This window comes from Micropterus salmoides, unplaced genomic scaffold (genome assembly GCF_014851395.1).
Source record: "Micropterus salmoides isolate LMB-PRFRI ecotype aquatic unplaced genomic scaffold, ASM1485139v1 Ms_hic_scaffold_8, whole genome shotgun sequence".
Classification (NCBI taxonomy): domain Eukaryota; kingdom Metazoa; phylum Chordata; class Actinopteri; order Centrarchiformes; family Centrarchidae; genus Micropterus; species Micropterus salmoides.
This window is the reverse complement of record NW_024044570.1, coordinates 31,704,738-31,765,777: the sequence shown is the minus strand read 5'-3', so window position 1 is coordinate 31,765,777 and position 61,040 is coordinate 31,704,738. Positions and strand designations below refer to the sequence as shown.

Genomic DNA, 61,040 nt, shown 5'->3' with positions numbered 1-61,040 from the left:
GTGTGAAAGGGTTGTAATGTCACATAAACAATCAACTTGCCAGGGTTTTTCTGTTGCGTCTGATGGCCAGTATGCCTAGTCCTTTGTGAAGACTCCCGGGAAATCCATTGGCTGTGACTGCATGTGGCGCTCTGCTAGTGGCTGCTGAAAACTACATATAGACCCTTTCATTGAATTACTGCATGTTGTTTTTGTTTTATAATGTCAAACCTGTACTGTGTAGGTTATGATTAATTACAATGTCTAACATTCAAGTTTATAGGTCACCAAACATCAGTTGGTGTTCCTGTTGTGTGTGAGGGTCTGAAGTATCAGCTTCCTGCAGCGCTTTGGCTTCCTGTTCTATAACCTGACTCCTCGCTCACGTTCAGGTACACTCTCACACTCTCACAAAACACACACACACACACACACACACACACACACACATATATAGCGAGAAACACATATACCTGGATGCACAGGAACACCTGTGCGTTACCTTTTTAGCATATTGGCCATGAAACATTCAGCAACAGACTTGTCTGATCAGCAGTGGTCAGGTCAGGGCCCTCAGACTGTCTAACTGCTAACATCTGGAGCTTGTGGTCCTCTTTCAGTGTGTACTTTTCCACTGACTCTGATTATCTTGCCTTTGGTTCACATGATACTCACTCATCCAAATGTTACAAACACTGTTTACTAAAATTGTGTTTCATTTGCTTTTTAATGACAGGAAGTTTGTGAAAGTCACCGTACTATCTCTTTGGTTGTAATTAGAGGGCAACAGATGTTGCACACAAATTTCGTATAACATTGTGTTATAAATTCGTGACTAATGACTAATGATATGTTGTAATGTTACACTTAAGATCTGAAGCCAAGTTTTCATGGGCTTTAATTTCCTTTCAAACACACAAAGACTGTATCTGCGTTTACAATTTGTTATGAATAAGATTTTATTGCACATTTAAGAGACAAATTAACAAAAACACTTCACACAAGGAACAAGGGGAACAGCTTCCATTTCATCAATTTAGACAGTTGTTTTAGTTAAACTGTTAATTGCGACCACATCTGCCAGATATGATCATAGCTTTTTCAGTATGTTACTTTTATATGCGATGTTTAAAGTGGTCTTCTTAGTTTATATGCGGCCACAGCAATGGTTTGCATAAAAATACAGTCTTAAAAGTTGGCTTGGTTTTATAGAAAAACGACATTAAAAGACAGCAAACAAGCTGCATTAAAAAAAAAGTCTTGTGTCCATTCCTCAAAAGGATCAGAGGACAAACATTGTAGCTTTAGCTATTTTTGTCTTTAAAAATTCTTGAAAGAGAAAAAGAGATACAGAATCCACTTTCTAAAGCAGTGTGTGTTTGGGAATAACATCGTGCCATCTTCTCCTGACAGACCGTAAGCTAAACGACCATAATCCTCCAACATCTTCAGTCAAGCTGCTGGCTGTTCAAATTTAAGTCATCTGAATGAACTTTTCCATTGGAGGGTTGATGATCTCCCAAGTCACAATGAGAGTAACTTTGTGGGTTGTTTTTCGGTCGGCCAGGGTCCCTGGGTCAGCCAACACGTTTAATACTGCGTTTGTGTCTGAGACAACTCAGGATGCATTTCTTTTCCGCCTTGGTGGCGGGCGATGCCGGGGCGGGTGATGCAGACCCCTGCTTCCTGTGCAGAGAGAGAAACCAGACACAGAGGCAGAGAAATGAGAGGAGGAAGTGTGATTGAGTGTCTGTTCTGGAAATGACACAAGAGGATTTAATTATTCACCGCAGACAAATGAACTGTCCAGTTGGGGCCAGCAGAAACACGCTGGTTATCATCCTCCCCAGTTGTGTCAATAATGTATTAATAGCAATCAACTTGATAGATGGACTTGTCAACTCTGTCATTATCCCTGAAAAATCAATGCTTGTGCAACATTTATTGTTCCGTAATCTGGCATAATCATTCTTCTACACTTCAATGCAACATCTAAATAAGCTCAACCACCAACTAAAACATTAGTATTGTGAAATAAACACCTTTACAAGTATAGGTTACACAATTGACTAACTTCTTAAGACATCATTTGTAAAGAGTTTATAAGCTGTAACTAGAGGCTTTATTAATGCTTAATAAATAGTTTACTAATAAGAACAACTTTAGGGTTGCCAGGTGGTGAAAAATCCCTTTGACTAATGGGACTTTCCTTTCGCAAAATGGCTGAATATGGTCATAAATCTATTCATTAATTAATTATTAAGCCTTTATTAATGGTTATTAACATATATTAGTATATGTTAATAACCATTAATAATATATGTATTATTGCCTATGGTGCCACTAGCGGGCCAATATGTTCACTTGGCAAGTAAAATATCTCAACGTCTAAATGATGGAAATGAGTTTTCCCTCCTGTCCCTCCAGCAGTCTGGCATTTGAATTTGTCCAATACTTTTGTACATGTCCAAACACCTGTAAAACTACTGACATCCCCACCAGCTTCAGCTACATTTGTGATTAACCAATAAGCAAATGTTAGCATGCTAACATGCAAAGCTAAAATGGAAATTGTACCAGTTCAACATCAGCATTGTCATTATGAGCATGTTGGCATGCGGATGTTAGCATTTCCCTCAAAGCAGTCTCACAGTACTAGACTATAGACTAATGACAGTAAAGTGCCAGTACAAATTACTGTATCAGTTAATGGCTGCAAGTTACTGCAGTTGTTCCTCACCTGGCAGCAGCTGCAGCAGCAGCAGCAGCTTCTCTGTTCCTGACCTGCTTCATCAGCTTCAGCATGCGACAGATCTGTCTTAGGGTCATCTTCGGAGCGTGGCATGCCAGGTGGGGTCGTGGGGTGCAGCGAGGGCCCCGGTATGTGAGGAGTGACAGATAGTTACCTCTGGGTCCTTTCCCAAACAGCTGTACGCCAGCATAGCAGGATGCAAACTGGGATTCATAGAGGGAGGAGAGAGAGAGACAGAGACGTTTGTCACCTGTTGTGATCTGCTGCATGTATAGATTAGATACACATGTCCATGCATACACACATACATGCATAAAGCACATGCATAATGTAAATAGCCAAGTATAAATTAGGGATTGGTTTCCATGAGCGTTTGCAATTTTGTCTTATGGATGAATTCCCACCCTGTGCAAAATAACATCATTTCAATTTTGAGTAAAAAGTCTGAATATCCAGATTTTAAAATTATGATGTTATAATTATTTTTCCCATGTGGTCATAATGCTATTCTGTACTAATACTGCAAATACACCTGCTTGGTTGTCTTTATGATATTTCAGTTATAGAGAACTGCCCTTGATTAGTATTTGTAGGTTAATGTAAATTTCATGGTATTTGTGATATTGACCTCATGTCATCTAAAAACAAACCCTAAAGTTATACAGTGATCAGCAGTCTGCTGTGTGATTGTCTGTCTCTGTCTCATTACACTAAATTGAAGGCTCTGTTTTTACACTACAAACTTTAATTTATAATACTTGGACTACTGATGCATCATGGGAAATGATGATACTTGATATTTAATTGCTATTATTGGCCTCCCAACATTTGAATGTACTGGAGCATAATAGAAACGGTAGTTCAGGCAGCAGAATGCAATGAGGCCATCTGAGCAGCTCCAGGCTCAGCTGTGTGCCTCTGTCATTCACACTTCATATGTTACACTCTGACACACATATGCGCTCACACACAACACACCGTTTTAATTAGCATATGAGCCACTGTTTTCCTCTTCCAGACTTAATCACCCTCTCCATCAGAAACCCAAGACACACGCACACAAAGGATTGATCACACAAAGAGGATTCAGCTGTGCAGATTAATTTACAGGACCGACACTTGATCATGTAGATTTGCCTCCCAACAGTTGTTTTCTCATTCACACACACACGTGCACGCACGCACGCACACACAAACACACACACACACACACACACACACACACAATAGCTGACCTGCTAAAGTGTCTTAAAATTGTTGTACAGAGAAAAGAAGAGCTTAGATAATGAACACACATTCTCAGTATCTCTCCTACAATATTTTCCATTACATTTGGCAGATTACTTTTTTAAACATATTACAAATACATGAACAAATAAATTCAGATTTGAGTGTCTGCATTTGAGTAGATCTTAAAAAACTTTTCACTTTCAGCACAGTAGGTCACTTCCCCTGAGTTTGTATTTACCAGCCACTTCAAGTCACAGTTAAAATTTAAATTCTACTTCTACTCAGTGCAATTGTAATTGTAAACACACACGCCACACAGATACTTACAGGAACGACAGTAGCCATGGAGGAGTGTTGATGCTCTGTGGTAAAGAAATAATAATCAGAATGGAAATTGTTGCCTTCTTATACACGCCAACATGACCAAGCCAGATCTTTGGCCAATCATTCTTCAGAAGAGACTGAATAACCCGCCTATTTCTGACATCACCACAGTGAAGTAACTCTCTACATCACACACACACACACACACACACACACACACACACACACACACACACACTTGTTGCTTCAGGTTACATATACACTGGCCCGCGGTCTATTATTGAGGACTCTTTGGTTATGCAGGGTATTTTTAGAAGAAGCTGTTATTCCGGGGATGAGGTAAAAAACAGGGGAGCATGATAAATGAGAGAGAAAGATAGGCTGGAGGAATGAAAGCATGTCAAGAAATGAGAGATGACAAAAAGGGCACAGAAAGGAGAAAAAGACCACGATGGAGAGAGGAAACAGCGGGACAATAAAAGAGCATGTCAGGGAGAGGAGGGGTCAGACAGTGTTAGGTGACATGCCTGAACTATGTGATGCACTGGTGCGTTACATATCGTCACTCAGTACAATATTACACATCACTGATGGGAAGAGACAATAGATGTAAGACACACACTCAGGTGTCTGAAACAGACAGGAGTGCTGGACATATCAAACTGCCCAAACCATCGTTCAAGCTCATTGTCTCACTTTTTCAAATGCACAGAACATATTTTAAATGATACACAAGTTGTTTTCATATTTGGATTTTTGATTTTTAAATTGTAAGTTTCCTGGAAATAACTATGTAATGTGGTACTAAGTATAGGGAAAATACACAATATCACTAAATAAATAAAATCTCAAGACTGGTGGTTCTCAAACTTGTTATCTTGTTAGCCTTAAAAGAAAGCTGGGTGGGATGTTGTTCTTTATCTGCTGAAGAACCAATTTCTCAAAGCATTTAATCAAAATGGCTAAACTAGACACCCTCCCCTGAGACAGTGAAATGTTGTAAATGTCAGTAATAACATCAACTAGCTGATTGGGACAGGTTTTTAGTACACGGCCAGGAATATTATCAGGCCCAGCAGCTTTTCTCTGCCTAAAGAGTCAAGCGATAAATCTGACAGGCAACCAGTTAACAGATCAAATGTTCACATATCCCTGTGATCACCAAGCTAAAGGTTAGTTTTACATTAACCAACAGCTTAATGTTTAACTAACAGTCTACTATTGACTCACGATTGTTTACGATTTTCTGTTCTGATCTCAAAAAGTCTGGGTAAATTACTGAGTAGGTACCAATCAGAGACAGCATTTTTATGATGTCATCAAGTAGACTTCTCACAAAGTATTTTACAGTATTTTTAAACTGCAAAATACAAAACTTTTTTGAAGCAACTTTCGTCAAACATATCAAATACAAATGACAAAATCCTGTTTTGTATTTGAAATATGTATTTTAAAGACATGCATGATAAATACTGCCTATTGCTAATGGTGAGCCATCATTGAACCAAAGGAAAGATAGTCAGAGTCAGTGGAAAAGTACACACTGAAAGAGGACCACAAGCTCCAGATGTTAGCAGTTCAATGCCCAGAATTATATCTGCTGACTAAATACTGTGGAAACTACAGCTCACCTGTACCTTTGCACACCTTTGAGGTGACCACGTGTCTGTGTATGTGTGTGTGTTGCGTACAGGCCCTGACCTGACAGAAGCCACTGCTGATCAAACAAGTCTGTTGCTGAATGTTTCATGGCCAATATGCTAAAAAGGTAACGCACAGGTGTTCCTGTGCATCCAGGTATATGTGTTTCTCGCTATATGTGTGTGTGTGTGTGTGTGTGTGTGTGTGTGTGTGTGTGTGTGTGTGTGTGTGTGTGTGTGTGCTTTGTGAGAGTGTGAGAGTGTGAGAGTGTGAGAGTGTACCTGAACGTGAGCGAGGAGTCAGGTTATAGAACAGGAAGCCAAAGCGCTGCAGGAAGCTGATACTTCAGACCCTCACACACAACAGGAACACCAACTGATGTTTGGTGACCTATAAACTTGAATGTTAGACATTGTAATTAATCATAACCTACACAGTACAGGTTTGACATTATAAAACAAAAACAACATGCAGTAATTCAATGAAAGGGTCTATATGTAGTTTTCAGCAGCCACTAGCGGAGCAGTTTTTAAATTGCACCAGAGTTTGGAAACTCATGTAAACTCCCACTCCAACATTACAGTAATATTTTTATAAGCTTGAGGTTGAAGTAATCCATGCTCCCTGCATGATAACGGTGCACTGACTGCATTTAGCCTACATGATACATCGATATTAGCTTGCCTGCTGGCTTTTCAACATGTGTGTGGAGGCTCAGCAATGTCAGCATCTGTAAATGTAATGGATGATAACGCTGTTAGTGAACTAGACTGAATATTATAAATGAGATTGTTGCCACACTTTATAAGAGTTAGCCTGCAGTAAGCAACGTTACTGTAGTGAATGGGTCTTCCATCTGTGGTGCTGCCCTTATGTTGCATTATTTTATATAATGTGGGTCATTGTTTCTAAAGTCCTCCGTTTTGGCCCATCTTCACTAAAACACCCCTCCGGACTTTTGAAATGCAAAACGGGGTCGGCAGCGTTTCCAAACTTCTCCGTTTTAGGTCTTCGTTTTCATCGTTGTAGTCTGGACGGGAGGTGCAAACATAGCAAAAGGTCTCCGTTTTAATTTGAAAATGCAGTAGTGTGGATGGGGCCTAAGGAGGTCAAAGCAGCAAAGAGATGCTACGCTGAAAAGCTAAATAACAGCTTTTCTTGCGTCAGTGTGGAGAGGCCTGCGGACACTCACCAACTACAGGAGACCATCCCCCAACACTGCTGGTACTCAACAACTGGCAGATGAGCTGGTTTTTATTGTAGGTTTGAAAAGCCCACAGTCACACCTCTCCCACGCTCCAACACCATCTTCTAACAGTCACCCTCCCTCTCTGAACCCTCATCTGCACTCAAGATCTGTGAAGAGGACGTGAGCCACCTCTTCCAAAGGCAGAAGATCAGGAAGGCTCCTGGCCCCGACGGTGTGTCACCATCTTGCCTGAAAATCTGTGCAGACCAGCTGGCCCCAATCTTCACACAGATCTTCAAAAGATCACTGGAGCTGTGTGAAGATCCCTCCTGCCTGGCCCACCTGAGGGACATTACAGGCCCCCTGCTGGACCCCCTGCAGTTTGCGTACAGGGCTAACAGGTCAGTGGATGAGGCAGTCAATTTGTGACTGTATTACATCCTGCAACACCTCGACTCTCCAGGGACATATGCAAGGATCGTGTTCGTGGACTTCAACTCGGCGTTCAACACCATCATCCCGGACATTCTCAACACCAAACTCACCCACCTCACTGTGCCAGTGGATCACAAACGTCTTGACTGACAGGAGTCAGCAGGTGAGACTGGGGAACATTGTGTGTGTGTGTGTGTGTGTGTGTGTGTGTGTGTGTGTGTGTGTGTGTAAGCAGGCACATGTGCTCTGGGTGCAGAATGAGCACAGCAAGGCATCATTAAAAACACCAGCAAAGGACAATGTAGAAGCAGAATTTGTGAAAATTGTGTTACAAAACATACATAAATACAGTAGGATTGTCCTGTCTTTAGCACACAGCACAAAAGACACCAGCTTGGTTTGGTCATTAATCATCATTAATCATTCTCAATTAATCATTCTTAATCATTTTATTATCTTTACTCAGAACTAATAAGTAATCATTCTTAAGTCATCCTTTTAATCATTTTATTATCCTTAATTAGTATTAATCATTAATCATTTTTTGTCAGTTTATTACTAATCCTTACTTACTTCTTAATCTTTGTACATTACTTAGATGTGCCTTATTTTCTACTTAGAAGTGCTGTACTGAAATCATGAATGCAGTAACAAGCTCACTGTGGTTAAGATCCTTGAGTGGGAACATCTACTGTAGATTTATGACTGCAAGAGAGGCTGCAGGTGTTCAAAATCTGCTGTGACAAGTGCGTCCTTACTGTTATCTACTGCTGTTATGACTACATGATGAACTGCTGATGTGTTATTCTGCTGATATTAAGACTACATGTTTAATTACCAACTAAGACTACATGCTTAATTACTGATTAAGGGGTTGTTTGTCAACTTCCAACCTCTGATGCTTATAGCCTGTGTGAGTTTTGAGTGAACTTGCTTATAGCACCATGTGAACTTTGAGTGAACTAGCTGAAGGAATTTTTGCTTAGCAGAAAGCAGAAAACAGCCAGCATAACATCAAGATTGCTGTAAGGAACCAAGCATTAATGAAAAATGCATCTTTACTTATGTTATTCTTATATTAATTGTTTAAAAAATAGAATTAATCGTAAAAATACGGTGAGACTAAAGTTGAAATGTAAATGGTGAACTTCTTATCCAGTAGTAAGTAAACAATACAGTAAAGAATGACAGCTGGAGAACATTGTTAATGCTCAGGAAGCTCAACCAGCCAGGACAGGAGCAGACTACAACGGACAGGCAGGACTGCAGAAAAGATCATCGGTGCCAACCTGGCCTCCATTCAGGACTTACATTACATACAGAGTCAGGAAACAGGCAGGAAACATCACTGCAGATCCATCTCACCCCGGACACAACCTGTTCCAGCTTCTCCCCTCTGGTAGGCACTACAGAGCACTGTACGCCAAAACCAACAGACTTAGGAACAGTTTCTTCCCACAAGCCATCACTCTGATGAACCGCTGATTTCTGACTCACGGTGTCAGGAACAATTCTTGTGCAATAACCCAGTAACTCTGCCTCTAATCAGCCACCTGTTTACTGGTTACCACTTATTATTTATTTATTCACCATTCTCTATTTCAGTGCTGTTCATACTGTTATATTGTCATATTGTAGAGACTGTATACCAAATCCACCTACCTCAAGTCATTACTCCTGCACAAAATACTTATACTTATTTATTCCAGCATCCTTTGCACTATGCTTCATTGCACTGTGTACATGTGTACATGTATACATGTACAGTATATGTACCTGTATATCACATCCACCTCCGACATGTACACACTCCTGCATCCTTTGCACTCTGCTCACTGCACTATTTGTCAATATGTCTATATTGTTTTTGTTCATAGTGTGTGTATATTTTTGTTGTCTACACTGAAGTCTGTTTCTGATTTTATTTTAGTTTTATTATTGTGATTTTGTATTTTTGGATGAGTAAGCACATCGTGAGAAATGCACAATCCAGAATCAAATTCCTCGTATGTGTACACATACCTGGAAATAAAGCTGATTCTGATTCAATAGGATGAAAGCCAATCCTGTGTTGGTTTTGTCTGTTTCAAAACAAAGTCTTTCCGATGTTGACAGTGTTTTCACCCGACATCGACCTGATTCTTGTTTGGCCTGAGGGGCTTCAGCACATAAAACCTTGTTGTTTTTTATACTTCCGTGGAGTTGGAGTTGGAGTCTGTGTGGTGGTGGGAGCTGGTCTTTATGGTGTTACTGGACTCCATCTTGTTAGCTGTGGTGTTGATGCTGTGTGTATGGTACAAATTCAGAAGGCCAGAGGCTCTGGAGCGCCACATGCAGTCACAGCCAAAATATCCAGAGTTTTCACATAGGATTAGGGATACTGGCCGTCCGTCGGAACAGAAAAACCCGGCAAGTGCTTTATATTGACCAGTCAGACAGGGTGGTATCAATCTTCTCATCCAACTCTCAGAAAGAAAGCCAATATTCCTTTAACCTTTTATCTCTTTTATCTATCAGATTAGTAGTTTGTGTGTGCGTGAAATCTCACAAAATGTTTGACAAAAATTTATGTTGCTGATGTTAATGCATGAATTAAAGTTCTGCTATGGGTTCATGTGAGGTGGCCATCAAGTTGAAATGAGATGTAGAACATTCAGTCTCAGTCTTAATCCCGATTAAATGCCTACAATGTCACTCACAGATTACAAACTGGGTTCCTACTTTCTTTTTTTCAATTTGTACTGTTTTAGGAGTGAGCCATAGTTTTTCATTGTAACCAGTAGATGGTGTAGGGCTGCCTCCATATATTATCAGTGACTTATTTTACTTCCTGTTTTCACTGGGCTGTGGCAACAATCCAAATTGAATAAAGGTTTCACAAATCTGAAACTATGTTTGATTGAAACTTTAGGCTCTCTGGAACAATCTAGTCCAGATTTGAGAGCTCTAGGTATATTGGTTTTGGATCTGGCCCTGGTCTTATGTCGTCTACATGCGAAAAAGGCAGTGAAATCGCCCTTTAAAGCATTTTCACAAAGTTTTTTCAGTGTTTCAGACAGCGTTAAGGCTTTGCCTAAAATGCATAACAGCTTTCATAGCAGTAAGAGGTGCAAAAAACGGAGAATAATTTTCACTGTCTCGCGAGACAGCTTTATACCTGACGAGATAATTGATCTTGCAAGATCTCCTGGTATGAGATCTCGTCACACCCCTAATTAATACTAATGCAACAGTGCTCTACCTGGATGTGCTTTAACCATGACAATGAAGTTTTGAGACATTTTCATTTTAATCCTTTTGGCTCATGAGAAACAATAAAGTAACACAGTGAATGCATTTGTCAAAAATCTAAAATTAAAGCTGTTCTAATCCTTAATTTGCATATTAACAATGAATCAAATGTGTGTTATGTGAAAGTTGTTGCTCAAATTGAAAAACCCATGGATAATTATCACTTAACTGCTGTTCTCCTCAGCTCTGCGGAGTTTTTAGCATTTTTCAGCTCATTTTTTGGTTTTATGGTCCACAACTTTAATGTTTTAATAAATAAAGTTAGCGTTGGGGGTGCTGTGGGGTTGGTGACGGCCTTGCCTGATCTAGGGTGGGCTGGGGGGGGTCAGGGCTCCCCTGGCGTGGGGGCCTGCCCTTGGCCTAGGGTTCTGCGGACTCGGGCTTGTGGCCTTTGCTCATTTCTGGGCGGGTGGTGTGTCCCTGGGCCTGGGGGCCCGTTGTCTCCTCTCCTCGCCTGGGCCCTCTTCGGCAGAGGTGAGGCTCCTGCTGCTTCCCCCTGCCAGCTCTCTCACGGTGGGGGCATTCGGGAGTCTCTGGGGCGCATGACCGGTGTTGTCGGGGTAGGTTTTGGTGCTCCTCCTTGGGGGTGCTTGACTGGGGGGGCTGGGCCCCTGTCCGGGGATGAGATCGGCCTCGGGGGCTGCTGTCACTGGCTGCACTGTAGGGAGGGATGCCTCTGGCTGGGCTGGGGGACCGTTGGCCTGGTTCTCCCGCGTTATCGCTCCCTGGTGGTAGCGAGCTTCCCGGCACGGCTTTCTGCTGTTCTTCCTTGGGGCGGGGTACAGCTCCCCCTGGACATGCGGTCTGGGGTCCTTTGCGCTTTGGGGGGTCGCAGGGTGTCCTGGCTTCTGGGGGTGGGGGTCTGCGGTGGGATTGTGGGACGATTATCGATGCATCTTGATGTATTATACTTTTTCCCTGGGCAGGGTCTCTGGATGGCTGCTGGGCGTTTAGTTTGTGCGTTGGAGTCCGGGGGAGGCATCTCCTCGTTGGCTTGGAGGGACCTGTTTGCGTTCCTGTTTTGCTTCGTTGGCCTCGGATCCGTGCTTGCCCATTTCTCTGTCGGCCAGTTGTTGGACCCCTCTGGATACTGAGGTATATAGTTAGTTTTCGGGATGTGCAGTGTGGGTGCGGGGCAGGGCTGTGCTCCGGTTTGTTCTGGGTTTGTGCCTGGAGTTCTCGGCCCTTGATGGATGGGTGGGTTGTTGGTGGCATGCAGCTGAGCTAGTTGATTTTGCCTCGTTGCTGGTTTGGCTGGTGTTGCATGGCGGCCGGGGGGCGCGCTGGGCATGGGGGATGTCGGCTGGCGCCGGCGGCCTTAGTTTTTTCCGGCGGTTGGGGGGACGGCGGACTTTTATTGGCGGGTGCACGGTGACCTGTGCGGCGCGTTTGCTGCCAGGCTGGGACTTGCTGCTGGTGTTTCTCTCCGCTGGCTTTCGCTGTCGTGTTGTTCCGTTTGCTCTCTCTCATTTGCCCGACCTCGCACGCGGGATTCGCGGGGGGCTGCTGGGCATGGGTGTCGCCGTGCTCGCGCAGTGTGCGCGTTGGGCTCGTCACTTGTGCATTGGTGTTGATGATTGCGTGGCATTTGGGCATTGTGGTTGTTTGCTGCGCGGCGGTGGTGTGCTGGATGGGGGGGCACTGGTCTATGTTGTGTCTGCGCCGCGGTCGGTCCGGGCGCTGCTCTTCCTCTTTTGCGTTCCGTCGGCATTACGTTGTCAACTGGCATTTGGGTCGGGGTCTTCTGCGTTTGCATCGCGGTGCATCTGGGAGTCTTTGTTTTTTTTTGATTTGATTTATTCTTTTTCTTTCTTCCACCCTATTGGCTACTGGGGTTCTTGCCTGCCTGTTACAGTCGTGGCGTCCCACTCTCTCTAACAACTACATTCTTTAACAGGCTTATGCGCACACACATGTACACACACACACATACAGACACATTCACCCACACGCACACAGACACAAACAACTTAGGTTGTCCCTGGTAGAATTATTCCTGATGCCTTTCTTTCAGTTACTTATTTAAATTAATTATTATTCCAGCTCTCGTGGCTGTGTTGTGTTGCTTATTTAGTGTGTGTGACTGTTTCTTGTTTTCATTGTTCTCTTAGTTGTCTTAATATGTCATTAATATGTCAGCTGTTTATTGCTGCTGTTCGGCTGGTTGTCTTTTACTATTATTATTATTTTTATTGTTTTTTTTGTTTGTGTTTGTTTGTTGTTGTTTTTCTCCTCCCCAAGCCCCCCTCTCTGTTCTCTTGCAGGTTTCGTTGCTTTCTGCAATTGGTGTTTCCCACAGCTTTTCCCTGTTGTCCCCACCCTCCATCCCCCTTTCCCCCTTCTCTTGCAGGTGTTGTCCTTTCTCTGTGCTGTCTGTTTGTGCCCCCCCATCCCCGTGTCTGCCCCCCTGTCCGGCCCGGTGACAAATCAATACATAATTAAATAAATAATAAAACAGACAAAGGAGTATTTTAATACTCTCTTGTTAAAGTAAAATCTGTCTGGCACAATATGGTATCCAGGTCATTATACTCTATACCAGGCTGCTGGGCAGGACAGGTTTAAAAAAAAAAATAATAAAGTTAGCGACTGGCTGGTAACATTTAGCGGAGCAGTTAGCGATTAAACAGTCACATGGTTTAAAGCTGCATTAACAGATGTTTTGTTTCTGTGAACTAGTTGCAGCAGCTTCACATAACTCAAGCCCAGCTTTCATACTCATACACCCACTGACACACTTAGTTAATTACCTGATTGGTGTCCACCACTCTTATTACCGTCTGTTCTGCCATAGCACAGATTGCAGGTGTAGATGTCCTATTGCACAACTTCAACTTTGCAGAAGTTCACATTTCATTTGGAACATTTCACTCATAAGGTGTAGCTTTCAGTGTGGGCTACAGTGCCTATGAATCAGGGTGGAGGTTACAGGTTGGGGTTTAAAATAGAGTCAGTGGAAAGCTTTCACTGATTACACATCTCTCTGTGTGGGAGTGGGAGTGATGCTGAAAGAGGATGGCAGTTCAAACAAAAAATAAAATGCAACTACAACTAAATATTCCCAGTAATCACTGTCGGCTTGTACTGTGTCTTTAAATCTCATTTTAAAGCCTATTGTTAGAGAATGGCTTGTCATAACAGCTAATTTAAACTAACGCGGTTTAATACAACAGTCCTGCAATAAATCCTACCCTAATAAAGGTTATAATGTGAAGTTTCAATAACAGGTGGTGATTCAACTTTATGATCATTTTAGATTTTAAGGTGCTGTTGAACTGTATTGCATAATAGACAACATTTGTTTTAGCTAGGTGTACCTAATACACTGGAAATTGTGTGTATATGTTTTATTCTTTTGTTACTTTGTTTATGAAGTTTTCTATGTTATATTAATGTCTGTTTCTTTATTTCATGGCTAAATGTTAACTTTATGATTCTTCTATGCTTGTGTTTTTGATAAGCTGTGTTCAGATTGGATATGAGGCAAATGTTAAAGATGGTGTGATCTTCGGTGTAAAGAGACTAGTGGACTACAGGTGTTCAAGTACATGTACTAACAAATCTTTAACGCTGAAGCTTTAAACTACACAAGATCGATTTCATGCACCATTGCATGCTGGAGTGGGTCACCTGAAAATCTTAATGCAACACAAGCGCTAGCTGCAGTCTGAATTTTGCTACTGACTCCATAACATGAAACAAAAAGATAAGTGACCCATTCAGTTTGGGTTCACGTCCACTCAAAATTACTGTGGTTGACCAGTTTGACAAGGCTCTAGCTGAACATGTCTGTATCATGGACGTAGAACTGTATAGGCATGTTTATGACACTTCGTCACCTCTTCATTCAGACAGAAATGCAATTGAAAAACAAACTATGCTGTGGTCATAGAAATGCTCTGACTAGCTCCATATCACCCCTTGAGGAGTGACGTTTGTTACCTCCACGTTGTCATTCACGTACTTTTGTGGACCATGTTTGTGCTCTTATGTATTCACTTACTGACATATGTATTGAAGTGCATGTGAACGTCAGTGACTGTGAAACCCTGAACTGAACAAAACTATCTGAATCAGTGAAGTCTTTTGTAATTTCCACTCTACCGCGGACATAAATTAACCGTGGGTAACATGGACTAAAGAAAAAATAAATAAAAAAAAAGTACAGACTGAGGCAAAAAACATTTTGAAACTGAAGCAGCAGATTTTTAGTCTACGTACCAAAGACACTGGATCATACATTTTGCATAATGTTCTTAACTTAATTGCAGTTTTTGTCTGGACATTGTATAACTGTTTTCACTGTAGTACTCATAAAGTAGATCATGAACAATAAACTGATCTTCATGTGTAAAACTAGTAGAATGCCCTTTTAATCAAATATACTTACTCCTTGAAAACCAGCCTTGTTTAAACCCTAATGGCACTTACAGATTCAGAGGAAAGTATTAATTTAATTCTGGAGTCCCAATCCCCGTGTTGATCTTCAAGAGCCTTTCCCAAATCAGAAAGATGTCACACAAAAACAAGCAATAAATTCATTCATCTAAATAAAAATCATTTATTTTTCATTAATTATTATTATTATCATCATCATCATTATCATCATCATCATTCTATCTAGAGAGTCCACCATGCCACTTTCAGAACTGGAGTAGTGCTAAGACATCTGTCTGTCTGTTGGGGTACAGAATGGGGGGGTGGGGGGGCGACAGACAGATGGATGAACAGGTCTAGAGGAGAGGGGAGGGGGTTGGGACTTGTACAGGCTCACACTCCTGTTCATTCTCCATGCTGATGCAAACAAAGAGGGGGCGATATAAAGGAGGGATGACAGAGAGAGGAGGGGCTGAATTGTCTTTAAAAGTAGTTTGTCCTTGATGACCTACATGAGACTGAGCTGGGACGAAAAAGACCATTTGGGGGACGATGGGGGGGAGCAGCTTCAAGCTCACTGGTCAGGCTGCTGGACGGGGAACCAGGACAAGCCAATCGCAGACTGATACAGAGGAGGAGGGTGTATGTATAAATGTGTGTATGTATAGAGAGTGTGCTTGCATCGTTGTGTGTGTGTGTGTGTCCATATGCACATATCTGTGAGTGTGTAACTGGTCAGAGTTACTTTGAGCCATTGTCACTGTACACTTGTCAAAGTTACTGTCACAACCGGGTACAAAGTTGAGGTAACAAACATCCTTCTTCTTCTTCTACTTCTGTAGAGACGTAGAGAACACAAGAGAGTGTGTGAGGAGGAAACGAAAAAGAGCGGACATTATCACATATTTGATTCTATTCTAAGAAATGACACTTTGCTACAATGTAAAGTAGTGAGTTTATAGCTTGTGTAACATTGTAAATTTGCTGTCCCCTCATAATAACACATCACACAGACATTAATATCTAAACCGCTGGCAACAAAAGTGAGAACACCCCCTAAGTTGCTAGCTGGTTTGTTTGGGTCTAAATGTGTTTATCGTTAAATTCTCCATGTACTGGCTTTAATGGTGTAAATTATATAGAATGTTTAAATCTAAAGAAATACACTGTTAAATACACATTAAACAGCGAGTCATTTTTCAAACTATTACCTGTGTTTCATCGCGCTGTAGTGTTGCCACTGGAAACCATGTTGTTGTCAGAGTTTGACAGAGACTGCTCCTTTATTACTGGGTCTGCAGGAGGAGAGAGGGCCTATATTTAAGGATTCCTTCCAAACTTTAGTTAATGATAAAACCAGCCAGAGGCAAACTTTATTTACACGTGTGATTTTTATACTGGCGAGGTGTGGGACACCCGGCTTCCATTCCCCCTGTGACATCCAGCAATTTGTCCGATCAAATTTACGTTCAGCTAGTACTACTGATTAGTGTTCAAGACCGCCCAAACCGAGACCAAGTCAAGACCAAGACCAAGACTTTTAGGGGCTGAGACCAAGCATCGCAGGGAGGGGTGACAGTCGTTAATGATTGTCATCCCTCCCTGCGATGCTTACGTCATTAATTAGGGTTATTGGTTGCATTTGAAGCAATAAGCTTTACTTCCAATCAAAGTTAGGATGTTAACAAATCAGACAATGCAAAAGCAATTTATTGTTATGGTCTTGAAATAAAATCCCAAGTCCTCAATGTCCAAGAACAAGACAAGACCGAGTGCAAATGCGGTCGAGTCTGAGACCAGACCAAGACCATCAAAAAGTGGTCTTAAGACCAAGACCTGTCTCGAGTACTACAACACTACTACTGACAGACTGCAAGTATTTTTCATGTCTTAAATCTAAATACTACAAAATAAAACACCCAGTCTCACTGTATCCCAAAGTCTCCCTCTGTGTGTTGCCTGCGTAAGCTGTGTGTGGCAGTGTGTTTCTTGCTTACAGAAGTAGGGGTGCTCCATGGCCTCTGTGGCCGTCAGTCTCTGTTGGTGGTCGTAACGTAGCAGCTTGTCCAGCAGGTCCAGAGCTTCAGGACTCACCAAGTGCTGGTTCTCCGTCTGCACAAACTGTTCCCAGCGCTTCCTGCTCTGCCTGCAGGGACACACAACAACCCTCACTTCTGACAGGATGTCAACTGACAAGTGCTGCTACTACCAACAATGACATTACTGCACATGCTCCTATTTTTTTCATGTTGTCCATTACTCCCATTTAGTACACTGAACAAAATTATAAACGCAACTCTTTTGTTTTTGCCCACATTGATCGTGAGCTGAACTGGGGGTCCACAAATGAGTCAGTATCTGGGTGTGACCACCATTTGCCTCACACAGTGCAACACATCTCCTTCACATAGAGTTGATCAGATTGTTGACTGTGGCCTGTGGAATGTTGGTCCACTCATCTTCAATGGCTGTGCGAAGAGACGGTTTCCGACAGTTTGTGCGGAAATTCTTTGGTTATGCAAACCGACTGTTGCAGCAGCTGTCCGGGTGGCTGGTCTCAGACGATCTTGGAGGTGAAGATGCTGGATGTGGAGGTCCTGGGCTGGTGTGGTTACATGTGGTTGAGGAAGGTTTCTCAAGGGTTCATGGATACACCCTGTGTTCCGGTGGGAAACACTGTATGAGTGTTTACAAGAAAACTCGATGGGGTGTCTTTATGAGTCTGTGAGTGAACGCCACAGCTGGTGCCAAAGACATTCCCCTTCAAATTTCCCCTCAGCACATTACATAAGAGCTGCAGTGGAAAAGGAGAGCTCATGTGTGTGCCTGCCACTGTGATGCAGTCTAAAAGCACAATAACGGCAGGCAGGATAACCCGTTACTTTGTGTGCTACAAAGTGAAAATCGATGGTCCTAATCAGGACTGCCTGGATTAGGCTCCCCTTTCGGAGGAGGGCATTTGCAGCACTGAAAGTTTAAAAATATTAAATCTGTAGTTTCATTATGTTCCTCAAGGACTCCAGCAGGGCGAACGCTCTGCTAATATTCATCCTACGTCACGTTGCTGCCCCTCAGGATATTTTTAGCCTGTGTTCTGATTCAACTTGCGCGGTACTTTCAGAGTAGCTACTGTATGTCACATTAAGTGGAGTGCGATAGGAATCCCAGAGGCAAAGTCAGAGTGGACTTACTGTCCCAGCAGGTCTTTGAAGCGCGGGTCCAGTTCAATGTGGTATTTACGCAGGTAGCCAAACAGCTCATCTGTCCCCAGGACCTTGGCAATTCGCACCAACTAGAAAAACACAACACGGGGTTCAAACTCTGTGTACCACTCACAAATAATAAAGAATCTTTGTCATACTATGGTGGATACATTTATCCACCAACCATTCACAAATATAACTACTGACAAGTTAGCCTCCATGTTAACTCTATGTTGTTAGTTTTACTTGTCCCCCCTCGTTTCCACACCTTCCACTCTGTTGTGAGAAGCTCTCAAAGCTCTAGTTCTGTTTGTGCTGAACAACAGCGCCCTCTTCCCGTTACTACCGTCGACACCTGAGAGTGAGGCCCTACAGATAACATCTGATAAAGGTCCAGGATACAAATACAGGGAAATTCAATCACCTGTGTTGTTAAAGACTGATACAAATGAAATCCACTTTTGCTAAGGTGGGGTGTGGGGGGGGTCAAGAACTTTTTTTGGCTTCTAAAGGGGGGCGTGACAGAAAAAGTTTGAGAACCACTGGCCTAAACGGTCGGAACGGACTTTATTTTTCTTTGCATGCGCATGAAATCAGTAGTTCATTATCTTTACCCATCTGTCTACTTCAAAATGAATATGCTGCTGTTGCCCCTGGTGTGTAGGAGCGGCACATGTGTGTCAGAGGTACCTGGTCGTAGTTGTCTTGTCCATGGAAGAAGGGCTCTTTCTGAAAAATCATACTGGCCAGCATGCAGCCCAAGCTCCACATGTCTAAACTGTAATCATACATCTGAAACACAAAATCATCAAACAGCACTGCCGATGATGAGAACACAGACATCAGAATTATCCATGTGTGGTTACAACCTTGTGACGTGTGACGTTTTAAAAACTTATGTGTGTGTATTTTCTTGTATGTGAAAGTGAGAGAGTCACAGAAAGAAAAGTATCTCTAAAGGGTGTTTATAACGCCTATTGCTGGAACAACGTCAGTGGGTGTTTAAATGTGGGCTGGTTCAAGGTGTGTGTGTGTGTGTGTGCGCATGTGTTACCTGGTAGTCCACCAGGAGTTCGGGGCCCTTGAAGTATCGTGACGCCACTCTGACGTTGTACTCTTGGGACGGATGGTAGAACTCTGCCAAACCCCAGTCTATAAGGCGTAGCTATGGAAACATACGTGTGTCCTCATTCAGCTTCGCTTCAGTTTTAAAACAGAATATTGTGTAACTAAACAATGCTACCAGGTGTAATCTAGTATCACCTTTGGTTGCACACATTGTTATAGGGTGTGTGTGGTATGTACCCTGTGGGGTATATTGATGCGCGATTGGTTGATGCACATGTATGTTAGCCTGCTGCCCCCTGCTGGCCAAGGTTGGAAGTGCCTTCTTGAATTTAATATGGTGTTGCTCAGAGAGAGTAGGGTATTCATGTGGCTAAGGTTAACTTGGTAATCATCAAAAGTGGTATTTCAAATTAATTGTAGCCATAGTCACTGGCTGTGACCACATTGCAAATGTCTGTGGGTCTGAGTTAAAAGGTTTGGACTATTTATCAATCATGTCAACCTAACAGTAACTGTGTTTTATGTTTACTCTATGATCTGCAGTTAGCAGACTAATCCTGGTGGTCACAATGCTTTTTAATGAATTGGGCACAGGTTCAATTGTGTTGTAGCAGTCACCAAGAGAGAGCAACAGAACACACGTTTATTAAGACGGATAATACATCTGCTGTTATTTCAAGGCTTTCAAGGCAGAATATTTTTTAAAAAAGAAAAGAAAGAGGAATCAAAGGCAAGCCACAGAGCGCGAGAGAGTGGGGGGGCGGAAATAGCGTGTGAGACAATATTCTCAAGTGTGTGTGTGGGCGTGTGAAGAAAAAATTAAATAAAATAAAAATGTGACTATATAGGGTCCCGCCTACCTTTCTCAACTGGTGGTCGATCATCACATTGTGGGGTTTGACGTCACGGTGCATGATTCCCATACTGTGACAGTAGTCCAGAGCCTGGCAGACACACACATAATGTCAGAGCAGACAAAGATATAAATATAATGTGTGTACACAGTCACATGAATCTGGCCAACAATAGAGACTAAGTGGGAAAATGTCTTCGTTAAATGTAACATTTTAAAAGTGAAAAAATCCGCCTCACCTTCAGTAGTTCATACATATAGAAACGGATATCATAATCTGTCAACTTCTGGTACAACTCCTGCAGAGAGAAGCACATTCACATCAGGATCTGAACCCTGAACTGGAAATTGGCTTGAGGAAAAAGCTGACCTCAAAGACCTAACAAAAGAACCCCAGAAGCATGCAGAAGAGGTGTGATCATTGTACCTTGAAGTCTGTGTTATTGATGCATTCAAAGACGAGTGCTGGAGTTCTGGACTGTACAGCCACCACAGAGAGACAGAGAGGGGCGGGGAATGTCAGAGAGTCGAAATCAGTCAAAAGAAACCATAAACAACAATGAGAATAGAGCAGGATGTGGCTCTGCACTGATTCAGTCACCTGATTAATCACAAATTTGACAAACCCCACTGTGAGACCTTACCCATAAACTCGACATACAGTAAAAACCTCTGCATCTGGACAGAGGAGCAGTGGTCGCTGCTTGATTTCAAGCAAACTGTCCAAAGACTGAATTTTCTAACTCCTGTAGTGTACTGGAAGCATGATTCCTAGGGGTGTGACGAGATCTCCATATTGCTTGTCAAAGTAAAAAGCTGTCTCACGATATCAGCATGACAGAGTAGGGGTGAAATTAGGATTGAAGATACCCCCGCCACTTTTAAATCATTTGTGTGGCAGCATTTTGGGTACCCGGTGGAAAAATGGAGGATAGAGTGACACGAACAATATGTAAGAAACATTTCAAAATGCACCTGCATTGTTTTGCATTTTGTGACTTTCAGTCGAATAAAAGACAATTTTATCATATATTTCATATATTTTGTGAATGAAGATTTCTTAAAAATAATGTTAAAATATCGTGTCGTTCTCGTGAACCCAATATCGTGTATAGTCACACCCCTAAGGATTCCGAGCAAAAAGGAGCTGCATGGTTCCCACCACTGCATGGAAAGACGCCCTGGACAAGTCAGTTCACACCCCATGATTAAAAGAATAATAAAATCACACCCAGTCAGCGCCTCACAAAATGGATTTGCTTTTATCATTTGCAACACCTAGAATAACTGTTGGAATCCATGACTTCTTTACACCCAGCATTACACTGTTGCACTGCGCTTTAAATATCCTGTGTGACACAGACGTAAGGTAGCTGTTTGATCACATGCAGCAAGTGCAACTGTCATTTTCTGGCATAGCGTGAAAGAGTACGTACATATAAACTTTAAAATAAAAGGATACTTCCATGCTAATCTAAGTTGTAAACTACAGTGCAGAGAAATAAAGTATTACTGTAAGAATAAACACTGTCAATACTGTAATTAGGCATGCACAGTTCCAACAAGTACAGTACTGGCCCTGATATTGCGCTTAATTGTTCAAATTCAGCCATTGTTTCCTGTTCTGCTCTGACCATTTCTTTATCAGTTATTATTTGTTGCAGTGAGCTAATGCCAACATGTAAATATTAACTCTTAGTTTCTACTAATAGTGAAAAGGTTCCCTCTGGAGTTTTTGACCACTAGCAGTGCTCTGGAGAAATGTTTTTTGTGCGCATACAAGAGCACGGCATCGCCATTCACTGCCACCAGTTTCAGGCAGTTAAGGCGCCAAGAAACGTAGCAATGTGCCAAGAGAACCGCTGGCAAGCAAATGTGGACGTAAAGACTGCAGACTTCGCAAAACAAATTGGCTTTGTAAAGGTTTTAAGAGGAAGGAAACACACTCAACATGTTCGTTAGACCTCAAGGATGCGAACACTGAATGTGTGTAGAAACTCCACAGGGTGCCTTTAAGGAGTGATGTGTAGTTATATACTCATGTTACTTTACCCACGTCCTTACAGGAGTAATTAAAGCAAACACTGAGTTCGTCCTTCAGCCTCCCTGGCTAATGTATGTTTCCCTACACTGACAGCCTGAATACATATTGCAGGACAGACATGCCATTAGCGAGCCTACCACCGGGTCTTTGACTGTGTCCACCAGTCGGATGATGTTGGTCCCTCCTCGCAGGTTCTCCAGGATCTTGATCTCTCGCTTGATTTTCTTCTTCTTGACCGGCTAATTCCATGAGAAAACCAAGCAAGGCCAACAAAGGCAGAGAATTAGAAGGGAGGTTTTAGGGTACAAGGCAAGAAAAAAAACAAAACATCACATCGAGACGTTCAAGCAGAGGAGTTCGCCCGTGTGCTTTTTTTGGACTCCTGATCTTGAACCTGCTGATCCAGCCTTTCAATCTTCAAGCAAAGACATTTAGTGCGGGGGGGGGCTTGCTAAACACCATGGTGACAGGCCTCCTCATCCTCTCAGCTGCATCATCATGACACCAGCCCCAAACATTCCCCATCGCACCTTTTATTAAAGGGTTATAATCTCTGGCGGAACAGCTGAACACAGGCCGGTGCAGCACGAAGTCGTGTGGCGGCCTCTTCTTGGTGAGGTCATTTTAACTGCTGCTTTAGAGTGTGGCTGAACAAGAATGGACTAACTGTGTTTACTGATTCCTCTGTATAATCCTCTGCAAAGACTATTAAAAAAATATATATGGGATTATGATTTACACCGAGCAGACAGAGGGCTTTACTGCCTGTTCATTATGGCAGACAAAACAATAATTAACTGACCAATAAATAATTTTGAAGTAAATCAATTAACACTTGCAGGGCAAACCAGGCAGAAGCAAAAGATCTTGCAACCGCTTTAAACACCAGCATCAAGGCAAAAGCAATGAGCCAATCGATCACACTCCTCTGCAGCTAGCACTGCCTACTTATTAGCATACAGACACAGAAATGAAGAAAAGTAGAAATACATAAATAACTTTAAGAAATGTATTGATTTCCCAGGTAATTTCTATGTATTAATTTCAGCCTTTACTCATTTGTTGATTGCTTTATTTATTGATTTCATTGATTGATAGGACACCACAGCCACCTGTTAAACTTACCACGCATCCTTATTTAGTTAGTCAAGTGTGAACTATAAGGCAAAAGATATTCAAACACAGCAGGTTTTTGTGCTATGCACATGCGTGTCATTTACACTGGGGACATGTCCCCACCACTTTTATAAAGCAAACCTTTTTCAACATTCAGAAATATAGCTTGCAGTTGAATAATAAAAATGCTTTTAGAAAGGTTTATTTGCACAGTAAGAAAACATGCAATGCTATCAAAATATAGAAGAAACAAATGTGCATTGTCCAAAAAAGTAACTTCAGTTAAAAAAACAAAACAAGCTGATGATGATGATGATAAAATGACCCCAAAACATGCATGCACCAGTCAGTAACTGTAACAACTTCTTGACACAGTTTCTTTTCGGCCAAGTTTTCCGTTCTCTCCCTTTGAACATGACAAAAGAGGAGGGAAGACTAAATCATGCCTTCATATGTGTATGTATGTGTCATATGGATGATAGCAACACAGAATGACTGAGAGCTGCACCACATTATCTTCTGTTATATTTCTTTTTTAAATGTCATGTGCTATGTGAATTTAGAGTTTCCTTTTACATAAATAAAAACATTTCCACCATAAATTTGTGGAGAAACATTCACCAGAATGCAGGACATAAAGTGTTTAATGATCATAATTTCCTGGGGGGAGGTCCACCCAGACCGCCCTCTCATATATTTCCGCATTGAGTTTAACAATCTTTTCGTCTTGTTCTCATGAACCTAATATCGCGTATTGTGATGACTCGCAAGCTAAGTGTCTCTTCACTGCCCTAATCTGAGCCTCTATGTCCCCACCACTGTTCAACACAAAGTGACGCCCTTGGCTCTGCATTAACAGTAGGGCGCCAACTAACAATTCTTTTTATCATGAACTGATCTGCCATTTGTTTTCTCGATTAATCCTTTGGTTTATGAAATGTCAGAAAATACTGAAAAATGCCCATCAGTTTCCTAAAGGCCAAAGTGGCATCTTTAAAATTCTTTTTTTCCCCCCCCCCATGTATTTCAAAAACCTAAAAAAGGTATTCTGTTTACTATCAGCAGATAATCCACATAATTGATCAACTTTATGATCGTTTGGCATTTTAAAATGAAAAATTAGCCCAAAGTATTCCAGCCAGGGACGTTTGTTGTCATGCTCCCTCTCTCCCCACACGCTTCCTCTTTCCGCTGTCAAAAACGCCAACAAAATAATCTTCAGAGATGTATGAAAATAGACATGTTCAGTTTGCTTGCTGGTCATCCAAACTCTTTGTTTCTGTTTTCAATTTAACAATTTAGGTCACTCATTCTTCAATATTTTACTCCACTTCACACATTCAGCCAGCACGGGTAGCTAAAGGAGATCCAACTGCTCACCTTCAGGATCTTGACCACCACCTTCTCATTGTTGGTGATGTTGATGGCCTCGAACACTTCGCTGTACTTCCCTCGGCCCAGCTTACGAACCAGCTGGTAGTCTTCCTGGTTGCTATAGGGACAGACAGAGAAACAGTACAGAGCTTGTGTGACTGCTTGAGAAAGGAAGAAAAACATTTTCACCGTCAGAACTTCAGTCCATGTATGAGCTGTTGCTATGTGTTTCTTGTCACTGAGATGAAGCTGCCTGCCTTGGGGAATGATCATAAGATGTTGGTCAAGTCAACATGTGGGTGAACATGGGGACAGAGATGGAGGTAAAGAAAGTGTCAGTGAAGAACAGCAGGGCAGTGGGCTGGGAGACTGTGCTGCCATAGTGTCATCACACCCTCACAGCTAAATGTTTAATAATAGCCACCCATCTGCCACATTTTCCCTCTTCCACAAACACACAGTGTGTGCTGTGATCAGACATCACGTGCATGCAATTAGAGCAAGCTGCGGTAAACAGAAATGTCCTCACTTCCAGTTGGGTACATGGGCCTCGTAGTCCCAGTACTCCCGGCTCTTCAGCGTGTTGACGTCTGCGTACACACGGGACTTGCTACCGGCCACCGGACCCGGCATGGCGAGACCCGAGTCTCGGGCGCTGTGGGGCGTGGGTCACGGAGATCTGCCAGGGGATGGGGTGTCACGGCCTAACAGGTGGATGCTGTAGGGCTAGACCGGCACCTGTATTTGCTGTCTGTGTGGGTGTGAAGTGGATCCAGCTAGTTTCCCTCTGCAGCCAGAATGAGAGAAAGGGGAGGGAGGGAGAGAACCGGGGGTGTTCGCCGCAGTCAGTGCCCGCCGAGCAGCGCTCCTCGGTCGGATTGTCAGCAGCAGCAGAGCCGGTGTCGGTGGAGCTCGGAGATGGGCTGATCAGACTCGGGGTGATAGTGCAGCTGAGATTACACACTGGGGCGGGGAGGCATCGGGGTGTTGAGGTAGAGAGGAAAAGGACCCCTAAAAGGCCACAGAGGAGGAAAGGGGGTCGGTGATCTAAATGCCGTGGGTTAAAACTCCGAAGCTGCTCTCTCTCTCTGCGGGCCCTAAAACGTTTGGGGAGGAAACGGGTGGGCTTCCTGCGCTAGCCGATGGACTGTCTGTGAGGAGGGGGGGTTGCCCTCGGTGGTCCAGTGTTAGCTATCAATCAGCTGTTGACGTGACGGATCGTTAGCGGGGGGTCGACCGGAGGGAGAGGGGGGGTGGAGCAGCAGAGAGATCGATGTTGTTAGCTAACGTTAGCCAGCGATGCTACTTCAGCGCGGAGATGTCGCACCGACGAGGAGCGCTCGGCGCCGTGCACCACCATCGGCGGAGCCCGCGTCATGTGCAACCGGCTGTGCGGGGGAGCAGCGCCTCAGTGGCCCGGTACCAGACGCCGACAGAGGGCCCGCAATTCCGTGCGTTTCTTCTGCAGCCACAGACCTCCCCGGTCGAGAGCGCAGGGAAGCGGATTGCGATTGTAGAGCAGCGAGAGAGCCGCCCGGATGTGAAAGCAGCTGTCTGCCGGGGTGAAGATGAGGAATGTGATGTTCGACAGAGCAGAAGAGACGCCGCCCTCTAGTGGCTAGGATGTGACAGAAGTCTCCCGGCTTTTGTCTGTCAAACAGACTGTTTCGTTTGATGCATATTGAAGTTTCCCCAAAACCTCATAGAATAACATAAGGTGTCACAACCTCACTATTTGTGTGGCAAAACTTGTCAGAGGCGCGCGCGCAAATGCCAGTTTGCATTTATCACACCCACTGAATGAGTGAACCGGGCACAGGCTCCAGCTCTGTGGCTGCTGTTGAGCACCCCAATATTTTTTACTCCACTTCAAAGTGAAAACTTTCACTTCACTTCAGGCCTGATATGAAATCAGACCAATAAAACCAATTACATAGGCCTACATGATGCAGAGTTGCATGCCCAGCTGCCAGCAGCATGCGTCCATACTCTCTGGACTGGTCATCTCTTTTACGCACAAATGACTTGGCTTTTACGCACGCTTTTTATTCATTTATTTGACAGCTGTAGTGGTTTCTTTACATATTCTATATGTAAAAATTGTATATACACAATAGTAGATGGTCTTAAATATGATGCATTACCTTACATACCACTACCCAACCATATGTAATTTAGTTGATCTGCACCATGACTAGCTACATGCTGTTTACTTGTTGATGCATCAGTAATAAGATACTTTTACTTCTGATACACTAACAAAACAAACTATGTGAAGCACATACTGTAGGTAGATGCTGCATAGATGTGAGCCATGGGTAATGGGTTATTCTGTAATTAAACGGATGGGGTGAATCTGGGTCTTGCTCAAGGACACTTCATGTCTAATCAAGACATTTTGTTGTTGTACTTTTTCTAAACCTTAATTTTTGAATGATCTTATTCATGGCAGTACAAACACTGGTAAAAAAAACAAAAACAACAACAACTGACATCTGAATGTGTTCTGCTGGAATAATGCAACATTTAAAGGATAAACAACAACTCAAAAATGAGACGAATAATGTATTCAGTTACTTTCTTGCTTAAAAAACCTCATGACTCCTCAAAGTTTATAAATGAAAAAATTTTATTTGTTAGTGCTGTGTGTAATTGAATGCTACATACATACAGATAACCTTAGCATTAATGTACACGTACTGTACGTCGCCACAAAGTTTTTTTTCTTTTCTTTTTTTTAAACATCTTTCACATAAACTACAGTACAATTTGGAAAAGCTATAGGAGGGAACAGTGCTGCGAGGGAGGGGGGGGGGGACCAATTCCCAGGGACAGAACACAGGAACTAACACAGCAAGCATGCAGAGCGCAAGAGACACCAGGGTCTGACAGGTTTGTTTACTGGAACTGAAAAGCTAAGAGGGGATGGCAGGTGGCTGAACTGGTGTCTAAACTGGCTGTTTCCATTGAAACTACCATTTTAAATTCACAAGGGTTGATTTACTTCATTTGTGCTTATACAGGAGATTTTCCTCTCCTTTCCCCGTATGCTTGTTGGACATGCTTGGGGAAATGGATTTTTAAAATTGATCCAGATGTGGCAAGTGCTTCTCTCCCTTTCACTTTGCAGTATTCATCACTGCATTTTCAGTTTGCTCTGTTAATGTTTCTCCTACTTGAACAGTAGGCTACTCTAGAACACGCAGGACAAATGCACCACCAGACAGTTGCCCTCACCAACGCTAAATTAGTGCTGCTGGCCTGGGATTTTTCTTAGGCTTTGAATGTACACTTTTACGGACACATTAAATCTACTGTCAGTAGTATACAGTATGTGAGGTCCTTGTCCTGCACCTGGAGTGACTATTTCTTATTATGCACATCTGATGATGTGTCAGCACCAGTTAACAAGTCAAAAGTCCTTGAGCACTTGTAATTCTTGGCAAACATGAACCCACCCTCATTGATTCCTGGTGTGTTTGTGTTGTAGTTATTCAACTTTTACACCACCACCCTGCAGAATTCTTTGTGTAGACATCGTTTCATCTGTGATTTGTCCTTAAAAACAATTCTACATTTTGAAAGCTGAATACAGATGTTAAAATACAGCCAACTTTATCAAAGTCACCCCAAGGCCCTGGTCTCTCCTTTAAGGAATATATATATGTATATTCATATCAATTTAAAGATTAATAAAAAAACAAAAAACAAATGTGAAACCATAAAAAAAACATACAGTACTTCTTTCTCTCAAAATTCTCAAAGTCTTATAATACCAGACTCAGAAAATAAAAATATGATGGCTGATAGAACTAACCATCTGACTCGCATGATGAAGATGATGAAGGACACAGACAGAAAGCAGACGGGGAGGAAGAGGCAGAGAGGCACCGTGGCCTCATTTGAAGGCTAAAACAACAAAAAGAATTGAAAGCCAGAATTTAAAAAAAATGTGACTTCCGTCTCCTTGGCCTTCCTCCATTTGTACTCAATACTTTTTAATACTGCACTCAAACCATGACTCAACAGTAAAACAAAGAGAGGGGAGAGAGGTAACGGCCCCCCACATAAACAGAAAAAGAAACAATGGCGATCACAGATGACATGTTAGCCAACTTGCGTTCCAGGCTTCTTAAGCGCAACCAGAATCTCATAGCATTCAAAGAAGAGCATGGTGTCATTCACTCTGGTATAAACCCACTCTGACAGACACAACATCAACCTTAACGCAACATAGAACGGGAACAACAGTGCTAATATTTCTTTCAAATCATGGAAAATATCTAACACAAAGTGCAGGTTCGTTCTGCAAAAAACAGATGACAGACCAGTAAGGTTAGTAAGTTTAAAAAAAAAAAAAAAAAAAAAGGCGCAGGTCTGTTGAAACATTTCTAATACAATTGTCTACAGTTGGAATTTCCCTGTTTGACAGAATACTGTTTACATTCACACACCCAGACTCACACGCACACACACACACACACACACACACACGGAGGGTGCTCCATGAGATTCCCTGCGACATACTGATACAATCACTACATGGACTACAAAAACAACAAAAGAGCTTTTGTCAAAACATTTCACATGGTAAAAAGTAGCAAGAATACAAAAACAGTCCTTACACATTGTTTTTAAGAAAGACAAATTCTGACAAGTACACTCACACATCCTTAGTATGTACAGGCCGAGACAGGAAGTGTAATGTTCAAACTTGGACATTTTCAGCACATGTAAGTCTAACAGCACTGACCTCTGCAGGAATATGACAAGTATATTAGTGTGAAATATATATTTCTATATATAAGTCTATTCTGACAGGTGAGATTGGTATCGATCATCGGGGTTTTTGTATTGACTTCTGCTGGTTGGTTAGTCTACACACCTTTGAGATCCGGTGCTGCTTCATACTGGTGTTTTGGTACAAACAGGAGTATTCATGAAAACCATGAACCTCACATACACTCACAGACATTTTATCAGTGGAATTATTTCACTATAGGACAATAAACCCCCAAATTCCCCCCACACTGTTTCCCTTTCACATACAATGAGGAGCATACTGGCTACTTCATAAATTATACATGTAAAAATACTATCCCACAACCCAGAGGGATGTGGAAGCAGTCTGGACCAAAATAATAAAGACTGTTTCTCTATTACTGTGGGGACATGAAAATGAAAAGCACTTCAAGTCATCCTTCACCTGACCAAAGACAAACGAATGTGAGTGCATGTGTGTGTGTCTGAGCGGTCAGTGAAACTTTCCAGCCTTCTGATGTTATACAGCGACAGGCTGAGACAGGAAGAGGAAGAAGCAATAGAAAGCAGAGATGGGAAGAAGAAAGAGGGAGAAACTGAGGAGCAGGGAAGAGATGTCTCTGGACAAAGAGAGGGAAAGGCAAAAAGAATAAAACAAGGGAATGATCCCCCTCTAGTGGATACTCTAGCAGTCATGACAGTTTGTGGCCCGGCCAGTTTAGGTTAAGACTCGCCTCTACTGATTCATTACGTACACCTTACAACATACTTCCTGCCAAGAACTTTAAAAAAACAAAACAACAATGGCTGTCTCTTATAAGACAATGAAGGGGCAATTCAATTTTTTTCCTTTCCTGGGGGGAGGACATTAGGAGGGATCTCAGTACTTGCTGTATCAACCTGCATTATAGCACCTGTTTCTGTCTGCAACAGGCTGACTAAGTATGACTCATAGTTGTGGTTAGGGCTGCAACTAACGATTATTTTCATTATTGACTAATCTGCCGACAACTTTCGCGATTAATGTTTAGGTCTATAAAATGTCAAGAAATTGTGAAAAATGAAAAATCTAAATTTTACAGAGTCCAAACTGATGTCTTCAAATTGCTTCTTTGGTCTAACCAACAGTCCAAAACCCAAAGACTCTTAATTTATTATCATAAATGACAAACAATAGCAGCAATTCCTCAATTTCAGAAAATGAAACCAGCCAATTTTGCACATTTTTGCTCAAAAAAAAAACTACCTGAAACAATTAATGGATTATCAAAATAGTTGTTGATTAATTTTCTTTCGACCAACTAATCGAATAATCGTTGCAGCTCTAGTTGTGGGGTTGTGGCCTCTTCACTGCTATCAACTGTCTGAGTGTGGGGCTGAGAAAAAAGGGAAGAGGACGGGTATAAAAAGAAAATGAGGTGGAACAAAAAGGAGAGCGCAGGGAGAGAAAAAGGCCTTCTCGTTATCTTATGGAATGACAGGGTCACAGTATTAAAGGCCTTTGGGCAGGTTAGTAGAGCAACAAAAACCTGATGCATCACTGGTGGGAATGAATGCAATAATAACTGTAATAACCTGGACTGTCCTTCAAATGTGGTGAAAGGGACAGACAAGAGGACGGGACTTTAGGGGACTGTCTGTTCAAGGGAAAAGGTCTGTGAGCATTTATATGCACTGGGGCACAGGGTAACCCCCTCCGTCGGCTGTGTGCTGCACCGTGTGATCCTGCAAAGAGCCCAAGTCACTGAAGCGCTCACCGCACCAAACACACTTGAACTGGCCCTCTCTGGAGTGCGTGCTCTGGTGTTTGGTCAGGTGCTCTCGCTGTTTGAAGCCCTTGTTGCAGTGGTCGCATTTGTATGGTTTCTCCCCTGTGTGAACGCGCCGGTGTCGGTTCAGGTCTGATGAGTATTTGAAACGTTTCTCGCAGTCAGGGCACTTCAGCGGCTTTTCCCGCGACGGATCGCAGCGGTGCTGGACGAATTCCGAGGAGGAGAGGAAGCGGCGGTCACAGAGCGAGCACTTGAGGGGCTTTTCTTGGCAGTGAGAGTTTTGATGACGCTGTAACGTGGAACTCTTCTTGTAGCCCTTGCCACAAACGTCACACTTGTACGGCTTGTCGGGCGAGGTGTTGGATGACTCGCCGCACTTGTGTCTGAGCAGCTCTCCTGACTGGCTGAACTCCTTCTGGCACGAGGCGCACTTGAACAGGTTGTCCATGCCGTGGACATGCTGGTGGTAGAGGAGGTGAGAGGGCTGCATGAAGCCCTTGTCGCACAGATTGCATTTGAATGGCCGGTCAGTAGGGTCTTTGTGTGTGCGTCGATGCCGAACCAGCGCATACTGCTGCTTGAAGCTCATCTGACACTCGTCACAGTGGAAGGGACGCTCCTCCGAGTGCGTGCGCTCATGTTGGCGAAGGTCTGACGGCCGCTTGAAACCCTTACCGCATGTGGCACAGCGGAAGGGGCGGGAACCCTGCGGGTGGCAGGGGTGGTGAAGGAGCTCCGACGACTCTTTGAAGTGCAGCTCACATAAGTTGCATTTGAACAAGTGCTCACCAGAGTGCACATACATGTGGCGCACGAGGTGGGAGCGGTGCTTGAAACTCTTTTCACAAACAGCACACTTGAATGGGCGTTCACTGCTGTGTGTTCGCTGGTGGTGCTGTAGGTGTGATGACTGGCTGAAGGCCTTGTCACATGTGTCACATTTGAAGGGCTTCTCTCCTGTGTGGACCCTCTCGTGCCGCGTGAGTTCTGATAGGTGTTTGAAGCCCTTTTGGCAAACAGAGCATTTGTACGGCCGGTCTCGTGCCGAGGGAAAGGGTAGAATGGATGAGCTGCTGCTGGCTGACGCCCCATCACTGCCGGACTGCTGGGGATTATTCGAGTTGGGTGTGACGTTGCCAGAAGAACCGGGTCGGTAGGTCTTCTCACATATTGAACACTTCATTGGGTTGGTGCTGTTATGGGATGTGTGGTGCTGGGCTAAAGAGGTGAGTAGGGAGAAGCCCATCTTACACACTCCACACACGAACGGCTTCTGCTCCACCTGAACACACTGGTGTTCTAGCAAGTCTGTCGCCTGGTGGAAAATCTTCATGCACTGGGTGCACTGGAATGACCTGTCCTGACTCACCATGCACTGGTGCTCATGTGGATTGGCCAGGTGGGAGATATCGTGTCCACAGGCCCCACACTTGTGTCCTCCCTCTGTCCCTACCTGTAGGGAGGTCTGCTGGGCCTGGGCAGGGTGCTGCTGCTGACTGTGCTGCCCGCCTCCGTGCTGCTGACTCGCACTGTGTTGTTGGTTGTGTTGGCTGTGCTGTCCATGCTGAGTCTGTTGCTGCTGTTGTTGCTGCAAAGACGTAGCATCTGGCTGCAGTACAATGCCATACACGGCACAGCCCAACGCGTTCTCAGCTCCTGGAGGGATAGTGTGGACGACTTGAGGTGGACCGACTGAGTGTTGCTGCCAGGCCTCTGTCATGCGGGCTCGGGTGTAGGGATTCAGTTTGGCTGCTGGCGTGGCCCAACTGCAGTAAGAAAGGGAGACAGACATATATTTCAATAATGGGATAAAGGCTTCAGGGTGTGTTAAGACAACAGGATAGAAACTCACTCCATTTCAGCAAGTGGCACTGAAAAACTGGCAAGGGTGACGAGGGATTTAATGACAGGAACAGTATCGCAGGGAGGAGAAGAGCTGTAGGCAGAAAGGGAAGAAAATCCCCTACTTCCACTTCACTTCTTGGATTTCAAGTGGTATCTGTATGAAAAAGAGAATCAAGGTGAGTCAAAATGGCAATGGGAAAGAAAGAAGTTACTCAATAACTATAGTGCATTTAGGGTTTAAGCGATGGACTCCACTAATGCAATATTTTGCAACATTCTCAAACAGACGGTACATCATGGCAGCAAAAAGTAATACAGTGTAACTTCAATTAAAAGCCTAGTCCCAATTAGACGCCTGTCCCTCTTACAGGTCAGGCATGGCTACATGTTTTGACAAATAAACGCAGGTCTCAATTAGATTCCTGGTCTGGTTTTTACAGAAGTTCTCTGGACGTATAAAACCTCAGGAAACCCACCAGGTCACCTGCTTGAGCTAGTTCTAAGCTGCTTAGATCACACATACCAATATAACATAATATATATGTTTGAACATATCGTTAGATCAGTTAAATTCTCCACAATTCAATTGTTTAGTCCGTTTTATGGAAACAATGAGCACCAAAGTATAATTCTTTCAGATTTACTAGCATGGTAAAGGAATTAAAGCCTGTCCCACATAGAGGCAGGGTGAGTTCAATGATTTAAGCAAATAAAAGATCAGTTATTTATTTAAGTTTTACTGTATTAGTTTAGCAAAAACATTTGCAAACTTGCAACATCAGCTTTAGATGACATTTATGATCCGTCAGCAGAGGTTTACATAGGCAGTTCACAAAAGCTTGGTGACAGGCTATGCAGACAGCTCCTGACAAAATATCAAAGCAGATTTTTCATTTTAATTAAGCAACTCTGGCGGGAGATAAAACGTCGGTGACAACAGATGAAGTGATTAAAACGTGTTTACATCGGCCAAAGAGTCATATACAAGGACGGGGAGAATCTTAACATCTCTACAATGATTTATACTGTATGTAAACAATGCTAAAGCATCCAAATGCAATGAAATGTAATCATAAACAACTTTAAGATATGCAACATCCGTGAAGCAGAAACACACAGCAAGCGGGCTCTCATTAACATAAACACTTGGGCACAAACAACTACCGCTAAGTAGTAACGTTATATTTAAATCTTTTTTATGCTGGTTATGTAGTTCCTCCCCTGTCTGTGCAAAAATCAAAATGCTCAACGATTCGCGCTAAAAAAAATTAAAAAAGGGGGAAAAAGTGGAAGGCAGCGTCTGCGCATCATAACGTTTTTCGTCTGCAGGCAAAGATCACTGTAATCAGGATGGGTTAGCTGGTTAGCCTAGCCACTTGCTAACGCAGCCACAGAGGCACAGGAAAGAGATACCGTTAGCCTGCTAACGTTATAGCATAGTAGCAAATGCTGAAGCGACACGTTTGTTAGTGAGTGCTGCATGTAAACAGTGATGAGATGTTCCGCATTTACATACCCGGAGCGTCCAGTCAAGCCGACAGAGTATTCCTGATAAAATGCCAGTCAGTTGTATGTTAGCTTCTCCCCCGAATAACGTCGGGTCCCTTCCTCATATCCGCAAACGGTGCTGGGATGCTCTCTTGTTCGAGCGCTGTGGCTCCAGGGGCCGAAAAATCGGGATTTAAGGGTCATTAAAATGGGTCAGAATTCTCCCGCGATCTCCCAAATCGCCCCATAAACGTTATCGTTTCACGTATACATTTATTTGGCTCCTAGGGCATCCCCTTGGCTAACAAAAAGATATGCATTTTGTTATAAATTGCTAGCTAGCTATCGGCTAGCATCTGAGCCACTGCCCGCGCACGGGAACATGAATAAACCAAGAGTTAATTGGCATGCTCACAACACACACACACACACACGCACACCCGGAACCTAGTGAATAGTGGCTTTAATGTTACAATCCTGCAGAAGTACTCTCAGTTAACCACATTCAGGCTATCCTATCGATCTTTTCTCGCTGTCCTAAACACTAAAATGTGTTAATGACTTTTTATAAATGAAAACTGATTGCACTTGCAGATTCTGCTGAACCTGTCATCTTGTCATGATAAATACATTTTTGACTAATTAAAACAGAGACTCTTTTAAGCCGAGCAGATAACGGTAAACACAAAACACCCACACACAGGTCCTTCCTCCATGCACTGTGCTCATCTTGAGGCAAACCAACGAAAGGGGAACTGATTAAAGGCGAGGTTGTGTTTCACTGGGACCTAAATTCTCATTACAACAGGTTGTTTACATAGGAAGTGGGTGATACACCGGCTGAGTGATTGAAATCGCTGGGAAAGCCAGAGTAAATATGTTTGTAGTCTCCAATGATTAAATAACTATGTTAATTCCTCTTAGTCTTTTTGCTAGTTCGCATGTACAATTAATGTTTGCTAAGTCCTGACCCAGCACACCCTTCAGGATGTTGGTTGGCTACAGCAGCAGCTCGGAGGAGGACAGCGAGGCGGCAGAGGCGACTGAACAACATTGCTCTCGAAAGTGTGAAGAGGAAGACGACAATGGCCGCCCTGCGAGCAAGAAACCCAGAATTGAGGAACAGCTTCCTAAAACAAGGTGTGTGGTGACTTTCTGTAGGCCCGAGCAGGATTTACCAGTGACTGTAAGGAGAAAGAGGATGACACAGAGGAAAAACAATTTCTCAGATGTTAAGTTAACTTATGATCAAGATTACATGTTAAACCTGAATGCAAAATTCTCCTGTAAGCTTTAAATGAAATCAACATTATTAACATACTGTTAATTATTAAGTTAACATTCGCTCATGGCCAGTGGTGAAAGACGTATTCAGAGCCTTTAACGTTACTTAAGGAAAAGTAATAATGTAACATTGAGAAAATACTCCACTACAAGTAACACGCATTCAAACATTAAGTAAAAGTATGTAAGTATTATCAACAAAGGTAATTACTCCTACTGTAGTAAATGTTCCCTGTCAGTGTTTTCTATTATGACATGTTTTGATGATAGATGGATAGATAGATAGGGTTGTGTTAATTTTAACTCCTTTATATACTGTTGAGTAGTTCAATCATAGTTTTCCCTGGACAGGAAAGGTATGAAAAAGAGTAATCTAAAGAGTGATTAGTAACTAAAGCTGCCAGATAAATGTAGTGGAGTAAAAAGTTCAATATTTGCCTCAGAGATGTCATGGAGTACAAGTAGAAAGGGGAATAAAATGGAAATACTCAAGTAAATTACAAGTACCTCAAATTTGTTCTTAAGTACAGGACTTGAGTAAATGTACTTGGTTACAATCCACCACTGTGGCCAAGTCCTGGCTGACAAAGTTACTGAAAGTGTTGAGTTTCACATGAGTTTCCAAACTGGGCAGCCATTGACTGATATAGGAAATAGAAAATTAAGTGACCCCTGTTATTGGGCCAGCAGGCTGCCTCTTCCTGGTTGCCTTATGGCCATGTTTCCAGAAGAAGTGGACTCACAGACTGAAGACAGTGCACTTCATGGTGGACGCATCCGCTCCTTCAAACACGAGAGAGGCAACTGGGCCACCTACATTTATTTGCCATGTAAGACAGAAACGCTGCACAGTTGATGAGTGATCATCAAGAGAAGTCACGTCATCGCACATGTTGTTACGCAAGTCAAATGTATGATCATTTATTTAACCGGATTCTTCGCTTAACTTGGTTTCTTGTTTCTCCCCCATGTCTCCTCTCCACATCAGACCATCCTGAGGAGGAGTTCAGGGAGTTGTTGGATGCACTGCTCTCTGTAGCAAGGGCCCATGGTGCGGTTTTGACCCCGCAGGAGGAGTTCCACCTCAGCCTGTCCCAGACGGTGGTGCTAAGACACCACTGGATCCAGCCCTTCACACAGAGCCTCAGGGCAGGCCTGGTGCACTGCAAGAGGTTTGCTCAAATACCCCCACACAGGGTGATTCAATCTTATAACATTCTTTTGATTTGTTCTTCTTTTTCCCGCTTTTTAAGGTATAGATAGAATAAATCACAAATGAATCACAACAGTAAATCCATGATACACACAAATACTCAGTAAAACAACAACTATCTCAAGGCAACTTGAGTAAAACTGTATTTGCAGCAGCATCCTAGAGGGTCATCTGCACTGGAGTAGGTGGAACAGTAAAAATAAAATCAGATGCAGATTATTTTTGATATTTTCATTCTAGTTGAGTTTTTTTGTTGCCAGGTTTGTGTGTTCAGCGGGGAGAGTGAGGGTCTATTGTAATGCTGAGAAGACGAGGTACAGTCAGTCTTTTAATTGTCTCGGTCTATCTATCCATCTGTATCTATATAGATAGATATAAAGGATTTATCTGTCAAAGATACATTTTAATTTCTGGCATTTGGCTTGTATGTATGTCTGTCTGTTGTCCCGTGCAGGACCTTTCTGGGGATGGAAGTTTGTACTGGGCACGCTCAGTTGTTGGACCTGGTCCAAGCCGTGGACAGAACAATGACAGAGTTTCGCCTCGACACTTTTTATAAGGTCACTGACCAACACATTTTAACACACACACTGATTATCTCCTTTTATCCTTTAGGGTCTATAGCTGGACCAGTCTGTGTGTCACTGTTAAGGTGTTTATAACCGGGTCAATACAGTGAATTGATTGTGAATCAGAAAATATGAACAAGTCATCCAAAAGAATCTAAAGTAGTGCACATCCATGTCTCACCTCCATAATGGTTCCCGCTGATGTGTTTTCTAGGATCCATCTTTCCATGTGAGTTTGGCCTGGTGTGTTGGAGACTTGGCAGGACAGATGAAGGAGTGCATTCAGGAGCTGCAGGTACCGAGAAGTCTTGTATCGGTCTAACATAACTTTCAACACTGACATCATTGTGTTCCTTTAGAAATAATTTCACTGTTTATCCTGCCAGTCCATTCTGAATCCATGTGTGTGTATGCTACAGTTCCTTAATCCTTTTTAAAATACCTCAGTATGTTTGGAACTAGACCAATATATCAGCTGATATTAGTTCACCGCAGCTATGTTGTGATTAGCATGCGTGTTTGCAAATAAACTGCTGTACAACAATGCCAAAGATATGCGTGAGGTAATTTATAAAGTATCTCCATCACATAATTTTCCCATCAGAGCAGTGACAAGTTCATTTATTCACTGTAAAATGCCTTAAAATTTAATATCAGCTGATATACTGTTAAAACTCAACTAACAGTCAGGCTGTTGTTTTGATTTAGGTTTCATATAAATGCTTTGGATTAGAAAACTTTGTCTGTTACTCTTTGTATGTGTGTTACACTCCTGGGGATGGTTCTCTGGGCAGCGGCCTCAGTCACAGCACTTTTGAATGAATGACTTGCACAGAGTTTACTAGCTGACCACCGCTCACAAGTCTCTGATGTTTTGGCCGTTAGAGTCTGGTGGATGACCACGAAGATGGCCCATTTCTGCTGAGGTTAGACTGCGTGGAGCTGCGCTGCAGAACAGGAAACAAGACCTTCCGCTTCCCTCTGGAAACCTAAAATTTGACATTTGCACCCTGACCACTGGACCTTTTACAGCTACATTATTCTGACCCACAACACTGAGCCCAATAAAGACAAATTAAGGCTCAATGGCAAAAATAAGGACTATAATAATGTTAATGTAATTTTCTACATTATTTATATACAGAATTAAAATAAAGTTGCGACTGGTTTTGTACTTCCTTTTGTGTTTTGCATGTGGCTGTACTAATACTACGAGATCATGGTTCAGAAAGGTTGACGTGACGCATGTGTGAGAAGCAGCACATTTGAAAGGAAGTTGTGGACTTAATTGGCATCGAAACCTCACTGTGGTTCCAACACAGTGATATCTTGCCATTTATCTGAACACAGGAGTCTTCATTTAATACAGTAAAAATGACTGGAAAGTCAACACCCCATTCAACATCTATGTAGTCCACAGAATTAACTTCCAGATGACAAATCGCTCTCTCCATCTATTAAGGAAAACTTATGCAGAGACACACCTGTCCTAGAGCGCAAAAACAAAGAGGTATTTCTAAACAGTGTGGAAGGTTTACCAGGATTTACTGCACAAAGAAAAGGCAATGGCTGGCTGTATTATTTGAAAGATTTACTCTATTGAAGGCAACACGTTGCTGACACATGTATGATAGTTCACAGCAGATATTATAATTAGTTCTATGATCTTGGTCTGGCCCAGTGAGGCCTGCATGGCACAGTATAATCACTCGGGTCAGAGAGTTTCTGACTGCATGACCACAAGGACAGGGAGGCACGTTTTTAAACTCTGTCTAAACAGAAAGACCAAGGAATTAAAAAGTCATGAATGAAAATATAGCAAATAAACAGTGATGAAAAATTCAGATTTATATTATAAAAAAACCAAACATCCAGATATGTGCCCCTAATCAGCCACCTGGCTCAAACCAAACCTGGGCCATTAAAATCAATTTTATAGAATATGGAAAGTGAAGATATAGTAATAGTGGATAGTTTAATTTTACACTGATTCCGTCAGTTAAAAAAAACCATGTCACTAATTTGGCTGTTTGCTTTCCGTTTGTCACATACAGCCAATTAGAAAGCAAACAAACTGGAGCGGAATGGATTTGAGCTTGTAAGCTCTCACTTGACAAAATAAGTGCCTCCTACTAGATTTTCTGGTGCTCTCATCTATACCTTAAGCTCTTCATCATTGGATCTTGGGACAGTACAACTGAGGTATCTTCACTGAGCAAACTCCACTCATTGATGAAGAACATGAGATGCATTGGAAAGCACTGGGGGGAAAGCTAGTAATTGGACCCTGGGTTTAGATCTTTTTGTTTCACTGTTGAGTCAAACGGTGCATTTCTTCAGAACAAAATAAAAATAAAAATCTTAACTCGAGGTCCACTTGTTAATCTTTTTTTATCTGCGTCTCATGGTCTTCATCAATGAACAGAACCACCACAATTAATGGGCCCAACTCCTTTCATTGATTAAGACCTGAGATGTAGTGAAAAATCAACATCCATATCCCAGGTATGGTTCCAGTGTAATATGGATAACACAATAAAAACAAAGCCCTCAAACCACCAGGGACTTACAGCTTGGCTGCATGCAAAAAAAAAAAAAGTCTACTTAGGTCTCTTAACTCATTTGAACATATACAAAGGACTGAAACATGTGACCTGCTACACCGAGAAAGATACAAACACAATATGTGCATTACCATTTGCCTAACAACATTAGAGTCAAAGGACTTCTGAAATCTCTTTCACAACATTGATAAAAAGATCAGACTTTGATTAATAAATCAGAAAGTGGCACATACAGTATATCCCTGTTTTTTTCACTTGGACATACACACGTTCTTTATCATAACAACATGGATTTGGTAGGTAAAATCTTCCGCTCCGTTACACGCTGAGACAAATATAAAAGTCACTGTACTTAGGATAACTCAACAGTAAGCTTACATTAACATAATTATTGTATAATTACAGCTATAAAATTAATTTAAAACTTCAATTCTGCAATTGTACTACAAAATGTAAGTTTTGCCTTTCTGCAATGTGCATGTACATGGTAATATTTTGGTAGTCGGGTTCAGAGACAGGCGAGGTATGAAGGGGTCCCTGTCTGTCCTTCGTGTGGCTGTGTGTGTGTGTATGTGTGTGTGTGAGTGTGAGAGAGAGAGAAAAGCCAGCCCCTGGGTTTCTGCCAGCATTACGGTGAGAAGAGCACAGTCTTGATGTAAGCCACGGTTGTGATGTTCAGCAACATGTTCACATGTTCGTTCCCTGGAAGCTCTTTCAACGTCACAGGCTGTTTCTGCTTTCCTACCCACCTCCTGCATTGGATGGCGCTCAGCAGGTTCACTGTCCCGTCCCCGTCGCCGTACACCACCGTGGGCTCCACATCGGGGAACTTGTCGGAGTACTGGAAGGCCTGGGACGTGGGGATGCCGCTGCCATACAAGCAGTGGACGGCCACGCCGGGGGGCGTGAGGTCAGCCACCAGTGTCTCCGTGTCCTGCCGCATCAGCCAGCCGTCCTCAAAACCGATGTCCGAGTAGAAGCGCTTATAGTCCAGCACAGTGTAGTTGGCGGCAGGCGTCTGCACCAAAACCTGGTGGCGGATTGGATAAAAAATTGTTTCTCAGTTGTTTAATTGAGTTACTTCTACCAAATGCTAAAATGGAAAATTCTCTGTGGGTTTGTCACTACCAATTAATAGTGTCTACCTGGCAGGACAGAAAAGGCCCATCTACACACACACACACACACACCTACCTGATCTTTGGGCCAGGAGTGAGCATAAGGGAGCAGCCATGAGGTGGAAATAGCAGAACGCTGCTGGGAGCGAATCTTCAACGGGCTAATCACTGGGATGTTGTCATTGTCACCTGTAGGTAGAGAAAAGAAACTATTCAGAGAGAACTGAAACTGTGCTGAGAATTTCCAGCCATAGAGTTTCATTGTGTGGCCTTGCGGGAGACACACCTGAAACACATGACGTGCAAACATCCAGTATTCTGTACTACACGGTATTACTTAAACCTGAGTGTGCACACAGGATCTGATGGAACTGTCTTTTATGAAATTTGGTCTGAGCAGTTATGAAGTAATCGAGCAGAGGAAGAAAAGGGTGGATGAGAATAGTTGCTGGGACATCGTTGGGGTTATTCCACACCCTGTTCCCATGAAATCATTTAAAAACAGCATCATCAACTTTGATAGCTGCAAAAGACAACTGATGTTTGAAAATCTGAAGGACTATGACACAGACGCAATGTGCCAGGACTAAACTGCACATAAGTAAAGATTTCTTGAGTGGCAAATAGCAATGGACTAAAGGTCAAAAAGGCTTAACTGAAGCACACTTAACTAGCATTAGTGAGATGGTCTCAGAGGACCGTTCACTCACTGATGGGATTTAGCACTCAGGGTTTGTTTCCCAGCACTGACCTCATGAGAGAGCGGATATATTTTTGGAGAAATAAAACAAATGTACAATGTCTTCATTAGACAGGATGGAATATCCGTATTTTGTTTAAGCCCCAGACCAGTCCTACCATCTCAGAACGAAGCTCTGACACCAGAGCAATGTCTAAATAGTAGGTTCCTCAATGTGTAGTAGTGGTTACGCTGTTGCACTTTTAAAATTATAAAGACGGCATTATATATTTTTGGAAAATCTTGGACTGGATTGGAATGGATTTAGCAGAGACTTCTATTTTGAAGGGTACAGGTAAAACTAACGAAGTGGGCTTCACTTACTATCTGTGAATTCATCTTCCACAGTTATGTGTACATTGGTTGCTGGGAAACATCTGTAGCTCTGTCCCATCAAAAACAATTTACCATGTAATGAGGAAGTACCTGTAGCATCACAATCTGTAACATAACTTACAAATATAACACTTTTAGGGGTTAATACAGTTAATATACACAGGCCAATCTTTTGCAAATGTAGCTATTATCATTTATGTATGCATACAAGGAGAAATGTGCGTTTCAGTGCAATTTAAATATTTTTTTTTTAAATCAAATATTATTTGACATGATTGAATAGAATGTGTCGACCATATTGTGTTATATCTTTTTTACTCCTCAATCTAAAAGGGGCTCCTCTACTAGCAGGCAGATGTTAGCTTTGTCAGTTGGTTCATTTAGCTACATGACAGTTACACCTTGGAGCTAGTAGGTGTAAATATTTAGTAATGTTCTAATGTGGAAGTGGTAAATTTTCCTTTCTCTGTTTAAACAGCTGCTTCATTTTAGGAAATGTATGTGTTGCTGCTGCTCTTTTTTTATATTTGATATTTTTACATTTTGGAGCTAAAGTTTTATTTATTTCATGTATAAATGTGCAAACTAAAAGAGACGCTTGTTGAAGCATGCGTGTGACCGGGCTGCTGTCTGGCTTGTGCTGCTAGAGTAGAGTGTACTACTGAGTCCATGACGGCTAGTGTGGAGCTTTTCTTAGCTCTGTTGATTGTGTTACAATGACACAGAGACCACTCTGCAAGAAAGACCCTGCTAATGCTTTCTTTCTCTACTTCAGGACCTATGTGGGTACATGCTTGACTATTTCTTTATGTTATATAATATATTTTCATTTTATTAGAAATCTTTTTGTAAAGTTATAATGTATGTTGTGCTCTCTTCTTTTTCCTCTGTTCATTCTGGACTTTTCCTGGGAAGACAGGGAGCAAGCGGTTCTCGTCTTCTACAAAACATAATGCATAATGTGTTAGACCTCTTACCAGATGTGACCACGCGGAGGGTCTTGGCCACCCCAGCCCATGGTGGTCCCAGAGAGACAAAAGCTTTAATGTATTTGTCTTTCCAGGCCTGTGGCTGCTGATTGAGGAAGTACAAGGTGTACATGTTGCCCATGCTGTGAGCGATGAGCACCACGGGCCCGCCAGCCGCCTTCGCCATGTCCTCAATCATAATCTGTAGTGCCAGGAAATACTTTTTATTCTCATCTGATGAAGGAGAAAAGAACAAGATTAGTTAAAGTTCCTCCACTGGCCCTTCTGTGAAATTCCCTCATTTTCTATTATTAAGTTAAATTGTGGCCACTTCAAAGACTGAATGTTTGTTCCTTCCTGGTTTGGACCAGTTGAAAAATGTGGCCTGAGGAGTAACATTTCTCACACTTCCAAAAGGTTATTTACTCCCGTTTATTTTGACTTCAGTGCAAGTGGCAACCTTTTTATATACAGTCTCCAAAAGCGAATTAATCCCCATAGACTCAAAATGCCATAATTTTCCATTCATGACGACTGTATGGTAGGTGATTTTTTTATACAACTCCACCATTTGAATTATATGAAGGTTTAAACTTATAGCATAATTACAGGTGGGTGCCGTAACAGGTGGCCAGCCGCTAGGCTTCATTCAGACCGCCTCAGCTGCACCTCTTTGCCCATTTGTGGATTAACCAGAATCAGTTACTGCCAAGTTGGCGATGTCCGGAGCCTCCCACATTAAGATTCACAACGCCTCTTCAGAAACCTATGGGTGATGTCACGGAGACCACGTCCATGTTTTACACAGTCTGTGGTTCACTGCCAAACAATTCCATGACTGGAAGGAACACTGTTTAGAAGGATGTGCTCACATTTTATCTAAAATCATCCATATTTTTTTGTTCCTCATTATCATTGCTGTTTCACAATAACAAAGTCCAAGGCCACTATTCTGCAAGAGGTCTATCTTAGCCTGACGTGTGTCCACTTACATGTGTCCTAATATCCACACTCCAGGAGTACCCATGTACATAAAAATCTAGAAGAGTCAAGAAAAGGTTTGAGTGTAGCTTTTAATCCAGAGTTTACAAAAGGCCTGGTCCATTACCAGCCAAGTGCAGTCCACCAAAATTTACTCAAACCTATTTTGCAAAACATGGTCAAAAACTAGTTATGATCCATGGCTCTTGCAGATCTCTCGTAACCTCTCACGTGTTCCTTTTTTCGTACTGCCCATGTGCAGCAAAATTACTAACCCAACCGTGTGGTTACGAAAGTTACATAATTTAGTTACAAAAACACAATATCAAAAACACAAAGAACTTCTGCATGACCCGGGAACATAAAGCATGTGATTTTTAACAACAATTTAGCAAATCACTAAATGTGCCAAAATGGCTCTTGCACTCATATTGCACCAAGTCGCCGACACTGACAATCAAAATAGTCTCACGTGCTGTAGTGTGATCAACTCACAATGACTTGTGAAAACATTAAGAATGAAAATGTGGATTTCAGGTTTTAATAGGTGAGGGTTGATCATTAATGGATTAAGACAAAGTCATCTTTTTTGTATACCTGGGTGGGTGGGGGTGGGGGTGTGTGTGTGTGTGTGGGTGTCTGCTTACTGGGGGCTTTCCTCCAATCATATGGAGCTGCTCTGACATCAACATCTCTGGTGTAGCCCCAGTCTACCAGTGCCTGGACTATACTAAAGAAATACATGCCTAGGAAACACAAGACAATAAGAAAATAAAGCATCAAACATTTCACTCTCTTACTCAAAACATGAGCAGCGACAAAAGCAATTCTCTGATTCTTGCTCGTCTATCTTTATGAGGACCCATTTAAACCTTCAGAGTGACGACAACTTTGGAAACAAAGGATTTTTTTGCCCAGTTCTCCTGTCTCTAAAGAACAGCTTGGTTTTGGACCTTCAACTCACCCACAGAGTGTTTGCTGGGGTCCAGATACTCTACGGAAAATGTCTGTCCGAACCCCGGGACACGGATGTCCACACCCGGTGGGGACGAGGTCGTGTGAGTGGACCTGTTGTAGATCAGCCTGCGCACGCACAAAAAACCAAATCAGTGTCGGTTCTGCATCTGTGGTGAACAACACACACTCACAAATACATTTTACTTTTTTTAAAATCACCATCGTTCTACCACCTTGTGAGTTATGTGTGACAACAACTTCCCCAACTCAGTTTTTTTTAAACCCCATGAGGATGTGAGAAAAAAAGTGCCCCCCCCCCCCCCCCCCAACTAAAATGCAATTGCTAGATAAGCATTACTGGATTGGAGGTTATTTTCTAAAATAGTGCAAGTCTAATCAGCATTATTTTTGTTTAATTTGAAGGGGTTACAACTCATTTCTCATTTACGGGAATGTACTGAAATTATCTCACTGAAACTGTCAATCTCTCAGACAGTTACACCTGCCTGTACTGTCTATTTAGCCTGATGCAGAAGAAAAAAAACAAAATAACTGTAGCATAACTCTCAGGTGTCAGTCATCTCTACTGTGTTCACCATGTTTAAGCATTTACCAATATCCTGTCTATCTCACCTGTGGACATAGTGGTTCAGCAGAATTTACACAACCTAGCATTTAGCCCCATGGCACCTTATTCACAGTATGCTGGATCAATAAGACTGGATCATAAGTGCTGTATACACTTAGACAGTTTATAAATTATAGGTAAGTTATTTAAATTGGATATCTGAACTCATTAATGACATGTCCAGGGTGTACCCCGCCTTTCGCCCCATGTCAGCTGAGACTGGCTCCAGCCCTGCTACCCTCTACGCAGGATAAGCGGTTGACGATGGATGGATGGATAGATAACTGAACTCACTTTGCTGAGAAGTGGTCATACAATTTCATCTCTGCGTTTAGACAGCTTTACATTTAAGGTGAATCCTGACCTTTAAATGAGCTATCGTACACCTGTATAAAAAAAAAAAAAAATTTAAACACACGACGTGCAGCATGTAGCCACAGTGTGATGACAGCCAGTCACAAGTATAATCATATGATCAGTTACATGACTGTTGATCATGGATTTCCACTATGTACTCATGTTGTCCTTATTTCAAAATAAGAGCACACTGTTAGTCAAGATGGCTTAGTCCAGGATTAACAAATCAATCCTCTAACAGCAGTTTAAGAAATTAAGAACTAAAAGCGTCATTTAATCATCATTTTAACATCATGTTAGCCTTGATTAGTAGAGCCACAGAGCAATAATTGTTGCAAAATGTCTCTCCGATTGCATCACGGCAAATTTGTGATTTTGAGATACTGTAGTTCACAGTAATGTCTAAATATATAACAACAATATAAAATTACAGGATTTTGTTCCCTAACAAAATGTCTCATACAAGTTGAATTGCCCATTTAGGCTCACTCAGTATCTGACAAGTGTTTTTTTAGCTGAAGGCTGATGGAGACATTAAAAGGGATGCTATCTTGCGTTTCCTTCCATGCCTCGCTGATAAATGGAAGGTCAGTTTATCCAGTTTAGGTTGATAACCGTTCACAAGACGTAAACCAGGTCGTCGAACCCACCTACCTACTCCCTTATCCTATTGACAGCTGGCAGTTATGGAATTTGCACCATGATGTTTTCACAAAACTTGTTTGTTCCCACAACAAAGGCAAACTGTTGTAACCTATGTGGTGAAAAACACCAAGCTAATCATCACATGATACTAGTCAAAATTGACATCAACAAACCTTTTACTGGGGGAAAAGTCATTTTGGTGAGGTAGATCTATTCATCAAAGACTTACTGTTTGAATGTAAAGGGAATGTTTGGTCCACACACAGACCAATCCACATCATACCTCATGTTGTCTATCCAACAGTCTATGGCTACAGGGACCAGCAGCTCCAGGTTGAGCCACAGAGTGAAGAAGTCCTCAGTCTTCTTATAGCAGATGTAATGGACCACACTGGGTTTATCCAGCTTCGCCTCCAACTGGTTCCCCAAATCCCCCGGAACTGCAACGAGCAACGTTACCGGTTACGTCAATGTCACTGTCACCGCAAGGTTGTTCAAAATTATATAAAAGGTTTTGCAGTTATTACTGTTAATGTGGTTAGACAGTATAGTAAAGGCCAATGGCAGAAACACATTGCTCTTCAATGATTGGCTCATCTGTACCCAGTTTCCAGACTGTGAAACATATTTCTAATGTATACAGCTGTTGTCAGTTATCAGTAATTCAACTTGAAATGAGACTAGGCAGGGAGCTTAATTGATTTGCTGTTTTTCTCCTTCTTTCTTTCCACCTCGGCGCATGTTCAAACAACATGCACTAAACATTGCGCAACAGTCCATGTATACTGTAATGTATAATAATGTATACTCACCTATGAGGCCAATTATTATAACAGATGCCATGTAGCAAATGCCAATTTGATGATAATATATTTTTTGCTTGTTGTTGTTTTTGTGTTTTGTGCCGCTGCAGCAAACCTGTCCTGAAATATTTACGTAGTTGAACAGGCCCTTCTGGTTGCCTCACTGCCATTACAGAACATTATTAACATTACAGAAGCCAAACACAGTTACAAGTGTAATATTCTACTCTTAACCACAAGCACAAACTAACAGCATGAGATCACTGTGGGTCAAGCTCTTATCACACACTCATGTAGACAGACAGATGCCATGGTTGTAACTTGGCCAAACACTGATAAGATTGCTCTAAACCGCAGACCCTTTGATTATGGAGTGGGAGAAGGAGAGGAATTGTAGACATTTAACCTGGCAATCGGTGTTAAGTTATGGCTCTTTAATTTAATTTTACATACTAGTTACAAACCTAAGGATTAACGCATTTAACCAAGTCTAGAAAGAAACTTCTTCAGTATCATGAGAATTGTACTGACTGTGGTGCTGGAGACACATATTCTGTTCCAGCTCAGTCATATGATCAGGGGACTGAGTTCACTGTAAACAATCAACCTTAACAAACACACACGCACACACACACGCACAAAACAACAACTTGCAGCATCTTTGCAGACAAAAGAGGTTTAAATGTTCACTAAATCTCGCAAATAGATGTCAACATTAGGGTGGTGATGGGTGCGTTTTTTCCAATATTCCACGATACAGGAGTCCCTTTCCATGACAACGTCCAGCCAAACTCCGTTCACAAATTTAGCAATGCTAGCACGCCTTCCTTAAAAGCAAAATTAAATCCCCCTCCAACAATCACTAAAGACATTTTCAGAATCGATGGGATAACGTTACAGACATAATACTCAAAATTGCATTTTTTAAAATAAATTTCGACATGCACCATGGTACACATCGCTCTCTCTGACGAGTGTTTTGGTGAGAGGAGATAATGTTTATAAAACCACCGGCAGGCCAAACATTTACAAAAGTGGAACTTTAATCGACATATATACAAATTGAATGAATATGTGCTAGCCGAATTCGAGATTGACCTACAAGTAATTTGAAATGCGTTTAGTCTTACTTTAAGCTTTATATAAAACATTTGTGACAATCAAGAAGATATTACATCGTTTTAATTTTGAATGGAGTTTGGCCTATCTTGAATATCGCTCACTGGCGAAAGCTGTTTACGAGCTGGCAACAGATATTAAGGTGAACAACAAGGCTAGACTAACACTGTAAAACACTTTCGTGAACACTTACTGAGGACCACGGGGGGTCTCGGGGACATGCAAGACTTGTCGCCGGCACATTTCTCCAACGGTCTCCCGCTGCTCGGAGCCGAGAACAGCAACAACAACACCCCGACTTGGAGCAGCGAAGAGAGGGCGGTTATCCGGTGCCAAGCCGCCATGGCTCCCGATGTCTCATAGCCAAGCGGTCATGGTCGCCTATTCGGTGCGCGTAGATGTTCAGCGGCGTTTTTCTGGTTAGCTGTTGAAGCCCTCTGATCAGATTTACCAGAATGTGGCTATTGACGATGATCAGTCAATAAGAAGGTTTTGATCACGAGGTCCGCATTACAGAGCAATCCACCCGGAGACGTAACTTCAAGTCAAAAGTCATCGACTGCAGATGTAATCGGTTTGTGTGGTTTGTTTGTACTGGATCTAAATTCCTCATTTCACACAAGTGACTTGTGACATTAGATGCTTTATTGTAAATTGAAACATTCAAACACATTTGGCATGTTTACACGACAGTATATAATATCCCTGTCAATTCACAACATTAGTTTAATGTAGTGTATAATCTAAGGTATATTAGCCTGAGCAAAATGTTATCTTATAATTATTTTTTAAAAATATTTTATACAGATATCTAAACAAAAATCCAAATATTACAGTGACATCACACACCATAAAAACATTTTTTTATATTTTTATACAGAATATGACTGTGTTACTTTGTGTGTGTGTGTGTGTGTGTGTGTGTGTTTGTGTGTGTGTGTGTGCACAAAAAAATGATGTGATGATTATTTCATCATACATCAAAAGTAGACAAAGCACAATTGTGTACTTTTGTAAAGATATATGTTACAAGACCTGTCTATGCCTGACGAAAACCTGGTGAAACTACATTATGAACCATCACAAAAAGAAATCACTCTTATGTTTGTCATTATGGCGATAATTATGTATACCATGATTACCCACTGTAAGTCTCATCATGATCACCATCACATCCAATGGGGATACAACAAAATACACAGCTTGGAAATAGAAATAAACAGATCAGAGTCAAAGCCATACTGCAAGTTATTCTCCTTCAGTTTAGATAAGGGTGTCATGGTTGGGTGGAGGGGGGTCAGGGTTATATTACTTGCAAGTTCATATTGTTTTGGAACTGTTGCACTTACTAGAGCTAAGAGGGGTTGTTAATAAATGTTGGAGCAATGTGGGATGTTCTTTTTTTGCTGAACAAACAGCTGGACAAACTTGTATGTTATGTAAAAATCCAGCACTCCATGTGTTTTTGTTTTTTTTAACTCTTACATGCTGTTGTCTGCTAGTCAGTTCCAGATCGGACGTCAACCTCTCTGGGCGTCTCCGATCTGCCCTCCAGGATATGCTGGATTAAGCTGAGCACCTTTTCGTGGAACACTATATTCAGGTGGGCCAGCCCTCGGTACTCTGTAACATGAACGGGTTTGTCTGCTGTCCCACCCAACGTTTGCAAAGTCTCATGCTAAAGCTGTCCACTGTGTCATCCCCATCGGCATAAACAAAGTCCACTGGGTCCACGTCAGGAAAGTCCTCGTCATAAATGTATGTTACTGGAGTTGGAAGCCCCACGCCATACATGCACCACACCTCAACACCAGGTGGGTGGAGATCACCCGTGAGGTTCTTGGTGTCCTCCCACATGTGCCTGAAACCAACAAGAGGATAAGGGATAGAGTGGTACAAGAACCAAAACTTTACAGCTGTAATAATTAATATTTTTACATTAATAATAGTTCACATGACTACTTGTGAATGGGGTTGTTTGTATTGATGAACACCTTAGAGAAGCAGTAGCAGAGATGAGGAGAGGGCAACAGAGGTCTGGTAAACTCACTTATTTAAAACTCACACACGCAGTCCCCGATTTCTTTAATTTTCAAACTTGTAGTCATCAGCTCCAACCATCCGACTGAGGACATTTATTAGATTTCATACATCTCCCTCTTTTAGTGAAAAGCCTTTTGACAGCAATTTTTTTAACATAATGTACTAGTAGGGCTGGGCAATATGGCCAAAACTGTTATCACGATAAAAAAAATTCATACCATTCAATATTTATTATTATCACGATAAGTGTCAAGTTTAAATGCTGATTTTTGCTCCTGAGTGAAAATTCAAGGAACCATTTAGCAGCTAAAGAGCCAGATATTCCCCTCAGGAGATGGTGGAGACAAAGCAGACGGAACTAAAGTGAATATAGGCCAAAATCACAACTCTACATGACTGCTAATGTTGCTCTGTATCTGCTGGATGTGTAACTAGAAAACTATTTGCCATATCAACTTAAACTGTAATGTAATATGTAACTTTGGCATCTCCCAGTGGTCGTGTCGAATAAGACATTTTTACAAACAAAAATGTTGGCCATCAAAATGACGCTGTTGATGCTCTCAACACATGAAAATTCTACACATGGGGGCTTTAAAGTTTCAGTAACTGCTATTCCTCACAATAATGTATCAACGCAAATGCAACCACGTTGAAATTCATAACAGAAACTTCATAAGTATGACATCCTATCTTATCTTAGGATAGGAATTTAACTATTACACAACCGTCCTAACTGAAGAATTTCCTAAGTTAGTATGGCATAGACCCTGTCCTAAATTCTCCAGCACCACTGTTTTTTGTTCTGTATGGCAATTACGATGAAGATGGGGAACAACATCAACACTGAAATATTATGATTGAAAGGACACTCAAACTGTATGATAAATCTGTAAATTTCCCGGACCATGTATTAATGGTAATTTATTTTGAATTTGATGGGTGTGCTACGTCCGTTCAAATCGTTATCCTTGGCTGATAATTCAGAAGAAAACTTCCCAAACAGGTCAGGTTCCTCTCCTCCACCGACACAATTAATGCCTACAACTCATCAAAGCTAAAACTGTAGCTTAAATTGGACAAGTGAAGTTAGAAGTCAAAAACACAGACAGTCTCTTGTGCATTCTGAACATAGATACAGGCCTGACAGGACAGGAGTGCTGATTAAAAAATTTAGTTTACAGTTCTAGTTAGGAAGTTAAGATAAGATACTAGGTCTGCAATAAACACAAAAGACACAGCCACCAGTTTAGGTATTGCTTCTGTAATAGGAAGATAGGATTGGTCCTGTCTTTGAAACTTGAGTTAAGTTAGGACAAGCAGTTAGGAAATGTTTCTGTAATGCATTTGAGTCATTTAAGGCACGGGCAGACTACAAGACTTTCAGTATCGGACGATTGCTGTGCTGTTCAGACTACACAACTTGCCATCTCTCCAAACCATGCTACGTTTTTGTCAAGAAAACGTAAATCACGTAAAATGTGATGTGTCAGAAATGTGTCGCGGAGCCGTTTTGATGCGCCGTTGAGTAGCTCACACATAACAACTGGCGACCGCCGAGGGATTTACCCCTGATCGCAGCCTGACGGTCGCCAAGCTCTCCACCCTGCAAATCGGGCTTAGAATCGTGTAGTGTGAACTAGGCTTTAGATTGATTCAGGAGTACATTACATCTAAAACTAAGGTGGGTAATAGCACAGCTTTTGTCAACCAAGGCTGTGTAATAACAATAAAGGTGTTAGTTACCAGCCGTCCTCAAAGTTGATGTCTGTGAAGAAGCGCTGGTAGTCCTGGTTGGTGTAGTTAAATTTCGGCGTGGAGATGAACACGTGGTCCTTTGGCCAGGCTCCCACAGATGGCAGCATCCAGGGATTAGTTGTTGTCATCCTCTGCTCCTCGCGGATCTTGATGTTGGAAATCATTGGGATGCCGTCATTTTCACCTACAATGGTTGGTAAGGCAAAAATACAGGAGCGTTATAAATCACACTTACAGGTGCAAATAAAAGAAGCAACAATGTACAGTTTTGCAGGACATTCTTGATTAAATGGATCAAATATAAAATATCAATCAAATCGTATTGTTGTGTTAATGTTCCACTAAGTTAACACTGTGAAGTTGTTAGTAATAGAGATAAGTATTGTTTTTGTTGTATTGCCAGTGCCAGGTGCAGATCCAAGTATTTTGCCATTACCTGACGCCAGGACTCTAAGTACTTTAACAGCACCGCCCCATGGAGCTCCCAGGGAAATGAAGCCACGGATGTACTTGTCCTTCCAGGCCTGAGGCTGGTGGTTGAGGAAGTAGAGGACGTAGTGGCAGCCCATGCTGTGTCCCAGCAGGTAAACCGGCTGCTGGTACTGGTTGTACATCTCCTCAACCAGGTCCTGCAGCTGAGTGAAGTACTCTGCATTCTCATCTGTGGGAGGATGGTAGACAGGAGGGTAGCAGGCTAGTGGAACTTCACTAAAAGCATGTTTAACTTGCATAATGTACAGTCAGTAAGTATCCTCATCATCAGCATAAATAATGATACAGAGTTTGGCCTGAATAAATCGAGTTTTTCTCTAAAGCTGTGTTCATCGTTTTGCCCACGTGAGGTCGGATGAACTCTGCAACAAGCTCACAAACGCACAGACCTGACACATAATTATAAAGTTGTAACTGTAAAGCTTACATGCTACCAAATGGTGGCCTAATTACGCATCTAGCAGGGGATAGAAGCCACATTTGTAACAATTTGGCTTTTTATTGTTCTTCATGTGTGTTTTTCCTTTTTGTGTCCCAAATACAAACTACACAGGACATTATTTCTTAAAAAGGACAAGCTGAGCTGGTCTACAGGCTCCAAACCTTTTATATTTACATATTCTCTCAAGATAAGAAAATTCCACTGGTAAGTGTGTGTTATGACATTGTACTAGATATTCAATGCAAAGTCTTCGCCCAGTTACAGTGTGAGGGTGGATGTGAGGGTGCGTGTGTAGTTTTGCTACTTACTAGGAGCTAATCTCCAATCGTACGGTGCTCCTCGGACTGTCTCATTTCGGGTGTAGCCCATCTGGACCAAATGTTGCAGCATAGTGTGAAAATAACCTGAAAAAAAACACAAAGTGTATTTAAGATATTTCATTACAGTATCTAGCGTAGGAACCCTATACCCTATACATCATTGCTTTCATGAAACCTTTTGGCATTTCTGTCAACAAAGAAATGCATGGAAAGATAACAGAATCTACAGTACAGATGTATCCTCTCACCTGCCAGCTTGTTATAGTCAAGAAATTCAACGGGATATGTCTGCCCAAATCCTGGCACCCGCACCTGCACTCCAGGTGAGTTGGATGACCGCCGAGTCGTTCTGTTATAAACAAGTCTGGGGCACACATGTAGACAGTCATGTGAGTCTAGTTTGGCAAAAACGTTAGCGTGACCCTAATAATATCAGGAAAACAACAATATTGTGGTTCTGTCTGGTAGTGAGTGCTTAGACCAGACTGGCAGCAGAGTAACACAATCCTAAACCCTTCATCACACACAGTAATATTGAAATTTGAAAGGAGATCACAAAACGGAAGAGAAAATGTAAACATTCCTATAATAAAAAAATAGAGGAGGGGGAACACCGGTGAAACACGGCATGAAAGACTTTATGTCTTCAACTTTAGGCCAAGGAACTGAAATATTTTCCAAATGTGCAGCAACATCTGTCAACAACATCAGTGGCAAAGTTATAGAGCAAAGGTACAGAGAAAACTTTGTCATTAAGTTGCTTGAATGTGAATGGTGATACAGCCACAATGCAGAGATTAAAAGTCAGTCAATGTTACCTAATGTTATCAATCCAGCAGTCTACGCCAATAGGCATGAACATGTTGAGGTCAATCCACAGGGGGAACCAGTGTTCAGTTTTCTTGTAGCACAACCAGTGGACAAGTGTGGGCTTGTCTATCTTAGCTTCCAGACGGTTCCCCAAGTTTCCTGGCACTGGACACACAAACACATATATACACGTCAGTGAATCACAGTGCAAGGTTATGAACGGTTACGTATACTGTATGTCAGTGGTTCCCGACCTGGGTGTCGTAATCTGAGGGGTTGCAAGAAGCTGAATGTAATAGGGGGACAGAAAATAAACATTGTTCCGCTACATACAGTCAGATTCATGGCTTTTTCTGGACAGATTTTCCTTTACGGCCAAAAAGTATTGAAATTAAACTCTTTGAAGAGTTGAGAGGGGGAATTCTCTCTTTGGCGGACATATGCAAGCAGCGACAAGTCAAATTAACCAGTGTCTGCAGTCCAGAAACTAAAACAATGAGCTGAAAGATGCTAAAATCCTCTTTAAAGCTGAGGAGAGCTGCAGAGTTGGGTGGTAATCCCATGGGTGCATCCCTATTTGACACCTTTCACATTACACATAGGCATTTGATTTATTGTTAATGTAAACATATTGCTTAGTGCATTTTATTTTTATATAAATAATATATTTGGAACGGTCTTATTTTCATCTAATACTGCATAACAGGGAAATTGCTCTGCATACCTGGGAGCTGCAGGTAGGAAACATAAATATAATAAAAGTGTGTACAATCCCAACTTTGGTGCCTTTGTAACATTCCTTCATTTCATAACTGAATCTGAAGATCTATCTATCAGATATTTGCAAGTGAATTCTCAACTTGTCAGAATGTGGAAAACCACCTTTTACACTTTTTGCCCTTGAACAAAATGTACTCTATCTATTTTTGTCACAATGTAATTTTGTCATAGCAACCATTATAGGTCTGAAACCCATACACTTGATTGGCTGTCCTCCTCTGCGACAGACTGCGTGTATCCCAATCTGAACAATGACCTTTTGACTGCAAACAATGAGTCAGAAGCGTTTGGAAGAGAAAATGTCCTGTAGTGTCATCTTAAAATGAACTAAATCTGATTCATATTAAGGGCAGTGAACACAAAACCCCTCATTTTTGACTAATATTATACTTTGCACGTCAATGTCAAACAGTCACACATACTGAGCTGCGTGATGTCTTCAGAGGAAGTAGACAGCAAGCTTGATTAAAAACCTTGATACACCTGATATATGTGTAAAGAAGATGAAGAAGGCTGTGCAGATGTTTTTACTGTATATCACATTATTTTACTGCGTTTTGATGTCATAGACAGAGCAACTGGGTGAAGCTTTTATATTATGTAGTCATCTAAAGGCCAGTTATTGACACAGAGTTAATACCATTGTCATTTCATTGTATATTAGTCTGCATATGGTTTTTCACACACTTATATAATTAAGTGTAATGCTGATAACGTTGTTTTAATTATAGTTGATGCTGTATATAGCAATATGTATCCATATACCTGAAGAACATTTATTATCCTAATATAAAACTTAAAGTAACACTCATCTTTCCATCTAAACACAACACATTGGAGTCTAATACAGACAGAAAACTTTGCACCACTACTTCCTCATAAAGAGTTTGGCTGAACTGGATCCTGTAAGGTCTATAAGAGTCATATTCCTGGTTGACTTACTCTGAAGGACAGAGCTGGGGCCACTTCCACAAAGGTATTTTAGGCTGGTCCGAAGTCTTATTGTTGCTCTTAGTGTCTGATACCAGTTAGAAAGTTTCTCAAAAATAACTTATTTTTCAGCCTACCAAATTGTTTCCATACAATCAGTGACACCTGCTGACCAGTTACAAATAAGAGCAAAACGTGCGTCTCATAAAACTAAGGGGTTTCACTCTGGGTCTCTTGTCAAGCTACATTTTAAAACCTATTTATGCAGGCTTTCTAGCTTGCTATCTTATGCCTTTTTAGGCCGTGACCTAAAACAAAGGAGCTCTACAACACTGTACAGAACAACATTTCACTAAAACCTCAATGTAACAAAAGAAAAGTAGAAGACCTGAGATAATGACACGCCATAAGAGAGAATTATTATGAGAGGGAGAAGGAATCAAGACTTCGAGAAAGGCATATGTGTCAAATTCATGGTAAGTTCAGACAGACTGCAGCTGGAGTGTGGGGGGCAATGAAGAGCATGACCACTGAATCAGATGTTAGTATGACCTAGATAAGCAGGAAACAAACAAAAAAAGTAAAATACAGGGTCAAATGTACAGAGTACAGTGTAGATCCTCACTGATAGCCTAGACATCAATAAACTAACAGTCAGTTAATCAATCAGACAGACTATGCAACAAGTACCCTCAGTACAAAACTGAAATAACAAGCCACCTAAATAGCTTTTATGGTGTCAGTTGGTATTGCACTTTAAATTTTCAATTAAATTAGTACACACCAGAAACACTGAGTATGGAGCTTTCAGGCCCCCTGTTGTGCCCATGTGGTAATCAAGCCTTATTAGTCCTTAAAGACAGGTTTAAATTTCATGTATTAAAGACTAAATTAACCATAACACTTACCTAGAATGAGTGGTGGAGTGATGTTGCTTTGTAGGCCTACTCTGGGTTTGGCGCTGGGCGGGAAGACAACGTTGATGATCCAGAAACCTGAGGAGTGACGAAGGCCCAGCAAAAATACAACCAGCAGGACCGAGCAGAGGTGTCCCGCGGGTCCCATGTTTCTTTCAAGCAGCTGTAGCGTCAGACGGGCTTGGTATCGGTTTGTATGCTGCTGCTGCTGCTGGCGGCGGCCAGAAAACTTTAAGTTAGACAAGCGAATAATACAGACCTAGGCCTACTGAAGCTATTCACTCCTGGCCAGCAGAGGGGCGGGGATACTGTTATGGCACGTTTGTCCTATTTTAATCTCTGAAACACCTGGTTTGCAGTAGGCTATGTAGTAAGGATGATTAATCAAACTGCCATCAGCCCACGCGCGCACACTCACGCGAACAGAGGGATGCAAGACACAGGCAGGCACAGGGACAAACACAACGTGTAGGCCATGGTTACACATTGCCCTATTGATTCTTCCAAATCACATGTAGCCTGTTTATTTACACAACAGGATTTAGGCTTAAATGATTGACATGGAGCATTGACAAAAAGAGAACACAATTGTTCTGTGACAAAATAAAAGGTAACATTTATTATTTTCTTAAATGAATATGCACATAAGCGTTATAACCTTATAAGTAGCCTATTATTTTCACCTCCCTTCATAAAGTTTCGATTTAAAACAACGATGAAGTCATACCGTAGGCTATCATTTAAGTTAATGGTGTTACATTTTAATAGTGTAGTGAAATATTTGCATGGGATAACTTACTGTAAAGGTAAAGCTTCCACTGTACTTTACACTCAGCAGAGTCCAGCTGTGAATCTCTGACAGCGAGAACTTTCCTGTAGCCTACAAGTGGTGCGACATTCAGGTCCCGCGTGAACTCCACATTTTTAAAGGCTTTTTGGTGTGGATATGATAATATTAATAATAATTTGCAACAATAACATTTATCACACCATTATAACATAGAATGACACATAGAAAGCCAAACGTTGGTAGTTTGTTTCCACCAAGTTAGCCTACAGACTTAATATGCCTTAGGTTGATATTTCTATGTAACAATTAAAGTATCAGTTGTTACTTATGCATTTTGTGCTCTGTAACCCCTAAATGTAGCCTACCATTTAAACTGCTACGGTACTTCTTACTGCCACAGAATATGCTGTGTTGGATTAGTGGCGTTATTAAAAAAAAAGACAATCCAAGTTACTGCATTTAAGACAGTCCTGGAAGGCAGCATGTTAAAACGTCATCATGTCTTGGTGTTACCATGGATACAGAGTAGCAACTACGTTACAGACTTCATTATCAGGTGAAAAAATTATAAAATGATAAACAGAAATAAACTATATTCAATGCAGCAGTGCTGAGGATAAATTTGAGCCGAAAAGTCTGATAGCTTGGGGGAAAAGCTGTTCTGCAGTCTGGTGGTGCAGCAGCTGAAACTATATTTCTTCCCAGAAGGCAGCAGGGTGAACAGGCTGTACCTGGGGTGGGTACTGTTCTTTAGTGTCCTTTGGGCTCTGCGTAGGCACCTCACCTCACCGATATCACTGATGCTTGGGAGATGGGTACCAATGATCTTCTGAGCAGCTTTTCCCCCCAAGCTATCAGACTTTTCGGCTCAAATTTATCCTCAGCACTGCTGCATTGAATATATAGTTTATTTCTGTTTATCGTTTTTATAATTGCTTCTATATTAATGTATATTGTCTGCTATGTAGCAGAAGGGAGTTTCAAACTCATTTTCACTATATAACCTGTTATATTGTGACAAAAAAAAATCTACCTAACTACCAATGTATAAGTAACAGGGAGACTCTGAACTGTCATTAGGTGTGAGTGGTTGTTTGAATATGTGGACTGGCGACCTGTCCAGGGTGTACCCCGCCTTCGCTTGATGTCAGCTGGGATTGGCTCCAGCAACCCTATACACAGAATAAACTGTTGACGATGGATGGATGGACTTTGCTCTTTGAAATCTGAGATCTGAATAGTCACTTAGTGACCACAAATTCTGTTTTCGTTTGGATGCCATGATTTTTGTGTGTCTTCCTTTTTTGATTGCCAGTTTGTGGTCAATGTCTCTGTGGTCACCTTTTATGTGGCTGCGTATACACACGATGGAAAACGTGCTCCTAGTGAGGTTACCACAGACCATCAATGCTACATGTTTGGTCACTCTAAGTAGGGCATGTGGTCATTGCCTCATACATCTTTCTACCACGAATTTCCGTCATGTCACCTTTAACATAATGTGAGGGAATTTTTTCCTAATGTTTAGCCAGGTAATGGGCCTACTGGACATACATTGATTCCTACTGATTAATAAAAGTATAGATAGTTTGAATAAATATTTAGAAGTCATTTTATTCATTTAATAGTCCACTACAGACAGAAGCAGACATCCACTGGTTAACCTATTTATTTGCTGACCTTAGCAAAAGGTCTCTGTGTTGGACTCCCATGTGAAACTTTATGTTGTTATTTTTCAACTACACTTTAAAGGCTTTATGTTTCTCATTGCCTCTGCAACCCCTCTTTTTAATCTGCATTTTACCTTTACCTGATTACCTTTCCCTCACTCTTACATTTACAATTCTTTATTTAGGATCAGTACTCATCGTGGATTAGTGGGTAGCTCTGTCATTTAACAAGAGGGTCTTGAGATTTCTGCGTTCCGCACTAAAGACTTGTATAAGACCTGTTTGCCATTAGAATCCATATGTGTCTTTTTGTATGTTTTTTTTTTAAAATCTAATAAAAATATTACAACATAGTTATTAAATGTGAGTGTAATTAATTGTGTTTTGTAATTGACACTCAATGGTTTTCATTTATTTGGTTGATAAATTAGACTAATGCTCAGGTAGACAGAACTGTGCTGGAAATTATGTGAGGGCAGAGCTGCATCCCAATTACATGTACTTATTCTAAACAGATACTGTGTTCACAGTGGAAAAGTGACAAAAGAAAATAGTTTTTTGTGTGTTGCCATTGTATTCTGAACTAAGATACAGTTCAGGCATTACGGTAGAGATGTTGGTTGTTCTGCCCTACAACTAATCAACAATTATCACAGCCTCCACATTCTGCACTGTATGCAGAGTGGACTAATCAGGTAAGTTGAAAACACCTGGCTGGGCGTTTCTACCTTGCTTGTTTTTCTTTGAATGTTGGCTGAATAATTTGATTTTTTTAAAGAAAATGGTATTTTGTATAGAAGCATTAAAATGACACTTTCTATTATTTTATTTATCACCGAGTCTTCCTTTAATATTCCATCTCTAGTCATAGAAAGACAAATGCCACTAGAGGTCAGAAGAAACACGTTCATGAGTAACTATTGGGAACATGTAGAATACCACCCTACAAAACCCTATAAAAAGTATAGGGATTAAGAACAAGGAAGTAAAAATGAAGGTTTGGGTGAGTTAGCAATAAGTTTGTTATGAGACTGATGGTGGTTATTTTTCAGCCATGATCCCCAT

The 61,040-nt window shown here is 41.8% G+C and overlaps 5 protein-coding genes across 8 annotated transcripts; 1 reads left to right on the top strand and 4 right to left on the bottom strand.

Moving 5' to 3' along the window:
- Positions 1-15,382: 15,382 nt before the first annotated feature.
- csnk2a2b (casein kinase 2, alpha prime polypeptide b) lies at positions 15,383-26,426 on the bottom strand. Of its 2 annotated transcripts, XM_038704970.1 has the most exons (12): positions 25,406-26,425; positions 24,883-24,994; positions 22,524-22,625; positions 20,770-20,820; positions 20,582-20,641; positions 20,350-20,433; positions 19,476-19,586; positions 19,112-19,213; positions 18,410-18,510; positions 17,216-17,364; positions 16,430-16,513; positions 15,383-16,054 (listed from the first exon to the last, which is right to left on the bottom strand). In XM_038704970.1, exons 1-11 carry the CDS (start codon positions 25,507-25,509, stop codon positions 16,437-16,439), a joined length of 1,053 nt encoding a protein of 350 aa, XP_038560898.1. In that variant the 5' UTR covers positions 25,510-26,425; the 3' UTR covers positions 15,383-16,054; positions 16,430-16,436. The 2 variants fall into 2 exon arrangements, with proteins under 2 accessions (XP_038560898.1, XP_038560899.1); XM_038704971.1 differs by lacking the exon at positions 20,770-20,820 and having other exon boundaries at positions 25,406-26,426.
- A 1,061-nt stretch (positions 26,427-27,487) lies between these two features.
- znf319b (zinc finger protein 319b) lies at positions 27,488-35,428 on the bottom strand. The gene is made up of 3 exons (XM_038706206.1): positions 34,771-35,428; positions 33,262-33,408; positions 27,488-33,175 (listed from the first exon to the last, which is right to left on the bottom strand). Exons 2-3 carry the CDS (start codon positions 33,264-33,266, stop codon positions 31,303-31,305), a joined length of 1,878 nt encoding a protein of 625 aa, XP_038562134.1. The 5' UTR covers positions 33,267-33,408; positions 34,771-35,428; the 3' UTR covers positions 27,488-31,302.
- Positions 35,429-35,574: 146 nt separating this feature from the next.
- Positions 35,575-38,986, top strand: usb1 (U6 snRNA biogenesis 1). Of its 3 annotated transcripts, none has more exons than XM_038706210.1 (7): positions 35,575-35,882; positions 36,717-36,856; positions 37,015-37,198; positions 37,500-37,553; positions 37,694-37,799; positions 38,023-38,103; positions 38,694-38,986. In XM_038706210.1, the coding sequence occupies exons 1-7, from the start codon at positions 35,731-35,733 to the stop codon at positions 38,799-38,801; spliced, it is 825 nt and encodes a 274-aa protein (XP_038562138.1). In that variant the 5' UTR covers positions 35,575-35,730; the 3' UTR covers positions 38,802-38,986. The 3 variants fall into 3 exon arrangements, with proteins under 3 accessions (XP_038562138.1, XP_038562137.1, XP_038562139.1); XM_038706209.1 differs by having other exon boundaries at positions 36,714-36,856; XM_038706211.1 differs by lacking the exon at positions 37,500-37,553 and having other exon boundaries at positions 36,714-36,856.
- A 392-nt stretch (positions 38,987-39,378) lies between these two features.
- pla2g15 (phospholipase A2, group XV) lies at positions 39,379-49,367 on the bottom strand. The gene is made up of 7 exons (XM_038706208.1): positions 49,217-49,367; positions 47,385-47,541; positions 45,479-45,597; positions 45,162-45,260; positions 43,543-43,767; positions 41,567-41,679; positions 39,379-41,402 (listed from the first exon to the last, which is right to left on the bottom strand). The coding sequence occupies exons 1-7, from the start codon at positions 49,365-49,367 to the stop codon at positions 41,001-41,003; spliced, it is 1,266 nt and encodes a 421-aa protein (XP_038562136.1). The 3' UTR covers positions 39,379-41,000.
- A 279-nt stretch (positions 49,368-49,646) lies between these two features.
- On the bottom strand, positions 49,647-58,447 carry lcat (lecithin-cholesterol acyltransferase). The gene is given in 9 exon segments (XM_038706207.1): positions 49,647-50,667; positions 50,670-50,884; positions 52,813-53,008; positions 53,261-53,485; positions 54,067-54,162; positions 54,327-54,442; positions 54,897-55,053; positions 57,507-57,726; positions 58,315-58,447. Coding segments are annotated over 8 exon segments (1,308 nt in total). The 5' UTR covers positions 57,664-57,726; positions 58,315-58,447; the 3' UTR covers positions 49,647-50,521.
- Between the last annotated feature and the right edge of the window lie 2,593 nt (positions 58,448-61,040).

What these genes read in the sequence shown, in the direction of transcription:
- csnk2a2b (XM_038704970.1), bottom strand. Translation starts at nt 25,509, where the DNA reads ATGCCGGGTCCGGTGGCCGGTAGCAAGTCCCGTGTGTACGCAGACGTC. An exon ending in ACACAGTCAAAGACCCGGTG is followed by an intron (nt 20,821 to 22,523) that starts GTAGGCTCGCTA and finishes GTGGCTGTACAG; the next exon opens with TCCAGAACTCCAGCACTCGT. An exon ending in ATATGTATGAACTACTGAAG is followed by an intron (nt 20,434 to 20,581) that starts GTGAGGCGGATT and finishes TGTGTCTGCCAG; the next exon opens with GCTCTGGACTACTGTCACAG.
- usb1 (XM_038706209.1), top strand. Translation starts at nt 35,731, where the DNA reads ATGTTGGTTGGCTACAGCAGCAGCTCGGAGGAGGACAGCGAGGCGGCA. An exon ending in GAACAGCTTCCTAAAACAAG is followed by an intron (nt 35,883 to 36,713) that starts GTGTGTGGTGAC and finishes TTATTGGGCCAG; the next exon opens with CAGGCTGCCTCTTCCTGGTT. An exon ending in GGCCTGGTGCACTGCAAGAG is followed by an intron (nt 37,199 to 37,499) that starts GTTTGCTCAAAT and finishes TTTTGTTGCCAG; the next exon opens with GTTTGTGTGTTCAGCGGGGA.
- pla2g15 (XM_038706208.1), bottom strand. Translation starts at nt 49,367, where the DNA reads ATGGCGGCTTGGCACCGGATAACCGCCCTCTCTTCGCTGCTCCAAGTC. An exon ending in TGATTGGAGGAAAGCCCCCA is followed by an intron (nt 43,768 to 45,161) that starts GTAAGCAGACAC and finishes CTCCTTCATCAG; the next exon opens with ATGAGAATAAAAAGTATTTC. An exon ending in CCTCCGCGTGGTCACATCTG is followed by an intron (nt 41,680 to 43,542) that starts GTAAGAGGTCTA and finishes CTCTACCTACAG; the next exon opens with GTGACAATGACAACATCCCA.